A 72,089-nucleotide genomic window follows, 5' to 3' on the forward strand; every position below is an offset into this window, starting at 1 on the left:
GACATTGAATAAAAGATAAATTAAACCCTTTTATTCCAGCTACAGATATATGGAAGCTTCCTATACTCTGAATGATCTGAGGACAGAAACAGAGGCAACCAGTATTATTCTCCTTCTTTGTATGTTCAGCATATGTGAAGAAGAAAACAAGTGGAAAAAACATTCAAACATTCACATTTCAGTTTAGTCTTGCCCAGTGGATGCAGTGTTTTTAAAGCAAAATCCAGGTAGTCCAAAATGTCTTCCAGTTGACCCACAGTAGAGCAGTGCTAATACTGTTTGAAAGCATTTAGGCCTTGCTCTGTCCTCAAACAATTCACAGCATTCTTCACCATCGACCTTGCTATTTAGGGTTTGATTCACCAATAATGGGATGACCATGGGTCCCCACTAATGGTATAAATATTCCGTTGCAGCCTTCAGTTTAACCATGTTAACATTTGTGTTGCCTTGTTAACATTTTGTGTTGCCTTATCATGCTTGTATTACCTGCTCCCTCTTTCTCTAAACATTTTGGCCATTTGCTCAGTCTCTAAGAAGCAATAAAATGATGGAACAGGGAAAATATTCTATGTTTGATCATAGACCCAGTGTATAACAATTGTGGACACCAAATCCATCCTGACCATTTTCTCCATTATTTCTTGGGAGGAAAAAAAATCGAATCTTTTCTTCACTAGGATTGAAATTAGTTCATAATGTTTATTTTCTCTGCCACATTTTTGCTTTCTTTGCTTTTTAAAACCCCAAAGTCAGTGCATTGTGCTTTTTTAAATGAAGTTTTGTTTGTTTTATTGCCATTGGTTTTCTGAGGAATGTATCCCGTGGGATGTATTAGGTTGAAATGAACTATTGTTTTCAAGTGTTTGTTTCTTTAGGGCAATGAAGCCATAATGGTCTTGCAACAGAAAGTACCTTTGCAATTCTCTAAGAATTCTGGGTTCCTTAAAAGGCCAATCCAGCTGCCTCATCCAGACAGCATTATTATCTTCCAGGTGTATAACACTTCTAAACTTAAGCAAATCCCTTTTGTTCGTTTTTTTTTCTACAAATAAAAATCAATGTGAAAGGAAAAGATGGCATGGCTAACCAATATTTTTTAATTGGTAGCAGTCCCCAATCTTTTTTTAATGGTCTGTAATGTCTGTAATGTTATGGTAGACAAACCCCCCCCAAAAAACAAAACCATTTGCGAGAAGGCAGATCGCTAAACTTGCTTCTCAGCATCTCCAACAAAGTCCTGAGTGCTACATTCATTATCTTTCAGAGAATTCCTAGAGATACATAATTAAAGTGTACTATTTGTAGGGTTGCCGCTGGTGATAATTTTTCCAAATGCTGTCTTGAGACATTTGAAGAGGCCTTATGATTTTGGTTATGCTGTTGGAGAGCCATTCATTGATGCTCCAACACTGGAAGTTTTTAAGAAGAGACTAGACAATCATTTATCTGAAATAGTATAGAATTTCCTGCCTGAGCAGGGAGTTGGACTAGAAGACCTCCAAGGTTCCTTCCAACTCTGTTATTCTGTTATCTGTTATTCTGTTATCCGTTCTGTTACCTCTTATTCTGTTATTCCTCACTTTCACTGTGACCACATCATTGTTCAGACTGTCTCTCTCATGCAGGGGTGGGTTCTACTTACCTTTACTAATGGTTCGCAATGGGATTGCTCGCGTGCCGAACTTCTGTGCATGCGCAGATTGCTTATGATGACATCCAGGGTGGTGGGTGGAGCCTCCCGCCGGTTTTACTATCAGTTCATGCGAACCAGTCTGAACCGGGGGCAACCCATCACTACTCTCATGGTAATGCTCCAGCGGCAAAACCTTACCAAATACAGTTGTCCAGAGGCAGATGCATGCATGATCAAACTGACTTTTGAGAAGGCCCCAACATACTAGGTTAAAATCTCTCACCCTCCTCTGGCATGAGTGAACAATGTACTTCTAGCCCATCAAGAGATACAGTCTTAGGAATGAAACCTACAACCCTGTTCTCAAACTTTCTGCAATACTGGATCACTAAATAAATGTTCAGTGAGTGCAAGGGTGACCCAGTTAAATAACCCCTCCAATCATCTGTAAGAACATGGGAGTACAGGTCTTTCAACAAATAAGACAAGCAACATTGGATATGCTTTCTCATCACCTCCATTTTAAAGGCCTTTTAAAATTAATTTTTATTCCAAAATTCATTCTACGCTAAATATTTATTTACCAGTTGAATTATGTTATGTATCTCATGCCATAATAAAAGCACTTATTACCAATTTAGACCATCCACTTAGTACTATGGCATAGAGATGAGTGAATAGCAGTGCAATTGAATCCTATTTTTAAATATGATTGTTCTGACCCAGGTCGCCTAGGCAGAGCAGGCTTCCATAGAATTCTTTATTGCTCTGCTAGTTCCACAACAAATGGCCCTGCAACGGCCGGCAAAGCTCTACCCCAATCTTCCCCAAAGGCAGCCACTCACAATTCTACAAACAAAGCCAATAATCACCAGAGTCAAATCACAAAGGCAGAGAGGAAGTCTAAAAATATGGTGCAAGTCCCCAAAGCACCTCATTTTTGGGTGCATAAGTCATATACAAGATTTCAGGTCCACAGGGCAAGGGCAAGAGTCCACAAGCAAGGGTCAAATTCCACAGGCAGAAACGGAATCAAGAGTTTTTCCAAGGCGGAGGAAGTGTATGCCAAAGCAAAACAATTGTTCCCGACAAAAACAAGCTCCCCAGGCTTCTCCTTAAGTTAACCAAATCCTTGTGTTCCTTGTGAGGGATGGGGGAGACCTTCTCCCGAGCAGCCTCACAGACCTCCTTTGACCTCCTTTGAGCTTGCCTCCACTCTACTCTCTGTGCCCTTGGATCGAATGGGGGAGGCTGCTGTTCTTCATCAGATGTCAATAGCACCGCCTATGTGCAGGTGATCCCCATGTGTCTGTGAGGGCAGGCAACTCCCCGACTGGTTGACCCCCTCCCTCAATGCCTGAGGGGTCTAGGACATTTGATCTCTCCAAACATTCCAGGGGAGCTGTGCCATCCCTGTCGGATGGTCCTGGTTCTAAATCTTCCTCCTCCTCCAAATCAGGATCCAATGGGGCCATTACACTGATTTCTTATTTCCAATTTATACTTTTCTTCTGGGATTGCTTACACAAAGTCACATTCTCACTTGTGGACTCACAATCAGTAACTGCACTTGAAACCTATTCGCTAATATCAGTTCCTGAATTTTAATACTTTTTGCTGCTTGCATTGTTCTTTGCACCTGCACAACTCTATGAACTATTTTTCAGCCACTGATCCAATTACTGACATCATTTTAGTAGCCTTTATCCAAGATTTACCAACTAAGGAAAGTTTTTTGTGACAATTGAATATGTACATTTCAATTTAATTGTTGGTACCACCTCTCTGTTTCCCCCAGTGTCATTTTTCCTCATTTTTTTCTGCCTTATTTTATCTTTTTTCTGTACACTTTTTCCCTACCTTTGCCTCCCCATTCCTTCTCTTGCTGCCTACTAAGCTCCATGTACATGCTCTGTTTCTTCCATTTTCTTTTCTTTCCTTTTCTTCAATTTCCTTTCTCAGTTACCACTCCTTTTTCTCCACAAGCCCACCACTTAACCAGCATGACTACGCTCATCTCATCTCATCTCATCTCATCTCATCTCATCTCATCTCATCTCATCTCATCTCATCTCATCTCATCTCATCTCATCTCATCTCATCTCATCTCATCTCATCTCAGGAAGATAAATCTATCTCAGCATCTACTTCTGTCCTACTATTGCAGCACCATTGAGAGTGTCCTGACATACGGCATTCTTGCATGGTATGGGAGCAGCTCTGTAGTGGACAGAAAAGCTCTACAGAGAATCATTAAAACTGCCCAGAATATCATCGGACTCCAGCTATCAGCCCTGGACGACATCTTTGGATCTCGCTGTTTGAGGAAGTTGCATACCATTCTCAGAGACTCTTCCCATCCTGCTTATAATCTTTTTGGACTGTTGCCTTCTGGCAGAAGATATAGAACAATTAAAACTCAGACCACACATTTTCTGAATAGTTTTTATCCCACAGCTATAATTGCACTCAACAAGGAACATCAGTGAGCTGTTGGACAGCATTACTTGGTCTGTTGTGTGGATGTTTGGGTGGTTTAGGGGTGGGGAATTTGTGGGGGTGTGTTTGGGGATTGTTATGTGTGTTGGACCTGGTCTTGGGTGTTAAGTGAATTTTGTTGTATGGGTATACTGTGTATACACGTACAATGACAATAAAGTTGTTGTTGTTGTTGTTGTTGTTGTTGTTGTTGTTGTTGTTGCTATTATTATTATTATTATTATTATTATTATTATTATTATTATTATTATTATTATTATCTCCCATTCTATCCCATAGCTCTCTCAGAATCTTACGGCATCTCCACTTTTGAGAAGATATTGATGTTGTAACCAGGTTAAGGAAAAGACTGAAACCAATAAATTTTTGGAATTTCTCCAGAAATAATGCTGACCTTGGATCACATCCTTAAATTGTACAAACTGCATCTAAGAAACAAAAGCAGGATCAACTTTTCCTTCACAGGATTTCTTGTGATTCAGTGCTTTCGCTATCTCATATCAATATTACCAATGGACAGATTGCTGTACATTTATTCTTTTTTGAGAATACTTTCAAGCTATGAATCTATCCTCTTGCAATATATATGGAGAGACTGACAACAAAAGAATATCTTGATTCTTCCTTGGTGATACAACTGATGGCATAAAACAATATGCCTTTATCCCACTCCCTTCGTCAAATTATTCAACTAAGCATTTGTAGTTAGTCTGGTTCCTCAATCTGCATATGCTAAAGTTAAAAACACATCTTTGTCAAACTTAACTTGTGGTAACTACATGGATACAACCATGCAACAATATAGAAGTGATTTGTCATTGTCCTCTTGCAAAAGAAGGTCATCTTTCAAAGATTCCACAGAATTCTAAGGTAGAGTTCTGGTTTCCCCCAGGTGGCCTTCATCCAAGTCCTAACAGATATGGTTCTGCTTAACTTCTGGACCAAACAAGGTTAGTCAGGTGCTGCCACCTGCTGAAACCTTTGTGTCATAAACAGCCTAATATAAACAATGGGAAGCAGAATGTTGCAATTTAATATGGAAACATTGAATATCTTGTGAATTATTAGTTTGATCCAGCCCATGCACCTAAAACTAGAATCCCCATTCCTTTTTTTGGGGAGGGGGGGAGAGGTGGGGAGAAATGATTTATCTAGCAGGATGGTTTAGAGGACATCAAAGGATGGCTATTTGCAATTAGAACATAGAATAATAGGGTTGAAAGGGACTTGGAGATTTTCTAGTCAAACTCCCTGCCCATAACAAGAACACCTTGCCACAAAGAAGAGGGAGTCAAGCTATTCTCCAAAGCACTCGAGGGCAAGGCAAGAAACAATGGATGGAAACTAATTAAGGAGAGAAGCAACCTAGAACTAAAAAATTTTTTCCCTGACAGCTAGAACAATTAATCAGTGGAACAACTTGCCTCCAGAAGTTGTGAATGCTCCAACACTGGAAGTTTTTAAGAAGATGTTGGACAACCATTTGTCTGAAATATAGGGTTTCCTGCCTAAGTAGTGAGTTGGACTAGAAGACCTCCAAGGTCTTCCAACTCTGTTATTCTATTCTAACTCACTAGTGAGGACCTCTCAAACTACTGTGCCTGCACAATTCAGGTAGATTGATAAGCAATCCTTTAACACTTTGGTTCCAAGCTATCAAAATACTTTGAACTGAACACTGAAAGAGATCAAGAGTGAGTGTAGCTCTTTAAAGTTATTTGAAATACCAATTGTGCTTGGCTCCAATTAGCAGACCTGTAACTCAACTTTTTGTACTTCCTATATAATCCTCCCAAGAAGTCTGTGGATTGCATATTAGAAGAGTAAATGTGACAAAAAGGTCTTTATATAGCAGGAGAGCTATGCCATATAATGCCTATAAACTAGGTGATGATTGATGGATACTTTCAGGACTGCAAAAAGTAATTTCTGCAATTATTTAATGTGGTATCTGTAAGTGATACTAGACGAATGCATTACAATTGCCAAGGAAAAACTGCTGAAAAAGCTTTCTCGGGAGAACTGACTCATGACTTCAAACTGTTTTACAAGGAGGTTTAGACATCAGGGATATAGGATGTTATTGAATAGTAGAAACACATATCATTAGTTGGTCTATCCACTAGTGTCAATGTGCTGCTGCAGTTGTTTTAAAATAATGCAGGTAACTGTTTTAAATAAGTATCTATTGATGAGAATATCATATGATTTGATCCTAAAATCTCATTCACACAAGTATGTCAAGGGCATAATGGCCTCCTAAAATGAAGCTGTGTGAAGATAGCTCCATCATGTGGTCAATGAATCACTATATGGGCCCAGTGACTTTCACAGTCACATAAAGAGAAACAAAGCAGGGCTTGCATGTGCCTGTCTGTGAATACTTAAATATACACAGCAAGCTTTATTTGTACTGTATTTTTACACAAGTGGCCAGTATAGCAGAATTATCTCTTGCGTGTTGACCCTGAGGAGGGAATGAAGAGGTAGACATGTTACCTCCATCATCTTCACTCTCTATATGAAGAATATAACTGTCTACAAAGGAATGTTTTCTTCAGGCTCTCTTCCAATTCCAAATTCTGGGAATCCATGATTATAATTTGGAGATAAACTGTGATAGAAAAAGTGATCCCTTTCCATCTGCAGAAGAGGCCAAGAATGATGGCCAAGAGATGAACCTAGTATACTGGGCCCCTCCTGATCATGCTTAAAGATTAAGGTGCTTCCATCTGCCACTGATGTCTTTCTTCACTGGACAGTAATCTAGAACTGTCTTTACTTCTGCTGACCTGAACAAGGAGTTAAAAGGCCCCACTCTATGCCAGCTGTCCCCAACCTTTCAGGCCTGGTGGCCTCGGGGGGAAGAGAAGGGATAGTTCCCTATGAGTGGCAGGCAGGAGCTTCATGCGGGAGGGCAAGTGGCCATTGCTTGATGAGGGGAGCTTTGCGCTTGAGGGCAAGTGGCTGCCACTGTTGCAAAGGGAGCTTTATGCATGAATGCAAAGCGGCCACCAATTGCACAAGGGGAATATCACCCTCGAGCGCCAGTGGCTACCGCTCGTGCAAGGCGAGCTTTGCATGCACGCACATGCCCACCCGCTGCTCACGTGGCCCAGTTCCAAAGAGGCCACGGCTCAGTAGTGGGCCAAAGCCCCGGGGTTGGAGACAGCTGCTCTATGCTGTCCAGGCCCTACAGCAACTGCCTTCCTCTACCCCTGAACAGAAAACAGAAAGAAAGAAAAAAAAAATGAAAGAAAAATGCAATAGCCTGACAATTTGTACATCTCTGTGTCCTGCACTGAAGGAAAGGGAAAAACTCTTGATCAGTTTCATACACGCCTTTATTTGGGCTACTCAGAGGGCTGGTGGATGAAGTGAGGCAAGAGTTTTTTTCTAATGGGGAAAGGGAGTCACAACCAACCAACTACATAACCACCAATCAATCAAGTCAACCAAGTTAGACTTGAAAATGAATCAGATCAATTCTCCAACACTATTGATGTCCTGGAAGCACAGATGCCCTAGAGCTACTTTCAAATTGGCAGATTCCTTACCAGATGTTACATGTAACAGGAATGGCTGAATAGGGCTTATATCAGCCCTGCGTCCATTAATGTCACTTAAGAAAAATGTAATAATATGTGAAAGAAGCTTGTGAGGCCAGAAGAATAAATCTCATTCGATGCAATAAAAGAGACATATGTCTTCCGGAAGTGACAGTTCTGACCCACCATAAAAATAATCAGAACTACTCTTTTCTTGATTCTGATCTAATAAAAAAAAGCAAACCTAGTCCAAAATGTGATCTGATGAATAAGATGAATAGCTAAAAGCACTGCAAATGATTCTTTCTTAAAATTAGGATTCTTTGAATGGTAATTAATCACTTGCTGCTATTATTGCAATTAGAGTAGCCTATAATTCTTAAAAATGAAGACTTTTTATTTACTTTCCTTTAAAAAAAATATTATTGGGATACAGTGGCCAAAGATAAGTTCTAATAGACAAAAAGTATAAACAAATGGTTAGGAGATGATCACGTCATAGACTGAAGATTTCTTCAATGCAATGCAATTTCAATGTGGCTTTAAGCCCCTTAGATAGCATGGGCACTAAATGTATTTCTGAGAGCTGAAATTCACACAGCTGAATGATGCCCAATCATCTACTTCAGGAAGGAGATGTAACCTTAGAACAGATTAGAGCTGGAAGGGACCTTGGAGGTCTTCTAGTCCAGCCCCATTTCAAGCAGGAGAACCTATACTATTTCGGATAAGTGACTGTCTAGTCTCTGAGGTTTTTAAAAAGAGACTAGACAGTCACTTATCTGAAATAGTGTAGGTTAGGGTTAGGGTTAAATGCAATGCATTTGTGCTGACTTGACCTGGAATTCCCAAAGAGAGGGGCAGCTATAAAAAAAGGCACCCTGCAGTCCAAACCTAGGTAGCCCCCATTTCACATTTGCACAAAGTGGAATTTTGCATGAACATGAAGATTTGAAATTTCAGTTTTCACCAAGTATACATTTCTGTTGGCCTGCTCTGGGGTCTGCGACTCCTTGCAACATCCTATACATCTGGGTTTCATGGCAACTCTTCAAAAGCTAAACTCTTAACAAGTTTACCTATTCTCAAAGAGAATGGAAGCTTTCATTTGACTTTAGCTTGACTCCAATTTATCATAATATCTAATTTATCACATTATTGCCATTGTTAATCTGAAACATCTTCCAAATATTAAGATACAGTGTGATGTAGTGTTTAGGATGTGGACTAGGAGTCAGAAAATCTCAGTTTTCATTTATCTTGGTTCAGAACAGGGTTGAAATCTACTTACCTTCCCAACCGGTTTGGAAGTGCACATGCCACACGTGTGCATGCTTCACTCACTCATGCGTGTCACATATATGCTTGGACTCTCTGCACATGCGCAAACCCTTCTGCGCATGCGCAGAGGGTATAAACAGTTTACTTCCTGGTTAAAACCAGGAAGTAACAATGACTGGGTGGGTGGGCGGAGCCTTGTGCCGCCATTGCTACCGTTTCTCCGAATCACTGGCAGCTATTGCTACTGGTACCGCGAGCATTTCACCCCTGGTTCAGAAGCTCCCTGATTGACTTTGGGCTAATCACTCTCCCTCAGTCCAACTTACCTCACAGTGTTATTCATGTGTGTGTGGGGTGGGGGGGGGAGGGAGAAACTCCTGAATGAATAGAATACAGATTTCATAAAAAAAAAAAACAAATCTAAAGACTTTATCTCTCTCTCTCCATGTACTTCTGATACACTTAATCCTCTCTAGTTCATTGCACTATCATGCAGGCTTACTATCTTATTATCCTGATGACTGTTTGGGTATTTTTCCCAAACACACATCAGGAATCTGGAATGGCGTGGTGGCCTAGAAGTGGAGTTCTCACCTCACAATCAGGAGGCTGCGAGTTCAATGCTAGGTAGAGGCAGATATTTCTCTCTTTGGGCACATTGAGAATATATCTGCTGAACAAAATTCCGCATTGGCGACAGGAAGGGCACCTGGCCATTAAAACACTCTGATAGCTCCACTCAGTTGCCCAGACTCACCCTGCAAGGGATTATGGGGTTGTTAAAAGAAGAAGAAGAAGAAGATGATGCATCAGGAATCTGCCTTCACATAACTTAAATTATGTCAGGCATTTGAAGATGACAACCAAATTTTGATTTCTTGTGTATAATGCAAGGGTGCCCTTGAAAGGGTGAGTGAGTGTGTAAAAAAAGTGACTTAACTGCCAGATCTAATCCTCAGTCCTTGTTTACATTAAGATGGCATGTACAATGCATGTAGAAAAGGGAAAGGATTTTGGCCGAAAGGTCATCTTGCCTTTTTTGACCACTCTATAGTTACCCCTGATTTGATGCCATGCATGTTGAAGAGTTATAAAAGAACTTATGGAGGAATTCAAGAAGAGCAAAACAGAAGATACCTATAAACGTCTATGTCTTGCCCTAGAAGATTAGAACTATGAGAATTATATGAGAGATTCTTGTAATAAACATTTTCCCTTAAACTGACAACTCCATAATGGAGTTCTCACTTTCAGCTTGGGCCTGGAAAGGTGAAGATTGTTAAAGTTTGTTCAATAGCCCGCATAGTTATTTCCAGGAACTGATAACTCCTATCTTTTGATATGTCTAATAAATAGATTATTGTCAGCCTCTTCCTTTTGAGTATGTCTGCATTTTACAGATGCTTTGTGGGGCAACAAATATCATACAGACAATATTCCTGTGCTAAAGGTAATTAAATAGAGAACAAATCTGACAATAGGTGGCACTGGAAAGCCTTTTATTGCAGAGTTTTGCTAGTGATTCCCAAATCTGAAAGGTTCCTTTCAGAATACTAATCAAACTGAAAACCTCCATGGGAGCATTTGGAACAAAAAAGTTGTTGGAGATAAATGAGTTAAGACTTGGAACAGCTCCAAATCCTCCCTCCTTGGGCAATTATTTTTCTTTTTTTATAAAGGAGCATGCATTATATTTTAATATGTAAGGAAACGTGTTGCTGTTTCTTATTCTAAGTGAGTGGGTTTGTTATAAATCAAGATTATTGCAAGATGGGCAACATGGAAGGTTGGTTCCCCACGGCCTTTTGCCTGGTTGCAGTTCAGATCTTTGACAGACAACTATTCCTTGGCAGAGAAAGGCTTTGCTGAGTTGAGTCTCAGAAGGGAAAAAGTGAAAAAGTAAAATAACAGAGAGAAATGAGGGAGATTCAAAAAGAAGAAAAGCATATCAGGAAAAAAAAAGATTGTAGGGCGAGTTACCAACTTTTGTTTGCTTCATGCCTTCCATATTTAAGGAAATGTGACTTTTGACAAAGAAAAGATTTCCTTGGCTAGCTTGAGTGCAGTTTTGATTGCTATTCTTATTATAACTACTCCCTTGGTGAAGAGATTTTTCCTTTGAAATATATCAGGATTGAGACTTTGGGATAAACATGAAAGAATGCCAATATGATGTCTGTTATATAAAATAATCTAAAACTTAGATTTACATCTTTTAAATGTTTTTATTCAATTCAATTATAAACTGCCTGAAGTTGTGGGAAATGATGGCATATAAAAATGTTTTAAATAAAAACCAGCAGATCTATCTGAACTGAGACAAAATAGCAGAATCACATGCCAGATTTTGTTGGCAAATGATGTTTGGATGATGAACCCATACAGTAATAGAATCTCAGAGATGTAAGGGATCAGGCAGCCCAATAACTTAAAGGGAAGCCCATCACTTCTCAAGATGATTGATCCTAATGTCAAATTGCTCCTATTTCTAGGAATGAATCTGGGTACTGGAAAGCCATAAATACTATACACTGTATTTACCTTAAGAGTAAGGTATTCACATGGTGAATACCAATTAAATCTAGGCATTTGAATACATATGAAGAATGTTGAGTTGGTAAGAAATTTTAAGTACCACAAAAAGATGAAACCACCTAGGAATCAAATCCTGTGTTATAAGCCTGTGAATGGTAGATCCCTGAGTTAGTGTCATAAGAGCCATAGAACCCTTCTCTGAATTTGGAAGGGAATCTCCGATTTTAGAGATGAAACAGATATCAGACTCCCCTTCTGAATCTTTACTACACTTCAGGGAAGAACTTTCTGACGGTAGAAAAGCTCCAAAGATGGCGGACAGAATGAACCTGAGGAGTCATTCAGTATAAAGGCCTTCAGGTCCTTTATTTGGGGGTCAAATTGGTGGCCCACGGGCCAGATGTGTCATGCTCAGGCCCACCCCAGCTCCGCAAAGGCAAAAAATATTGCGACACATCACGTGACACAATCAAGTTTGACACCTGTGCTTTAGATCAACACTATAATAAGAACAAACACAAATTAAAACAATACACTAGGAAAGACAATGAACCCTGCATCATCTTATTACTGTCCCATTGCTGACAGGGGATTTGGAATCAGCAAAGCATTCTATTGTCAGACACTCTTAGTAAAAATACATTATTTAAAAAAAAACACTTCAAGCTTTGAAAATAGCATCTTTTTCTACATCCTTACTAACTCTTCTGTTCTCTTTTAAAGGCTTTCAGTCATAATTTGTTTTTAATCTCAAACTAACCAAAAGAGCCCACAGATTCTGAAATACACGTGAGCAAAATTTGAAAGGGCATAGTTTTTCTGTTCCCAATAAAAATTATCCCAACATGAATGATAAAGAATTACAATATGAAATAACACTTAAAGACATATTTTCACCAGTTGGGTTCTTTTTCAGTGTTTTTAAATACACAAAACACAATATTTCGTTAATGAAAACAACTGAGTCTATTAAATATTCAAAATTTTCTTTTTTTAGTTTAATGTATTTTATGTATTTGTATTTGACACCTGTGTTCTAGAGGGTCTAAATGAAAGAAATATTTCCAAGATATGCATTGTTCTTACTTCAGAAAAGTAAACAATAGGAAGAGCTTCTACTGTCATGAATATGTAAATGAAAGCAGTGGCTCTTCTACCTCTTTGCTTTACCCAAACCCATCCTTCTTTTCCCACCTTATTCCTTGAACTCCTGGTTTTCAAAATCTCTGTTATTTGAACTATATTTGACATGCAAGGCATTCATGACCTTTGTAGATTAGGTCAAAGAAAAAGATGAATAGTTGATGGCATCTTAAAAGTGAATTATCAGAAATATTATGATAATATGGTTGTCAGAGAATACAGGCCCAGGATTAATTTAATATTGTAGAGAGAAAATTCTGCAGTCTCCAGTGAAGCCAGTATTTCTTCCTTCTACCCATGCATTTCTTCTTGGTTAGAAATGAGTTTAACAAAACGGTAGGATGTAGATGAAAGATTTTTTTTTCCACAGAGTTTGGATATTGAGAAATTCCTCTTCATCTTCTTCCACATGTGTGACATGGCAGAGTCAACTGTTATTACAGGAAACGTCATTCAACAATGGAACACAAGAACTTCCAATCCATCTTTGCTTCGTCATTCACATACATTGTGAATACAATCCCATGAAAAACCTGCTGGTTTAAGAGAAGACACAATAGATAACAGTATGGGGTGCAGAGTGCTGCTCTATGTTCTGTCCACTTGCTGTTGGTTTCTCAAACACCGGGATCCACACGTTCCTCTTGGGTAGAACTTTGGCCAACCAAAGACTTCGACAGATGGGCAGGATAGTAGAATTTGAGGTATCACATGGCGGGTTCTGATTCCTAGAAGGGAGAAACAAAACCCAATTACAGATATATGACTGAAGGTAATTCTCAATAATTTTCACGTTTTTGTTTTAATGGTCCCATTTTCCAGAGTCTCTTCCTAGATCATATGTTTATTAATAAGAGGTGTGATACAGGCATTCTGAACTATAATTTAGCACCTCTTTACAGCTTTAGTTCTGTTTTATCTCCATTATATATGCTAATGAATCCCACATTAACATCCAGTTATTAATTTTTCCCATTTAAACATTCATACCCGAAAATATTCTTTTTATCCTGGCTTATACATGGAATATAAAATAATCTCCTGGGAATTTATTTGTGACCCCTAATGTCTTCCCAGTTTCTGTATTTATGAGACGATATTACAGTATTGTTGTCATGATCTTCACCATCATTTCCGCCAACCAATTATTTATTCTTTATACAGTAGATTTACTTTAATTTAATATAATTTTGTGATTGTCTAGGAATTGACATTCACCAATTAATTTAATTGACAAATGAACTGAAAGAAATGCAAACATATGTTTTTTTGCCCTATACCGGTCACTATCTAAGTTTTTGGTGACATGAGCCTCTGCTATATTGCTAAAAGCTGTGTAAATGTGATGGATGGATGGATGAATGAATGAATGAATGAATGAATAGCTCTCTGTCTGATGTAAGTTATTCCATGCTATGAGGCTGCCTGAATTGTTTTCAAATATCACTTTTGGATTGCTCTCTTAAATAAGGAGGTTAATCATAATTTAATGAAGCATTTCACTTACAAACTTTCTCAAGTGAAGCAGAATTTATGGAAATTTTTAATCAGAGTTAAGGAGAAGAGACCAACAGTTCCCTCTAGGATGACCAATTTCATATATCTCTATTTATGGGGTCAGGCATGTCAAGTAGCAAACAAACAAGCTTCAGAGTTTGTAATAAAAACCTTGTATAAGAAAGAGGCTTATATAAAAAAGCTTATGAAAAATGGAACTACTTCACAGATGCTATGCACCAGTTGTGATTTGTAGCAAATCTAAAAAAAACAAAACCAAATCATAGAGGAAATGAAACAACAAGAACAAAAAGTGGAAAAGTAAAAATTCATTTTTTTAACGTTCAAAGTTGAAACTACTCTTTGTTACGGATGGCCCATTAAAAATAAATAAATATATACAAATCCCATCTCTGCCTCAGGGAACTACTCAGAATACACAGAAGAATAAAGAAAACCCTGATGACCATCATTCATTTTTAATGATGGGTTATTTGCAAAAGTTTCACACCCCTCAAGTGTGTTTATTGCTAGGCCTGCTTAGAAACATGAAAGGAAACAACTATAAATCAATCTGATGAAATAGTTCAATTTGTAGCTAAACCACATATTAGCTGTTTTATTGTTTGCAAAAAAAAAAAAAAAAACTTTAATACTTTTCTTCCTTTGCACCCACTTTTTCTAAGAAGATCATTAAAGGCAAAAATGTTGTTTTGCTTAAAAGCAACATGACATACTTTCCAGCAGTTGATCTCTGGCACAGAGATTTTGTGATCAGTTTCAATTTCATGCCTTGGAAATTTTCAAAAACCACAGAGCAGAGGAGAACTTTTCATTGAAATGAATCATAAATATGTATCTTTAGTTGAGTTTTAAATAAGGTTCTCTTTCTGGGTAGTATGCAACAGATATATCGGAAAAATTTATATCTGTATTCTCCGAATGTTTCAAGAGCATTCAAGCATGCTCGTTTCTATATTTTTATTTAAGAGATACTTGCCCAGAAGAATCATGTGAATTTAACATCTTTATTTTTTTTTAAATTTATTTTGATTTATATGCTGCTTTTCTCTGGAGACTCAGGGCGGCTTACAAGGCGTTAAGCAATAGCCTTCATATTTTTGTATATTTTATACAAAGTCAGCTTATTGCCCCCACAAACCGGGTCCTCATTTTACCTACCTTAGAAAGGATGGAAGGCTGAGTCAACCTTGAGCCTGGTGAGAATTGAACTCGCAATAATTGCAGGCAGCTGGAAGCTAAATACTACCTTTAACAGTAGCATTAGTCTGCTGCGCCACTCAGGTTCCTCTGAGTGGTGCAGCAGACTAATAAGGTACCTGTGCATATGACTGCCATGATTTGCACAGACTACATGTTGGAAACGATACAGTTGTGCTGATTCACATTGATATATTTTACCATAAGTCTTGCTTCTTCATAATCCGGGAATCCCCCACGCCCCACGCCACCTCCAAATGTCTCCAACAGATACTCTGAGATTAGTTGGAGAACCCTGCTTATATTTCCACTAGTAAGTTTGGCTCACACTGTGGTAGTCAGCAGTAGGATCTTCTCATTAACGTATGGAAATTTCTCCCCAAGCCTGCTTGCCTGACTCCTCACTGTCTTTTCCCAGAAAAGAACTGAAGTCCTTTTCAATCCGTTGATGAGATGAAAATAACTACTCCAGGCCCAGGCAGACTTTAAGTTTTCCTGTTACTTATTTCATTTTCCTCTGCTTAAAATGAACTCAATTTTAACATTTCTATTTATTGTTTTTAAGCATGCTGGTTTAATTTCAGGCCCCTCCCTCCCCTTTCTGGGTAAACTACTGTGGCTCCTTTGGGAAATACATTAGTAAGCCTTAACAATCTACCCCTCCCTTTATTAAGCCATCAATATGACCCATTAAACATGACTGATGATGCTAATAACAAAACTCTTTCCATCTTCAGAATGAGAAGCCCTTCCCTACTAAAACCAATTTAAAATGTGCTTATTCACTATAGGACTTTATATCTGAGTCTCCTTCCCAGCTTTTGTGGTATGTCTTTTGACAGCAGATACAGTGTCTCTAATATTTGTTTTCCTTCTGTTCAATCATGTCTCATTCTCTGAGATTTCCTGGACAAATCTCTGCAGTTTTCTTGACATGGTTTTTCAGAAGTAGCTTGCCATTACTTCCTTCCTACGGCTGAGAGAGAATGACTGGACCAAGGTCACCCATCTGTCTTTATATCTATATCTCTATACCTATATCACAAACATATATCACACGAAATACTCAGCTAATGTTGAAACCGATACAGGAACAAAACAGTCAAATTATCCTTGTGCTATTGAAGGGGCTTCCCTGATGCGAAGCCGAATGTGTCATTGCTCTTTCTCTTCAGGCAAATGGCTTGAATCAAAGTCAAAACAGAGGGCTACCCAAAGCTGGATGTAAACTAGACTCTTGAGAAATTCCTTCTGAATCTTGGACTTTTTGAAATGTGAAGGATATTTCCCAAAAGAAAGCTAATGGTCTGGGGAACAGACCTAAGCTGGCCACAGGAATGAGAGTTACAGGCTGGTCAAGCAGCTGGTTATGTTCAAAAGTTCCACTTTTGCCCACGATGGTCTCATTTTTTATTCAAAAGCTGTCACTCAGCCATTACTGTTATCCTGTTGCTTTTGCATTTCTGTGATGAATGCGGTCAAAAGGTTGCTACCGACTGTGACATTGATACGGTGAGGTCAAGTACCACTTGCATAAAAATCTATCTTTCAAGGCTGAAATGGTGGCAAATGATTTACTACATCTGCTAGTTTTTTTTTTTAACATGGGCTTCCAGAAAGCATATCCCTCAAAAACAGCTGCTGATAGCAGTACAGTCTTAAGTCTCCCTTCCCCACAATGGCAGGGATTTTATTTGCATGAGATCTTGTGCAAAGCTACAACTGCCTCGTGTAGAACCAGCACAACAATTGTATCTGGCTTTTAACAGCAAGGTGACCTCTGTTTTTTAATCCCTGTGACACTGTCAATAAAACTGAAGCAGAACAGAAAGATCATGTTATCAGGGTTGTGGGACTATATGCAGAGGTGATTCTGACCTTATTTTGTTAAACCCTGCCCAGGTTTTCCAGGCTCCCAGCAAATAACATCTTGATTAAATTCTGAATAACTGAATTTTCAGGTGTTGACTCAGGTTCCACCATTATTATGAATAAGATCCAGAAGCAACTCTTAGCTTGCATCATTGGGATTTTTTGCAGAGATTGAATGCCAATTGTATTTTGGATTTGCTAAAAGGTTGAGGTTGCCCCCAAATGTGACAAATGATATTCTAAAACAAACAAACAAACAAACAAACGAACGAACAAACAAACAAACAAACAAACAAACAAACCCAGCTAGTGAAACACTCTGAGATGGCTCTTAAACAGCCTAGCAAGACCACATGAGTTGGTGAAAGGACTGAAGAAGAACATTAATAGTCCCAAGGGTGCTTTTCCAAAAGGCAACTGGATTTTCTTGGGATTTTCCTTGAAGATATTTCACTTCTAATCCAAGAAACTTCTTCAGTTCAAAACTGAAGAAGCTTCTTGGATGAGGAGCAAAATATCTTCAAATTAAAAACTAAGAAAACCCAGTTGCCTTTTGGAAAAGCACCCTTGGACAACCATGGCCTGGATGACTGAAGCTCTCGATAGACAAGAACACGGATACTTGTGCAACAACAACTATAAAAGAAGTAGGAAGCAGATGTTCAACAAGAAATGTCAAAGAGGAATTTCCTACCCATAGCAATGCAGCTGAACCAAACAGGCATACAGATCTATGCTTTCTGAAAGGAGACTTCAACGGATGGGGAGTATATTAAAAGGAGAAAGCAGGATTGCCATTCAGTTATAAAGTAAAGCAAGTAATAAAAATTATTCTTGATAATATCAAATAACATTGTGATATTCTTTCAGTACCTCTCATTCAACAGAAAAAGAATAGTAAATTTGGGGAGAAGTAGTTCCTTGTCAAGCAGCTAATTATTTATTATTTGTTTTCCCAAAGCCTGATTTCCAACATTTGTTAGTCTGGATTTTTGAGTTCCTTTTTAGGGATGAAATGTATGTACCATGTGGTAGAAAAAAAGAAGGGACATTTTAAAAGATTTTTAAAATACTTCTCCACAAATTTAATTCCTTTCCCACTTCACTGACAGCAAATCGGAACACATGATAGCAGTGTTCCAATATCTCAGGGATTGCCACAAAGAAGAGGGAGTCAAACTGTTAATCAAAGCACCTGAGGGTAGAATAAGAAGCAATGGGTGGAAACTAATCAAGGAGAGAAGCAATTTAAAACTAAGGAGAAATTTCCTGACAGAACAATTAATAAGTGGAACAACTTGCCTGCAGAAGTTGTGAATGCTCCAACACTAGAAATTTTTAAGAAGATATTGGACAACCATTTGTCTGAAGTGGTGTAGGGTTTCCTGCCTGGGCAGGGGGTTGGACTAGAATACCTCCAAGGTCCCTTCCAACTCTGTTATTCTATTCTAAATCCTATTCCATTTCACTATTTTAGAACATTATCTTGATATTCATAATCCACAATTATGCATTCCAAAGACCCTGTTCCCAAATATTATGAAGACTACTACTGAAGTGCAAAAAATCAGAAAGATCGATCCCCCTCACTTGCAAAACTGCCACATTCCTAATTAAGGAAAGTACCCTGTGAAATAGTAAGATTTGGTGCATTCCAAGTTATAAATAATTCATCCTCTTACAGATGTCCAGCTGCACTACCCCTTAACAATTTTTGGGGAAGAAACTTCTGTCTAGATTTGCTGTTTGTGTCATAAAGCATTTTCTCTTCTAATGTAGAATACCTAATCTTTTCATATGATCAGTGTTTTTCATGTGATTTAGGGTTAAAAGCCCAGAAGTGGCTCTTTCGTCATGTGTTAGAAAGGAACTGAAAATTCATTGGGTTTGTCTGGGTCATGTTTCTGAAAATTGTATTTTCTGGAAGTGAAAAATAAAGGAACTCAGCATTGTAAGGAGAGAAAATGCTGTTAAATACAGATGGGCAGAGTGAATTTGATGGTCATTGAATTTAAGAAAATTGATAATAAAAAATTATCAGTTTCTGTTGAAGACAAACTAATATTACACTAATGTCTAAAACATTTTATACTCATACACATTCTCAGGCCTTCTAGAAGCCTTTTGGGCTTCAGATACAACTGGTTCAGCATTCCTTCCTATTGGACACCTTCTATACACACTTTAAGACGTGCATTATTACAATCTATACAATATTCACTGCTTGTCAAAAATGTATATTTAGCCTGAGCATAAACATACTATAAACAACCAATAGTAGTTAATAGAACGAAAGTCATGTCGTACACTTAAAGTACGAGCTCAGTGTAAATGTATGCTTATGTCTTATAAGCAACCAATAGCTACAGGTGATCTGCACATAGATGGAACCAAGGAAATCTTTGGCACAGAAGAATAAATGGGTGCAGGCAGTTCCTGAGTTAAGAATGTCTGACTTTCAGACACCCCCCTATTTATGAAAAAGCTGCCTGTTACTAAAAATTGCAGATGGCAATTTTTTCCCCTTAAGCTGATGAACCATCGAAGCCCCATAATTTTTTTATGTACTGTTGAAGCCACACATGTTTAATATACAGCTTGTTTTCAGCAGTTCATTGTGCAAAAGTACAAGTTTCAACCTACAGTACCTACAAATTACTGAGTTAAGGGCAGAATTAGGAATAAAAGTCATTCTTAAACTGGGTCTGTCTCTACCTGAAGCAGTGAACTGTTGATGTATGTTGCTTGCCTTTGGTTGAACTAACCCCTTTTTGACTGAAGACTTTCAATCAATTTGTCACATTATCTTAAATTGTTTAATTTAGGGTGGTATACTTCTATAAACTTCTAAACCCCACCTCCAAAATCAGATCTTGTGTCAGTTGGTCTTGCAAATTTCAAGTTTCTGCTCTAGTATCCAATATGTCCTAGAGCCAATGTTTTCAAAGCTGCTAACTTATTTTGTTTATAATTTTTCTTTTGAGCCTAATAAAGAAAAACAATCATCATGCTATTGCCCACATGGAGACAGTAATTAACAAATATATTACAGAGAGACTAATGTGGCCTGTCAGATATAAGGACCTGCAAAAATAAAAATAAAAATTGAAGATTACTGCATTCTACAATGTGACTTCCCAGATACTCACCTGAGGGACCCTAGATTTTCCCCAGAAGAAAATCTAAACTGTATCCTTCTGTTCTCAGTGGATTTTGGAAGAGGACAGTCAGAGTTTTGTCACAGTGACCACTCTTACTGGCCTGTCTGTAGTTTAAGGAAAAGGCCCAGAGCTGAAAAGGTTAAAATAAGAATGGGGTGGAGGGGGGAGAATGAGGGAGAACATTTGTCAATGAAATAGAATAATAATAGTTATAGAATATATTTGCTCCTATAATCTTCGGCTATTATTACCATACTTCAGCTGCTAAACTTGGTTTCATGAGCTCTGGTCTATGTCATTCAGTTCCAGACTCAAGAAGAACGAGTGAGGAAAATCAGAATCATAGATCAGAGCAGAACCGGTAATATAGTTATATCTGCAGGAAAAGTGAGTTTATTACTCCTCATTTCTGACAGGCCAAAGCAGCCATCTAAACATTGCCTCCAGGGTCAATCTGAACATATGAACCACAGACCTTGTCCTGTATAAACTGGTTGGGGAGGGAGATTAAAGGTGTGCAGCCTGTGTAAGAGGAAAGGGTTTTTGCTCTCCAATTGCTATGCATCAGCTATCTTTTTCTGAGAACATTTTGCACCTTCACAAGAGTTACTATTCGGATTATTGAGAATCAAAAAGGATGGACAATAAAAAGATTCAGCTTTCTCCTTCTTATCTAAATAATAAGAAGGAAGCAACAAGTAACAAATGCTGCCTCTGCAAAGAAGCTGAAGAAACAGTGGACCTTTAACTGCTACAAGAGGAACACACAAACCGAATACAAACAACGGCATGACAAAGTAGCAACAATGGTACATTGGAATATCTGCTAGAAATACCATCCGCCTGCAAGCAAGAACTGTTGGGACCATAAAATAGACAAAGTAATAGAAAATGAGGAAGCTATCCTGCTTAGTATGGAATTAGAGGAAGAACAAGAAAAGGAAACAGTGATTGCTTGGGCAAAAAGTTGTGGATATTCAGCTGAGCTTTATAGTTGGCAACAGTTATGGGAAAGGAACTATAAACTAACAATATCCACTGCATATTTATTTATTTATTTATTTATTTATTTATTTATTTATTTATTTATTTATTTATTTATTTATTATATTTCTATACCGCCTTTCTCCCGTAGGACTCAAGGCGGTGTACAGTCAAGAAAAATATAGACACACAAACATCATAAACTTGCTAATTAAAATTATTACTTAGTAAATAAAGAGAATCAATATAAAATGTTTTATAGATGGCATATGCCTCTGGAAAAATTGGCAAAAATGTTTAAAGACAAATCAGCTAAATGTTGGAAATGCCATCAAATACCAGGATCTTATTATCATATGTGGTGGACATGCCCAGAAGCTAGAGACTATTGGAGCAGTATTAAGACACGGCTAGAAAAAATGATCCAACAATATATTGATTTAAAACCTGAGCTGTTCCTATTGGGTATACTACCAGAGAAAATTAGTAAAGAAAATATATACTTGATTATACATATAATAACGGCAGCGAGGATAGTATTTGCACAAAGATGGAAAGCAGAGAAAATCCCTTTGGAAGGGGAAGTAATTAAAAATATCTTAGATTGTGCAGAAATGAACAGATTAACTTTGATGATTAAAGAGAGAGAGGATATGGACTATTATAAGGTATGGGGGAAATTTTATGATTGGTTAAAAAGAGATATAGATAAAGATTGTGATAATTAAATAAGGAGAATATTATATTAAATGTATTGTAATTTTGGGGAAATATCTCAACAGAGAAATGGAAACTATCAAGGAGAAATGAAGATAGGAGGAGTAATAAAAAGAAGAAGAAGTCACCAAAGAAACACTGAGAAGACACATTGAAGGATTGATGTATTATGTGTTTGTTTGTTTTAAAAAATAATAAAAAAACTTTTATATATAAAAAAGAAAATGAGGAAGCTAAAGTGCCCTGGAACTTTAGAATTCAAACATACAAATACCTGCCATATAACATCTTATACTTAACAATTGTTGGTAAAAAAAAAACCAAAAAAGTTTGGATAGTGGATATTGTAATATATGGAAACTGCAGAATAGAAGATAAAGAACTGGAGAAAAAAATCACAAAATACAAAGACCTGCAGATAGAAGTAGAATGACCTTGTCAGAGGAAAACAAAGATTGCCATTTACTATTACCAATAATGATATTGTACCTTGGGTGCAACCCCAAAACATCTGGAACAACACTTGAATACCATTGGTATTGAAAAAAATCAAAATCAGTCAATTGCTAAAAGCAGCTTTACTTGGAAGAGCTTACATCCTACGATGACACTTTTAAGACCATCAGAGAATGACACCTGCCTATCCCATGTCCTTGGGAAGAGTTTGATAGTGTGGATAAAAATGCCAAATCCTGTCTAAATTCCTGGCTGACTGTGCAACCATAATAATAACAACAGTAATATATTACAAACACTTTTTTTTTATTTGATTCATATGCCGCCCTTCTCCGGAGACTCAGGGCGGCTTACAATGCATTAAGCAATAGCCTTCATACTTTTGTATATTTATACAAAGTCAGCTTATTGCCCCCACAAACTGGGTCCTCAATTTACCTACCTTAGAAAGGATGGAAGGCTGAGTCAACCTTGAGCCTGGCGGGATTCGATCTTACTTTAATTGCAGACAGCTGGTATTAAATTACAGAGCTCTGTCTGTTGAGCTATCCACTTATAACAAGACTTGGAACTGGATATCAAGTCCTAGGTGGAGTAGTTAGAGAAACTAGGTGTGCTTAGTTTGGAGAAGTAAAATTAACCATTTTTACTTCTCTAAAATAAAGAGCTTAGTTTGGGGAAGAGAGGGCATGTTCCAGATATAAAAAAGCCTTACAGAGTAGGGAATAAATGTACTCTCTGTTGTCTTGAAAGGTATGGCCAGAACCAATGGGCTGAACCTGTGGGGAAGTAGATTCAGGTAATATATCATAGCTGTCAACCAGTGGGAAAAAAAACTGCCTCTTGAAATGTATGTTCCTTCACTGGAGGTTTTCAAAAATATGTTGGACAGTTTATGAAATGCTTTAGCAGATCCTGCATTGTTCAAGGAATTGAACGAGATGACTCCCAACTTTATAATTCTATGAAAACAATAGATGTGAAATTGGAGGACATGAAGCTTTGACAATTAAATCAAGTTATAGACTCTGATTGCTGCTTAAAAATGCAGATTATCATACTCAACTTCATACTAGCTCATTTTGTTTCTGAAAATTAAATATGAATATGCCTTTGGAATAAAAAATATTTGCCATTTCCATTGCTTTTTCTTCAGACATCTCTGTGGATATTTCAATATTATTCTTGTAAATCCTAGAATAACCAACTATGGATTGCTAAAATCAAATCTCAAGAAGTATGAAGCCTTCACAAAGAGGGCAGAAGAAAAAAACTGATTTGCATAAAATGGATTCATGATAATTTATATGTATATATAAATATACATTTTGGAGTGATTGCTAACTATTAAATAGAAACATGGTACATCTCCTTGTTGTTCAGTAAAAAGATCAAAACACCTCCCCACCAGCAATCAACACCCAGATAAGAAACACTAAGCTTAACATCAGATCAACAATCAAGAAGTAAACAATATCCCAATCAAAGAACTGACAAACAAGCCAACGGTAAACAGGCCAACCCCCCAGCACCCAGCACCCAACACCAAGACTACTTCCGTCAAGATTGACAGGACACACCATTGCATACATTGGCGGCAAACCCTTCTCCCTACTGTCTATGGAGAATGTCAGTCATACAGGTCATGGTTGTCCCAAAGGAGCTTTTTTCAAGAGGAAACTGGATTTTCTTTATTTTGCTTCTCATCCAAGAGAACTGAAGAAGCTTCTGGGATAAGAAATGAATGTCTTCAAGGAAAAACAAAGAAAGTCCAATTGCTTCTTGAAAAAAATCACCTTTGGGACCTTCTCCCTACTAGCACTGATGATGTCACCTATTTTGCGTAATGAAACACCTGCAAGAAAACAACCAAGCTCAAAGAGGACCCCTCATTTTAACTCTGAACTACAAACATTCTCCTTTATTGGAGAGAGCTTTTCAGTAATTTCTAAAAAGTACTACCCCTTCCAAAGATGAGGTTTGCTCATGATGTTTCCCTCAGGGTTTAACGGAAATCGAGAAACAGGATAGCTGGAGAAATGACTGTACAGTGAAATGTAGGGGCATACACCTCCCAGCTACATAAAAATGTAGCAACATCTACTCTTCCAATGAAAAGGTATACAAAATTCTCTTCTTTGAAATAATTCCTAAAGCAAATCCATTTTCATATCCAATTGAACAGCATTTAGTTAAACAAAAATAAAAAAATAAAAAAAATCAAGTTTTTTTTCCCACTGTTGAATTTAAATAATTTGTGCTGATAAACAGTATGCTTTTAATGAAGTGTTTATTGAATAAAGATGCTGTGGAAAGTGAACTAGAATAATGCAGATCTAAGATCAATAACTTTAATAAAAGCAGGGACTGTTATTAAAGGCATTAAGAATCTATATTCCCATAAAGTTCTGGTAATGACAGGAATGATCAATCCAGTCTTGCATTAGACCAGATGTGTCAAACTGCATTTCTTCAAGGCTGGATCAGCATAGTAGTTCTCCTGCGTGGGCCGGGGTATGTGTGAAGGTGGAGAGTGGGGAGGAGACAGGATGGACGACTCCTGCAGAACTTTGCTGACCAAAACAGGCCATCGGGGGGGGGGGGGGCACATTTTCAGTCTCCATGGCCTCCAGCAGCATTCTGCCAGCCGAAAATGGGGTGTGCGGAGGACCCATGAGGCCACTGCATGGCCTGTTTTTAGCCTCCCCAGCCTGCAGCAGCACTCTGCTGGTGGGGACCGTTTTTGTCGACAAGAATCCAAAGGATAATAACTCAATTCTGAGGCACAGTATTTCAGATAACCGTAATCTTACTGTGGTTGGCAGAATGCCCAGAAGCAATTTGCAGAAAACTGACAAGAGAGAAACAAGAGCCGAATCAAACATTTCTGGAATCAAGACGTGAAGGAATATGAATGAAGTTGTTTCCTGCAAATTGCATCAGTCATCGTCCTTCCTTAAATAGGCTAAGGGAGTGGCCAATTAATACCAAACCTTACTCTCGAGGAGACCATCTCCTGAGGAGCCACTCCTGCCTTTTAACAGCTCTGTGCACTTGTGCATCGAGAAGAGGCTCCTCCTCTTCTTCCTCTTCACTTATGGAAGCTTCTGGAGGTTCTGAAGGCCCTGGCTGAATCCCCGCTTCTGACACCACATCTTCTCCAGCCTCCTCATTGTCTGACTCGAGCGCCAGCTGCACAGGCTGCTGGCGCAGCACACCAGCCTCCTTGTTGTCGGAATCAGCTACTAACTGCACAGGCCGCTGAAAGGCCACAACAATCTGGCTGTTTCCCTGGACATTACATAGGGGTAAAGTGTAAAGATTTGGGGGCTGACAGATGATGTGGAATTTGAATTCTTTTGTCTTTATTGAACAGCAAGGAAAGATTTCGAAAAGGAGAGACTACAGGGAAGCTATTTTTTAAAAAAACAATCCCCACTCTTAAAACCAAAATCACAGGATTTCTGCTCTAGACAGTTGGCTTTTTGGTGCAGATCCACATTTCAATAATAAAATACTATATAAGAGTAATCCTCGACCCCTGCAGCTAGCAGGGCCATAAGAAGAACCCAGTTAGCTGTGCTTACAACTGTGTATAATGACACATTTTATTTTATTCCATTAAATGAGCCACTCTGAACACAGCATACTGCCCATTTCTATCAGCTATAAGTATGCTTGAGTTCATTCTATATCTATATAATAAAAGCACAGCTGCTCTTTGTTTGGATATGTACCGCTTCAGTTCTTTTTTTTTTTTTTTGGTAAAATGGATCTGTGAAAGACAGATAACAGCATTGTGTCCAGATTGTCAGAGGCATTGTTTTCAAGAGAAAAATACAACAAAATGTTAGCTAGATAAAAGATTTGCCCTTGACATGTGAAGATTTTCATATGTCAAAAATAATTCCCGTTCTTCACTGCGGTGGTGAATGGTTGAACCATTCTGTGAAGACAAGCCAGCTCTATGGTAACCTGAACATGGTGCCTAGAGCAAAAGATCTGTACATCACGGACATAGATGTCCATAATATTTTTAGCTTTTCCCTTATCACAGCTTCTTTTAGATAAAAACAATTCAGCAAATAACTGGCTTTAATTTCTAAAGCAAAGCAAGCATCCCAACACGGCCAGGTTTTGCATGGCAAATGAAGAGTGATGATCACCATGGCATTAAGCAACATCTGGACCAGGGGTAAAATGCTCCCGGTTTGGACTGGATCGCCTGATCCGGTAGCGATGGAGGCGGGTGGTTCGGAGAACCGGTAGCAAAAATCCCTGCCACCCCCCCCATGCCCAGCTGAGCTGCACAATTATCAGAGGCTTTTTTTTTTTTTTTACTTTTAAAAGCATTTTTTCTACAACCTCTTCGGCCAAATAATGCTTTTAAAAGTAAAAAAAAAAAAAAGCCTCTGATGATCACGCGGCTCAGCTGGGATCATCAAAGGCTTTTAAAAGAAAAAAAACCCCTTTTTTTCTTTTAAATGCCTCTGATGATCCAAGCTGAGTTGCCTGATTGGCAGAGCTTGGATCGTCAGAGGCATTTAAAAGAAAAAAAGGGTTTTTTTTCCTTTTAAATGCCTCTGACGATCCAAGCTGAGTTGCCTGATCTGCAGGGGTTTTTTAAAAACTCAGCTTGGATCTCAACTCGTTGAGTTTTTAAAAACTCAACTCAGCTTGGATCGTCAGAGCTTTTGAAAGCATTTTTTTACAACTTCTTCGCTGAAGAGGTTGAAGAAAAAATGGTTTTAAAAGTAAAAAAAAAAAATTGGCTACGCCTACCCAGTCACATTACCCACCCCACCAAGCCACGCCCACAGAACCGGTAGTAACAAATTTTAGATTTCACCACTGATCTGGACCCATTCTGGTAGCTAGAACCGAAAGCATCTGCAGAACATAAGAAGTATTTTTGGCCTTTCTGTTTAAGATCAAGCAGCAGAATAAATTTCTTGACATTGCCTGAAACCTGATAGTAAAATAAGAGCTAGCTGCCAAATGGAAAGTTTCTATAGAGTGAAGCTGTAGTGTTCTGATCCAGTAATATCTCTTTGAAGAATCTGAAATTTCTAAATGCTTCTGGGAAGCAACATTCCCACTTCTTCTTTTTCTAGATCTTTAGAAATGCAATCTCTCTAGAATCAAAATAAGCTGAACTGCCTATATTGTTTTTAGATGCTTATTTAACTAGGAGACTAAGAATTGAAATGCTTCACTTGCTCTTTTTAATTAATCACTTTAGGATGTTTCCTCTTTTTTTAAATAACTTACAAAATAGTTTTGAATAGGTCAGAAAAATGGACTGAAAAATCCAAAATGAATTTTAAGAGAGATATGTCTATATTTTTCGCTTATGAAATAAAAGGCCTAGATTTTGAAACATAGCTAATAAGAAACTGAGTTAGCAGTTTCATGCAGCTGCAAAAAAGCAGAAGCAATTTTAAGTTGTATCAGAAAATATAAAACATAGAAAACAATTGTTCTATGTGGGTCAGTGGACCACAACTCCCATAATTCCCCAGCCAACACTGGCCTGGGAACCACACTGTAAGTAGGATAGAGAAAAAAATAGAACAGATTCAGGGTATCCACGAGGAATGTCAGAGGACTATGTAGGGAACTGAAGAAATTGGGAGTGGTAAGACTCAACGAGAGAATACTCACAGAGGATATAATAACTTTTTTTCATATACAAAAGGAGGCCAAGTTTTTTTATCTATTATTTCAATGTGTAGGATAAGGACTCCTGGTTTTCAATTACAGAAAGAGAAATTCTTACTGAATACTATAAAGTCCTCCTAGTGGAAAGAGTAGTTAAGTAAGGGAACTAGTAGTCACCCAACAGTGGTGGAATTCTCTTCAATGGATGTGTTTCTGGAAGGGCTGGTTAGCAATTGGTTGGAATGCTTTAATTTGAATTCTGTACTGGGTAGGTGAGGAGGAAATCAGATGGTCTAGAAAACAACTAGCAAACAGGAAAGCCCATGGTGGTGGAGCAATTAAAGGAACCATAAAGTTTGTGGCAGCTCTCTGACAACAATTGTGGAAAAAAACAGCATGACTCAGAACTGGAAAAGGTTGATCTATTTCCCACTTCCTAGAGAGGGAGATTTAAAGAAAACATATGATCATCTAGCTAATTTAGAGAAACAGCAAGAGAATATTAAAAATAGCTCTACTTTTTGTAGACAACTTCAAAAGTTTTGATAGTCTTTATCATTCAGGTCTTTGGAAGTCTCTCAAAGCAGTGGATATGTCACAACATCTGACTTTTTTTCTTTTTTTTAAAAAAATAAGAAATACTTACAATGACCAGGAAGGCACAGTGAGACAGAATTTCCCTACTCTGTCACTACCCTTTCATGGTGCTTGGAGGTTGTTGGGACCTGGATGGGGGACAACAGAATTCGAATGAACTATGGCAAGACTGAATGGCTTTGGGCACATGGAACTTCGGGATCTGGGTTTTTGTCATTCTTGGTTCTGGATGATATTGCATTAGGGGTTCAGACCCAGTTTGTAATTTAGGGGTTCTCCTGGACTCATGTCTCCTGATCAAAGAGCAGGTGGTAGGTATAATTGAGAGAGTTTTGTACCAGTTGCAACTTTTCCTGGCTCATGACTCAGTTACTCAAGTCCTAGTCACCTCTCGGCTGGACTATTGCAATGTGCTCTATATGGGGATATCCTTGAAATCCATTTGGAAGTTTCAACTGGTGCAAAGTGTGGCAGTGAGAGAGGAATTTGGGACCCCTAATACGGCCCATATTACACCTCTGCTCCGTGAACTTCACTGGCTACTGGTCTGCTTCTGAGTAGAGTTCAAGATTTTTGGTTACGACCTTTACATCCTTAATTACATAGGTCCAGACTACATGATGAACCATTTTGTTCGACTAGGACAAGCCTGTCCTACTTGTGCCAGCAGAAAGGCCCTTTTGGGATCTAGAAAAAAAGCCTTCTCTGCCATGGTGCCTGCCCTTTAGAACAGGGGTCTTCAACTTTGGCAATTTTAAGACCTGTGGACTTCAATTCCCAGAATTCCTCAGCCACCTGAGGAATGGCTGAGGAATTCTGGGAGTTGAAGTCCACAGGTCTTAAAGTGGCCAAGGTTGGAGACCCCTGCTTTAGAATATCCTCCTCTCTGGTAAGATCTGCCCCCAATTGTCCTATCCTTCCACAGGAGCCTGAAGACCTGACTTTGCCAGTTGGCCTGGGGACCAAATAGGGAAGTTCCACAGTGGAGGTGGCTGTTGGATTGATAGCAGACACCCTCCCCTCTCTCGCTCTCTGCTCTTCACCCAGCCATCTTTTTGTTATCATGTTGATGTATTCATGTTTTCATCTCCGTTGTTTATTTTATTATTCCATTATTTTACTTGTGTTTTGTTTCCACTCTTTCCATTTCTTCCTTTTTATTGTTGTAAGTCCCCTAGAGTATCCCCATGGTGAGATAGGCAGCAAATACATTTAACAACTAAACGAACAAAAATAAATAATTTGATAACCCAGAATGGTTTACCACTGGAAAAGGACTGATTCTATTGCTATACTTGTTCAATTTCTATACTGAATATATCATATGGGCTTTGGGTCCAGAAGAGGAATAATCAGTGGAAACAATGTCAAAATTGAGATAGATAGACATCATACATTGGTTGCAGAAACTGAGAATGACTTAAGACCAGTCATTTTAAAAGCAAAGAGAAACAAAACCAGGAGAGTGAAAAGGCAGGCTTTCCTTGAATGTTAAGAAAACAAGTTATGTCAGGTGGAAAAGATGAGCAATTTAAGATGAGCAAAGTGACAATAGTTGATAATTACGAGATTAAACAAGATGACCGATACTGGGGGAAGGTGAGGGGAAATCTTATAGGAGAAGGCAGTATTTGTGAGACAGAGCCCTCATGGACAACTTCCCAGATAGGGTGTTGCCATTTCTTTTGGACAGCTTGCTTGGGAGGTACTCTAGGTTTAGGCAATTTAAAACTACCCAAGGACAAATCTAGCTGACCAGATTGCAGTTTAAAGGTCACACTGCTTTCCCCAAAGGGTAACAATTCCTTCTGACATTAAACAGGACGCAAAAGTTTTCTTCTGTCTCTAATGCAACCTCAGTAATAATTCAGCCTTTCAGAGAACGTTACCTTTTTATGGTTTCTTTGATTAGAGGCATCGCCTTCCCATTCATTGTATGTGTCTCTAGATGTTTGTTTTCATATAGATTTGTCATCAGATTGCAGGTCTTGTCTCTCATCTCATGTGATAGAGAAGTTTCTCTGGCATCTGGTCTTATTCGCCGACATTTGAGCAACCTCTGATAAGCTGTCCGGAAGTCCCTATTCAGCGCAGCATACAAAATGGGGTTCAGAGCTGAGTTGGCATAACCCAGCCATAAGACAACAGTCAGCAGTGGGTCACATACTGCACCCATCACACCTCGGTATGTGAACACAGTAAAATAGGGAAACCAGCATATTATGAAGGCTCCCATCACAGCTGCAAGGGTCACAGTGGCCTTGTGTTCTTTCACTGTGGGCAATATAGTTCTGTCGGTCTTGCAACAAGTGCTGTTGTTGATCCTCTTAGCTTGTTCCCTGGCTATTTTAAATATCCGGTAGTAGGTGATGCACATGATAATTAAGGGGAGGTAGAAAGTTAGCAAGCCATCCACCAGAACATATGTTGCATTGACCTCCAATTTGCACTCTTGCTTCCCGTTCAATTGATTCTGGTTCTGGATAGTTGTGTCATTGGTATTCCATCCCAAACTGATGGGTAAAAAAGAAACCATAAGGGACACTACCCAGATAAGAATCAAAGCTACAATGACTCGTAAAGGAGTGACCACAGTGGTGTAGCGGAGGGGTGCTGTAATAGCATAATAGCGATCCAGGCTAATGACGAAGAGATTGAGAATGGAAGCAGTGCATAGCATGACATCCAAGCTAATGTAGACATTGCAGAAAGTAATGTTCATGAGCCACTCATGGGAGGAGATCTCATAGAGGGCTGAGAAGGGTAAGACCAGTAGGCCTAGTAGCAGGTCTGTAAAGGCCAACGAGACGATGAAACAATTAGTTAGGCTGCGAAGCCTTCGACTGAGATAGACAGCCAAGCATACCATCACATTACCACACACAGTCACAACAATGAGAACTGTGAGAGCAGTTCCAATCAGCACCTTTTCCAAAAGGCCGAGAGAACCATCTGTAATGTTTGTGGAATTCATGCTGGCTTCACAAAGTAATATCACTTTTCCTCCATGCAGACTCCCGTGACAGCTGCCACACAGAAACTTAGGAAGAATCCAGTCCAACTATTTTCTTTCACCCATCTCACAATCGGTTCCCATGTTAACAACCAATGGGATAGTATCAGCTGGTTCTGAATGATTGGCTAACAATCAGATGCCTTCTCCCATTATGTAGCTATGAGCACAGTGAAACAAATTGAATCCTGCTCATTTTTCCCCAGAGGAATCTTTGCTTGGTTCATAGTTACAAAAAAGACTGGAACATTCACTAATAATGTTCTTATAAATGCATGATGATTTTGAGAGAATAGTTGATCATTATTTATCAGTCCATGATGGCTAAATGAAATATCCACATTTAGCGGCAGTAAACATCTGAGAACAAGCTACACAGAAAGGCGGCTGCTTTTACACATTGATTTGTAGATTTCCTGGAAGTATTTGTTTTGCTTCTGTTTAATCTGGCTGCAATAACAGCTCCTTTCTTTCTTCAGATTCCTTTGGTTTGGTTCGCAGCCGCTTGTTTTTCATCACTCACAAAAGTTTCTTCTTTTCAGTGAGATTATTAATGCAGCATATGTTGCTTGATTTTTTTAGTAACCAAATATTGCTCCATAGATCACATCAAAGAAGGACTAGAAAAGTCTTGGATGTTTAATTCTTTTTAGCAATGTTTCTATTTAAAATTCCTCAAAGTAAGTGGAAGTAGTTGAAGATTAGAAGGACATATTTCATGCCTTTCCTTGATAGAATCTGGAAGGAAGAATTAAGAATTAAGTGATTTAAACAGAAGACATAAAAATGCCTTATAATAAGTAGCTACACGTGTACAGATGAGTAAATGTATATACTTATTCATTTACACATGTCTCCATATATATTTATGTACGTGCATATAATACTGTACCAAAACTATCTGCTGAGTCTGGCAAAATTCTTTCTCTTTCAGGCTATTAAGGAGAAACATATTTTCAGGTAGAGAAATTTAGGAACCTCAGATATTATTTTAATTAAGAATGCCAGAAATTGAACACATGCAAAGTGGGAGATCCTTCCTAAATGGCCTGAGGTATATCTTAGGAATTTATTTTAATGAACATCTGGGTAATTATTTACAGGGATTTCAATTATTTCCTTAAAAACCTCAAGCCACTTCAGAGCTACTATTATCATCATTACTACTACTACTACTACTACTACTACTACTACTACTACTACTACTACTACCACATAGACAAATTAATAATTTACCCAGTCACTGTATGGTTTGAGAGACACTACATCAGTGTAGTTACTAACAGTTAACTCATCATTGGAAAGAAACAGTAGAAGAGATGGGGGGAAAAAGAACTCATGGTTTTCATTATTAAGCATGTGAAAATATAAATGCTTTTTAAAAATCAGGATCAGAATCTGCAGGGCAGGTAGATACGAAGGAAAAAAGGATGGCAGATTTCACAGAATCAGTGCAAAGATTTTGTATGTCTGGTTTAATATTTTTGTTTTTCTCTAGTGTTGGAAGAAATATCCTTTTGGGTTCAGTTCCAAGTGGGGAGAAGGACACCGAAAACATGGTGGCCGATTGGAAAGATGGTTTTTATTGGCGGACAGGACCACATGGTTTGAGGTCCTGGGCAAAAAAGGCACATGGAGTGGAGAGAGGAATATATTTATACACTCTCTTGGGCCCTGCCTTAGAGTTTCCTGTTCCTGTACAAGAAATGTATCCCATTGGCTGTCAGAGTCCCAGGGGGCAGGGGTCTTAGCTAACTTTGTAGGCTGATGTGTCCCAGGCTTGGTTGAGTCTTGCTGGGTGATGTAATCTTCCGAGGTGCCATGTAGTGAGATGGGTAGAAGGCTAATCCTATCATGTCCTGAGGGCTATATCTTAATCCCATCACTCTGGAGCTGAAGTGGAGGGGAGGGGGAGGGAGCTGCAGGAAGCTGCTTTGTCTCTCCTTTTCTCATCCAGGGAAATATATTATTCTGCCTCTTTAATATTTCCTAGAATATTCCATTCTTCTATGAGGGGGGGCGGGTGCTAACTTCCTATACTAGTGTGGAATGAAATTTCCAGGAAGGGTAGATTATTGGAAACAGACGTAGGCTGCCAAATATATATAAAGCTATGATAGTTTCCCCCCCTAAATTCCATAGATACCCATGTTTTTGAGTTATAGGCCTTTAAATTGGATGAAGTTCATATGAAAACTACATTGTTATGAAAAGTGTATATGACATTTCACAGAATTCATTGTTGGAGTTTCAAGCAACATGTTTTTAAAATCATACATTTACACATATATGACTTTTTTTTTTTTTTTGCTTTTTCCCCCTGACTGAATATGCTGCAATGTGCAGTAAAAAATATCTTATTATGAAGAATATTCATAATTCAACATGAGGTTGTAAGGAATAATTCCTGATTATTGTGGAATTTGATGGCAAGGAGAAAAAATGATCTTGGTAAGTAGTTCCATTTTTTAAAAAAGTCATGAAACCAACCACTTATCTAGAAAACTCACAAATGCAATTACTATAACAAGAGACAGAAGACGAAAACTCCATTTAGGCGTTCTTATTCCCGGAATAATAAATGCTCAAATAATCTTGTTCTCTGTAGGCATTGTATGTTCACTGGGGCTTTTAGCAGGGAAAAAGCCTACAATGAGCTGTATATACTGTATGTAGGATTCCACATGAGCCAAGAAACCAATAATGCATAATACAGTCTAGAAGCCATAGATTTTTTTACCCCTGTGTAGATAATCAAGCTGAATGTGTGAAGACTGCAGGGAGCCAATATCACAAGAACGCGATGGATGGAATTATCTGAAGTGCTCTTATTTTGAGCACTCCAGGTAGAATAATATCTGAATTGGCCTAATGAGATGAAGTAAACGTTAGAACTAAGGTTATCTTTCCCAAGATCTCCTTCTTCTCTTCCAAGGGATATTTGGATTTGCCTGTAAACCCATGTTAGCCAATGAATACCTGATTCCCTTCTCATCGCCCCTCTAGAATGGTTTACGTAAATTGGGTCAGTTTTTCTCCCTTTTTGTGGTGCAGCTCTCATGGTGCAATAACCTGCAGCATGTTAGGGTTCTGATGTCTACCTTAAGACATAGGAATTCAGAGATAAATATGGGGAAAAAAGGAGAGGGGTGGGGGAAGGGAGAAACGACATATATATATATCCCTGGCTCAAGCTGATAAAGGGATGAGAATTTGTGGCTCAGAGATTAATTCAACTGCCTAACATGCAGGAAGCCCAAATTCAAATCCAAGTAAGGTTATGGCTAGCTGATGAGAGCTAAATAGCTTGAAATAGATCTATACTAGTCTCCCTTTATTTCTTTATCAGCAAAATATAAATTTGATGTGTGTATGTGTGTATATACACACACATACATATACATTTCTACAAAGCTCAGTATGCAGTCTGTGCTGCATTTTTACACTGATGTATATTTTCCATCCCTGTGGATTGGTTGCTTTATCAGCATATTTGTTGATAAGATGTTATAGATTAGAGAACCTGAGGACATGTTATCATTGTGTTGCTTGTTTTTGTCCCTTGGTTTGCTGACTGGCTGTAACCCTGGAGAGCATTTCTTACCCTTCAACAGTACTGTGCACGGCTTTGGTTCAAGGTTCAAGGTCTCCATTCCATCCCTATTTCCATATGTTCTTCCTTTTCCATTTCTACAAACCTCAGTATGCAATCTGTGTTGCCCTGTTACTACTACTATTGCTACTACATATGATCTATGTAAAAGTTCTTCCTTCCTTCCTTCCTTCCTTCCTTCCTTCCTTCCTTCCTTCCTTCCTTCCTTCTTTCCTTCCTTCCTTCCTTCCTTCCTTCCTTCTAGATAATATTCATGTAGCTACTATATTAGTCCAAAATTAATGGTTAACCCCACTCCATATTTTAGAAGCCTTCAGAACTCCTCTGCAAACAATTAAATTGTTTCAGTGTCTACCAAAGCTAGAAACTGTTTTGACATGCATCGGTGAGGTTGCTATTAGTGATTGTTATAGTTAATATAAGACCTCAAAGCTAGTTTTTTTGTTTGATGGAGTGAGATTCCCCCCCCCCCACACACAGAATAACAAGGATCAATTGGCAGCTTCACATAAAGCAGGGTTTAAGATTGCTAAACCTTAAACCTAGTTTAAACAAATGATAATGGTATAACCCAAGCAAATAAGTCCTATTATGGTTTATATAAAGGCTAAGAATGCCTGGCTGGCTACAGTGTGCTATAAATTATCAAACTATTTTTTAGCTTAAATTAACCTGGGTTTCTGCCATTGTAATGGCAGCTTCCCTGAGATGTTTAAACAAAACAACAATGTCTTTGTTTAGTTCTTGAACAGGTAAGGTGAGGGGAAATCATGCAGCAGAAAGCAGGGTTGGTGGACAGCTTCCCAAATGGGGTGCTGTCAGTTCTTTGGTTCGCTTGTCTGGTGATGGGAGCTGCACAATCCATGCTTCGTCTCTCCTGCTTCTGAATTGTAGTAAAGTTTGGCTCCTGTTCCTTTGCCCTTCTAAATGGGCTGCTTGCCATGTAGTTAAAGTCAAGAAATAATAATAATAATAATAATAATAATAATAATAATAATAATAATAATCATCATCATCATCCCCTCCGAGGAGCTCTACCTTGTCGTGGTGGAGGGGCTTGCGTGCTCTAGTGATCCTAAGGGCTATGCTGAACAGGTGCAACCATATCAGACAGACCTTAGGTGAAGGGCCAGACAAAATCTGCTCCACAACCCATTCAAACATGGTGAATACAGAAAAAATGAAATTTATGCCGGCTGAACCGTCGCCCAGATTAACAAGGGTTCTGCTGGATGCTATGGCTCCTGGGCTTTCTACGCAAAATGAGTTACATGGCTCAGCTCCCTCTGTTAGGCAACCAGGGCATGGAGCTGACAAGCTACTGGAAGAAAAACCCAAAAAGCGAAAAATCTGGACCAGGGAAGGAAACACCTCTATTATGAAAGCTTACTATCAGTCTGAGCCAGCAAAACATGGATTTCAAAAAAGAATGTATCAGATTTGGAAGATGAACCATATGGACTGTGACACCAGTGAACAAAGGTTAATGGACCAACGACTTGTAATCCTAAACCACAAATTTTTCACTATAGAAGAATTAATAGCAATAGAAGAGAAAGCAATTAATGGTCTGAGTACATCAACAAAGAAGAGTAACATCAAGAATGATTTCCAGACTCAAAAGCAAATGGAGGAAGAAAGGGAAGAAGAGGATACTGAAATGGATGAAGATGAAGAACAAGGAAGCACTAAAGAACAAACACCAACAGATAGTGCTCAATTAGCTGGAAAAATAAAGCACCAAATGGAAGATGCTGAAAGAACACATTTGCCAAAGCTGAAGCAAGTGAACCAGAAAGAATTGAGAAATGTACTAAAAAAGGTCAATGAGGCTATGCAAACTATTCGAACCACTACATTAGCCGAAACAAACCAACTGATGTATGCAGCAGCCGTCATAACCACCAAAGAACTGGGGTTGAAAATACAAAAGAACCAAAGAGGCAAGAAGGGGAAGCCTAAGTGGAAAATTTGGTTAGAATTGAAGATCAAAAAAGTACGTGGAGATTTGAGCAACTTGAAGAACCTAAGGCAAGGTCACCTAAAGAACAAGCAGATCAAAAGCAGCCTGGAAGCAAGATACGATCTGAGGAATAAGGAGATTGCGGTAGTAATTGAAGAGCTGAAGCAGAGGGTTGTTGTCATCGCTGAAAAGATTAAAAGGTATGAAAACCGAGTAAGTCAGTTCAAGGAAAACTCACAGTTCAGAGCAAATCAGCTCCAGTTTTATAAGAGTTTAGAAAATGGAAACGGAGTAACAACAAATGAAAAGCCTGATAAAGAGAAAGCTCTGAAATTCTGGAAGAATTTGTGGGAAAACAACAAGAAGCACAACAGAAATGCAAAATGGATCAAACAGGTTGAGGACTCTATTAAAGTGCATAAAATGGAAGACGTGAAAATAACAAAAGCAATAGTGCAAAGACAGTCAAGAAAAGTGAAGAACTGGAGTGCACCTGGACCGGATGAGCTGCATGGCTTCTGGTTAAAGGCACTTACAAGTCTGCACAAAAGATTGGCAACCCAGATGAACCAGATCCTAAAAACACCTGAAAATGATGAATGGATGACAACTGGAAGGACATTTTTGATCCAAAAAGATAAAGAAAAAGGAAAGGACCCTGGAAACTATAGGCCAATCACCTGTTTGCCAACAACATACAAGCTTCTTACTGGTATCATTGCAAACCAAATCTATGGATACCTGGAAAGAAATAACTTGCTTCCTGTAGAACAGAAAGGATGCTGCAAAAACTCAAGAGGAACAAAGGATCAATTGCTGATCGACAAGCTAATCCTAAAGAACTCAAAGAAAAGATGAACCAACCTGTTCATGGCTTGGATAGACTATAAGAAGGCATTTGATTCAGTTCCCCATAGCTGGATCAAGAAATGCCTGGAAATATTAGGCATCAGCAGCAACATACAAAAATTCATGGAATCTTCAATGAACTTCTGGAAAACGAAACTTATGGCTAATGAAGAAGAACTGGGTGAAGTTGAAATTAAACGAGGCATTTTCCAGGGCGATTACCTTTCACCCCTACTTTTTATACTCTCAATGCTACCACTGACAATCATTTTGAAGAAGATGAACTGTGGATACGAACTTGCAAAGAAAGGACTGAAAATCTTGCACTTGATATACATGGATGATTTGAAACTGTTTGGTAAAACAAAAGCTGAACTGAATTTATTAATTGAAAACACAAAAGAATTCAGCCAAGACATTGGTATGCAGTTTGGAATTGACAAATGTGCAACAATAGCAACCAAAGCAGGCAAGATCATAGAAGAGGATTTCTTTATTTCTTCTTCTTTATTTTATTTCTATACCGCCCTACTCCCGAAGGACTCAGGGCGGTGCACAGCCATGGAATAAAACACATAGATATACAAAATTTAAAATCGAATAAAATGAATTAAATAAATTTGGCTGAATTAATACCCATAATTTAAAATACCCATAATTTTAAAATACATTAAAAATTTAAAATTTACACTTAAAAGGGAGAAGATTTAGGCGAGGCCAGCTTGATGAAATAAAAGCGTCTTCAACTCGCGGCGGAAGGTGCGCAGATCCGGAATCCTCCGTATCTCTGGGGGGAGCTCATTCCAGATCGTCGGTGCCCCCACAGAGAAGGCTCTCCCCCTAGGGGCCGACAGCCGACATTGTTTGGCCGACGGCACCTGGAGGAGCCCCTCTCTGTGGGAGCGTACTGGTCGGTGGGAGGCTGTTGATGGTAGTATGCGGTCCTGTAAGTAACCAGGTCCTAAGCCATGGAGCGCTTTAAAGGTGGTAACCAGAACCTTGAAGCGCACCCGGAAGACTACCGGGAGCCAGTGCAGCTCGCGCAGGAGAGGTGTTACATAGGAGCTCCATGTTGCTCCCATAACCACCCGTGCGGCCGCACTCTGCGCCAGTTGGAGCCTCCGGGTGCACCTCAAGGGGAGCCCCATGTAGAGAGCATTACAATAGTCCAGATGAGAGGTGACGAGGGCATGAGTGACTGTGCGTAATGAGTCCCGATCTAGAAAGGGACGCAACTGGCGAATCAGACGAACCTGATGAAAAATCCTCCCGGTCACGGCCGTCAAGTGCTCTTTTAAAGACAGCCGTGAGTCCAGGAGGACGCCCAAGTTACGAGCCCTTTCCGTGGGGGCCAATGGAATGGAATAGAACTAGAAAATGAAGAAATGATAAAGGCAGTAAAATCAGAAGAAGGCTACAAGTACTTGGGGATTTTAGAAGCCTCTGACTTAATGCATAATAAAGTCAAGGAATTAATTTCAGCCAAGTACATTCGGCGAATTCGTAAGATATTAATGTCCAAATTGAGTGGAGGAAACATCATAAAAGCCATAAATACCTGGGCTATACCTGTGATTAGATACTCTGCAGGAATAATTGACTGGACCCAGATGGAGTTAGACAATTTGGACAGAAAAACAAGGAAGCTTATGACAATGAATCATGCCTTGCACCCTAAAAGTGATGTTGACCGATTATATTTACCAAGAGCAGAGGGTGGTCGAGGACTCGTACAAGTAAAGCAGACTGTGGAAGAAGAAAAATGCAGCTTGAATGATTACATCCAGAAAAGTGAAGAACCAATGATTAAGGAAGTAAATAAAGGAGACCTTTTAAAGACAACTAAAACAAAAGTAGAATATAAGAAAGAAGTAATTGAGCAGCGAGCTGAAAATTGGAAACACAAAGTCTGCATGGCCAATACTTGAAAAGTATTGAAGGCAAAGCTGACCAGAAACTAACTTGGAACTGGTTAAGATCAGGAGTACTGAAAAAAGAAACAGAAAGCTTTATTTTGGCAGCTCAAGAACAAGCCCTAGCCACAAACTGCATGAAGGGAAAAATTCAACATGTTACCACCAACAGCAAATGCCGCCTCGGCAATGAGAAAGATGAGACAGTCGACCACCTGATCAGTGGGTGCAGCAAAATTTCACAAACTGACTACCTACAACGCCATGACCATGTTGCTAAGATCATTCACTGGAAATTGTGCCAGAAGTTTGGATTTGAGTACAGCAAAAACCACTGGGAACATCAGGTTGAAAAAGTTTTAGAGAATGAGAAACTCAAGATCTTGTGGGACTTTAGGATTCAGACTGACAGGCACTTGGTCCACAACACACCTGACATAACAATAGTTGAAAAGAAAAATGTATGGTTCATTGATATTGCAATACCTGGTGATGCACGGATTGAAGATAAGCAGCAAGAAAAAATCACAAAGTACCGGGATTTGCAAATTGAAGTTGAACAACTGTGGAAAAAGAAATCGTGTGTTGTCCCGATTGTAATTGGAGCCCTTGGAGCAATACCCAAAGGGCTACCCAGCTATTTAGATGGATCCAATTAGATGGATCCGCCCCAGGTGCCTGATGGATCCTGAGAGGTTCCAGATGGAGCTTGGGCCATTTCCTGAGGTTCTAGCACATGACTCGGCCGAGGACCTGGTAGCCGCCTGGGATCGGGCGGCTGGTGGGGCCTTGGACCGAGTCGTGCCTTTGCGGCCTCTGACCCGGTGCCGATCCCGTGCGGCTCCTTGGTTCACCGAGGAGCTGAGGGAAATGAAGCACTAGAAAAGATGCCTGGAGAGCGGTTGGAGGGCCAGTCTCGCTGAATCTGATCGAACACTGGTAAGGTCGCATATTAAGACCTACCTAGTGGCGATAAAGACGGCAAAGTTTAATTACTTTTCCGCCTCTATTGCGTCATCAGGGAATCGTCTGCCGCCCTGTTTAGGGTGACCCGCTCCCTGCTCCATCCGGGAGTGCAGGAGGATCCCTTGGAAGGCAGGGCGGAGGATTTTGGACAATACCTGTATGACAAAATCGCTCAGATCTGGGGGGATTTGGACTCTGACTGGGTAGATCAGGGCAGAGTGACGAGGAATAGTCTTGAGAATGTTATCTGGGAGGAGTTTGACGCTGTGACTCCCGATGATGTGGACAGGATTTTGGGGAGACTTAGTGCGGCCACATGTTTACTGGACCCATGTCCCTCCTGGTTGGTACTGGCTTCCCGGGAGGTTACACGAGGCTGGCTCCAGGGTGTTATCAACGCTTCGCTGAGTGAGGGCCACTTCCCCGCTGCCTTGAAGGAGGCGGTAGTGAGGCCTCTCCTCAAGAAGCCGTCCCTGGATCCGGCAATATTGGCCAACTACCATCCTGTCTCCAACCTTCGCTTCATGGCGAAGGTTGTGGAGAGTGTGGTCGCGCGACAGTTCCCACAATTCCTGGATGAAACATCTTATCTAGATCCATTCCAGTCAGGTTTCAGGTCTGGGCACAGCACGGAAACGGCATTGGTCACGTTGGTTGATGATCTCTGGAGGGCTCAGGACAGGGGTTGCTCCTCTGTTCTGGTCCTGTTAGATCTCTCAGTGGCTTTTGATACCATCGACCATGGTATCATGCTGCACCGGTTGGAAGAGTTGGGGGTGGGAGGCACCGTGTTGCAGTGGTTCTCCTCCTTTCTCTCCGACCGGTCGCAGTTTGTGTTGGCAGGGGGGCAGAGGTTGACCTCGAGGCCTCTCATCTGTGGGGTGCCGCAGGGATCGGTCCTCTCACCCCTTCTGTTCAACATTTATGTAAAGCCGCTGGGCGAGATCATACGTGGCTTCGGGGTGAGATACCACCAGTACGCTGATGACACCCAGCTGTACATCTCCACCCCAGGCCACCCCAATGATGCCCTTGAAGTGATGTCCCAGTGCCTGGAGGCTGTGTGGATCTGGATGGGGAGGAACAGGCTCAAGCTCAACCCTTCCAAGACTGAGTGGCTGTAGCTCCCGGCATCCCGATATAGTTAGTTGACTCCATCACTGACTATTGGGGGCGAGTCTTTGGCCCCCACAGAAAGGGCTCGCAATCTGGGAGTCCTCCTGGATAAGCAGCTGTCCTTGGAGGAACATCTGACAGCTGTAACCAGGGGGACCTTTTGTCAGGTTCGCCTGATCCGCCAGTTGCGGCCCTTTCTTGATCGGGATTCCCTGTGCACAGTCACTCATGCCCTCGTCACCTCTCGCCTTGACTACTGCAAGGCTCTCTACATGGGGCTCCCCTTGAAGAGCACCTGGAGGCTCCAACTGGTCCAGAATGCAGCAGCGCGGGTAGTGATGGGAGCAGCATGGTGCTCCCATGTAACACCGCTCCTGCGCGAGCTGCACTGGCTCCCAGTGGTCTTCCGGGTGCGCTTCAAGGTGCTGGTTATCACCTTTAAAGCGCTCCATAGTATCGGGCCTAGCTATCTTCGAGACCGCCTGCTGCTACCGACGACCTCCCATCGTCCCGTGCGCTCCCACAGAGAGGGCCTCCTCAGGGTGCCATCAGCCAATCAATGTAGGCTGGTGACCCCCAGAGATAAGGAGAATCCAAGACCTTAGTGCCTTCCGCCGTGCCCTTAAAACCCACTTTTTCCAGCAAGCCGGGCTGGCTTAAGAAGAAATTTTAAATGTTTTAATTGGTTTGTATTTTTAATTTTGGGCCAAATTTATATATATTTTAATTGTTTTTTAATATTTGTATTTTATGTTTTTTAATTCTGGCTGTACACCGCCCTGAGTCCTCAGGGAGAAGGGCGGTATATAAATTTAAAATAAATAAATAAATAAATAAATAAATAAATAAATAAATAAATAAATAAATAAATAAATAAAATAAATTTAGAAATTCTAAATTTGCCAGACTTGAACATTTTGACTCTACAAAAAACCACCTTACTCGGAACAGCTTACATCCTCCGACGATACCTTAATAGTTCCTAGGTCCTTGGTTAGGACTCGAGCTGCTGAGCTATTAACCAGCCTCAAAGATTGTGAATCTCACTAAAGATTAAATAATAATAATAATAATAATAATAATAATAATAATAATAATAATAATAATAATAATAATAATAATAATAATAATTTTATTTCTGTACCGCCCTTCTCCCGAAGGACTCAGGGCGGTGTACAGCCTATTAAAACACAAAAATATATGGATATCAATTAAAAAATAATTAAAATTATTAAATAATTTCAGCCTGAATTAAAACCCAAAAATTTAAAACACCCAATTTAAAATCATTTACTTTGATAGCCCGGCCTGGCGGAACAGCAGGGTCTTGAGGGCACAGCGAAATACACGGAGGTTGGAGATCTTGTGCAATTCTGGGGGCAGTTCATTCCATAGGGCAAGAGCTCCCACAGAGAAGGCCCTCCCCCGGGTCACCAGCCGACATGCCTTGGCTGATGGCACCCTGAGGAGCCCCTCTCTGTGGGAGTGGACTGGCTGGTGGGAGGCTACTGATGGCAGAAGTCAGTCTCAAAGGTACCCGGGTCCTATGCCATGGAGTGCTTTAAAGGATTCAACACCTTGAATCGCACCAAGAAGACCACTGGGAGCCAGTGCAGCTCGCGCAGGAGAGGTGTCACGTGGGCACAATGAGTCGCGCCCATAACCCCGCACGGATGCATTCTGGACCAGTTGGAGCCTCTGAGTGCTCTTCAAGGGGAGCCCCATGTAGAGAGCATTACAATAGTCCAGCCAGGAGATGACCAGGGCGTGAGTGACCGTGCGCAAGGCGTCCTGGTCCAGAAAGAGTCGCAATTGGCGAATCAGGCGAACCTGATAAAAAGCCTCCCTGGCCCACGGCCATCATATGCTCTTCTAAAGACAGCCGTGCATCCAGGAGGACACCCAGATTATGAGCCCTCTCTGTGGGGGGCAAAGATTCACCCCCAATAGTCAGCGATGGCACCAGCTGACTATATCGGGATGCCGGGAGCCACAGCCACTCGGTCTTGGCAGGGTTGAGTCTGACCTATTTCTCCCCATCCAGACCCGCACGGCCTCCCGGCAGCGAGACATCACATCAAGGGCATCATTGTCACCCCTTTGAATTAATCAATGTCACCCCTTTGAATTAATTGGGATCTGTGTAAGGAATATCAAATCCCAAAAGGCCTGGAAGCATTGTAGCTTCCAATGTTCTCTTCCTCATCTCCTCCCAACTTTACTGATCTGGAAAAAGCCAGGTGAAAACTAACACACAGCCAAAACTAGGACATTGTATGTGACAAAGAAATACAAAAATATTTGCTTTATAAGAGTTGAAAGCCACTTTTTTTTCTTTTTGGTGCCTTCAAGTCAGTGTTGACTCCTGGCAACTGCCTAAAGAAGTCCTTGCCGTTTTTGTGGCAAGATATCAGAAGTGGTTTTCCATTGACTCCTTCCCAGGGCTGAGTGAGAGTAACTGGCCCAAGGTCACCCAGCTGGTTTTATACATAAGACGGACTAAAAGTCACGGTTTACTAGTTTTTATAGCCTGTTGCTTAATCATACAACAAACTGATACCAAACTGAAAGCCACTTTGCTGTTGCAGAAACATTCCTTTATTACAATGCAATAGTATCTGAGCCAATCAAATGCTCTAGAAATCTTCCAAGACTGAACAGTCTGCATGATTAAAAACAGGTGAAATTGGCATCAAATGGGAACATGACTTGAGAAAAATATGTCTTTCCTTTTCAGAATATAATTAAATTCCAGTCTTACTCAGAAACTGACCTTTCTGTGATGTTTGTCCAGGCCTCCAATAACAACATGAACATGGGATAAAAAAGGGCTGAAATATTTTCCTCTCTTTTTCTTTCTTTTACATAGCCACCTGTCTTATGTCGAACTCTGCATGGCTCCCAATCAAAAATTAAAACGTCTTCAATAAGTGCAAGTCTATTAAAAAACTATAAATGTTAAAAACCTGGCAACAAAATGCTTTTTTTTTTGGTATTTCAGAAGAAAAAGCACACTGCTAGTTTTGAATTGTAATTCATGTATTGTGTTAGGTAGCTGTCAAACATATTGTTAAAGACAGACTGCATTTGAAAATTAAGGCTCCATCCTCTTTTGGCAGAGGTAAAGAGAAACCTCCACCCCCCTCTCTTTTTTTTTAATTAATTTTTTTTTATTAGAGAAGCCTCTCTTGATTGACACTCAGGCATGAGATTTTTCAAGCAAAAAGATGGTAGTGAATTGTTTTCTTTCACTCTTAATTTTGATGAAATTACGCACATTGCTTGAGGTGAGGCCACAGAAGTAGTTCACAAGTTTTATCTTTGGCTGATTGTGTATGTGTGTGTCCTTCAAGTCAGTATTGATTTCTGGCAATTGCTTGGACTAGTCCTTGCAGTTTCCTTGGCAAGATTTTGGAAGTGGTTTGCTACTACCTGCTTCCCAGGGATGAGAGAGAGAGATACTGGCCGAAGATCACCCAACTGACTTTCATGCCTAGAAGTTACAGCCACTCAGTTTCTACCTTAATGCCTTAATCATTATACCAAACCAGCTCACCTAATGATTTTAGTTTATCTATTATCTAATGCGCATATCACCTAATTACTATGATGTAGAGTTGACTTTGAATTGGGAAGCAAGAGACTAAGTACCTTTCTCCAATGTTCAGCTGAAGTGTTATTCATCCATCCTTGAATGGACAGAAAACTCTGAATTTGCAATCCCTGTGACTGATCTCCTTCCTACATTTTTGGCCTCTCTTCCCACTCACTACAGGCACTTGACTTGAATAGGTGATAAAGCCTAAGAGATTTTATATCTCTTGAAGCTGTTTTTCAAAGGTGTTAGAGTAAAGGAGAGGGGAGAGATCATTTAGAGTTGTACAAATTCAAAAGATTAATTACATTTATATCACTTGTAGGTTGGGAGTGAGATGAAGGCATGAACTCCATGGAGACCCAGCTGAAAAAAAAAAAAAGGTTGCCAGGGCATGTTTGTGCCATGCCATGTCTAGAGACAAGTGGGGGCAAGTCTTAATTCTTGAGACCCTGGAATGATGTATAATTTCAACAGCCGTGCTCATCATACCCTGCATTTAGCATAATCACTGAGAGATCCTGTCCCTCTTAGATTGAAACTGAATATAGTGCATTATATTTGCATTCTAAAAATCACCATATCTTCTTCATCCTCTTCTCAGTCCCAGAAGGAGAAAGGAAAATAGTGAACTTTTTGGGAGATTGGCCATTTTAAAGTGAAACTTTCTTTTCCCCCCCATTATATTAAATGTCTAAAGAAGGGAATTTCCAGGAATGAGGGGAAGAAATATTCTTGCCATCCAGGAAACTCTGTCAAGTTTCCCGCTCAATTGAGTAAGATGTCTTTTTTCAGAAAAAGTTACAAACTTTACTATTTTTAGAGCTTTGTCTGTAATAATTTGAGGGATCAGATGATCCTTATAAGCATTCATGGCATGTACATCCTGAAAGAGCTCAAAAAAGTCAAGATGATGCCTGCACTTGTTGTGATCAAACCCACCCATTTTGATGCTTGGGCATAGCCACCAACTTGACTTTTTAAACATCCCTATGGCTGTTCTTGACCAACAGTTCCACATTACAAAGCTCTGCATATATGTACAACTTGGATGTACGTAATACATGAACATTGTAAAAATAGCACGCAGGACCTGTGTAGGCCAAAGCATGCTTTTCCATGTTGCACTGGGAAAAGGGAAAACGCTATTTCTGTACAAGTTTTTTTAAAGATTGTAGCCTAAAATATCTTGAAATTATTTTTCACATAGGGAGACTAGATTCTGTTTACAAAACTATTGTATCTGGTTTATAAATCAGTGATTAGTGGGACCTGCAAGGTAAATAGAAATATTCTGAAGATGTACCAGCAGAGATCCTTTTTTACAAACCATTTAGGAGTGTCTAAAGAAACAGAGCAGTTAATAATGTAATATCAATTAGATTAATTTGCTGATCAATTAGATCCTAAATAAAAAAAATGTATTTACAAAAATAAATGGAATGACCTGTGCAATAAACAGGTTATCTCTGGATGAGGCTTCTGCACTAGTGCAAAACAGGCTCCAGACCTAGCTGATTAGATGCTGTCTGCTTGTGTTGAGAGCCAATTACTTTCTCCCCCCCTGACTCTGCTTTTTTATTTGATACAGGTGCAAATCTGTTTTTTTTTTTTTTATGGAACTATCAAGTGTAGACAGTTCATTCTCCAGTTGGCAGGAAATGTCCTACCTTCCTGCCTCTTTGCTCAAGCAATTGACTCACAGTTATGGATCAGCACAAGCAAACCAGCTAATCAGTGGTGGTATTGATGGTAAAGGCTCAGGTATGGATGCAGGTGTTATTCCCTGCCCTGTCAGCACTTGTTTGGGATGCTTTTGCATGTAATTTTTTGCACATAGGGGAAGCATGCTAAATCTGTAACCAGGGAAACTCAAACTGCACTAAAAGATGGGGTGAAGCAGCAGAAAGTGGGCCAGTTTGGGCAGTATCCTTATGCCTGTCATCCAGAGGTGGTATTCCGCAGGATCTCACCAGTTCTGGGGAACTGGTAGCGGAAATTTTGAGTAGTTTGGAGAACCGGTAAATACCACCTCTGGATGACAGGCATAATCGGGAGGAAATGGGGATTTTGCAGTAACCTTCCCCTGGAGTGGGGAGTAAATGGAGATTTTACAGTTTCCTTCCCCAGCCATGCCCATCAAGCCACACCCATCAAGCCATGCCACATCCACCAAGCCACACTGACAGAACCAGTAGTAAAAATTTTTGAATCTCACCACTGCTGTCATCTGTTCGGGTTATCAGCTATTTGTGCTGATCCAGGCAGTTAAAAAACTTCCTTTTCCTCTCAACCTGCCACCTCTCCAATTTGGACAGCTGATCCCTGGACTAGGAGGTTTGGCCAAGGACACAAGGGGCAAGTTCTGACAGATGGTTAGGCCCAGAGGTCTAGGCATGTGTCATGATCATTACTAATGATAGCAGTTTGTGATGGCTGGTGCCATGGGGAAAGGGCAGCCTTCTTTACATTGGAAATGAGAAATGTCTTCACCAACTGCAAACCAGTCAGAGGCAATTGGAATTGATGATTCTTTTCTATTGATTTATAAGTGGTGAAGAGCATTTTAACTGAGCCATGGAAAAGAACCCAATTTTACCCTTGCAGGTTTCCTCTGGGCAATTGTACTTAATTGCAAGAATCTGCAAATAAACAACAAGGCAGCCTAGATTCATTCTGCAGCTTCATTTAAAAATGCAGCTTCTAGAGAGGTTCTGTATTACTTAGGAATTCCTTCTCCTTCCATTTGCTAGAGCAGCATGCAACCAATCTTATTGATATTGGGAAGTGTATCTGGTTGCAAAGCGGCCAATATCGTATTATTACACCTCCAGTTACTTTTAAGTGCAGTGAAGTGATGGCACTAAGTATTTTGAGTGTTTCCCTTTTTAAAATAAACTTTCCTCTCTTGCACAGTCTCCTTGTACAACAGCATGTTTGTGGGTGGGAAAGAACTGAGTTGAGTATTTATTATTTTTTCATGGGAGTTTGAGATTACGATTGCTTTTGTTTATCCAGAAACTGCAAGAGAAGAGAGGTTGGGATAATTGTGAAATGGCATAGTTTGCATTCTTGTAGAAACATCCCAGAAAAAAATGCTGACATTGCTTCTAAAAAAAAACTCTACATGGATGTGTCTATGAAGTTACCAGGAACCAAATTTAACTTAAAGCTATCTTTAGTGAATTGATCAGTTGGAGGTATGGGGCTCCAATTGGCAGATGGGGATCTCAGCATATTCCTCTTTTCTGAACATCTGTGATTTCAGAAAAGAGGAAGTAGAAGAAGTAATTTTCAAACTGCCTTTAGTGAAAGAAAGGGTAATGTAGAAGAACAGGTGAAAGTTCTTGTGACCCATTCATAATGTTTTGCATCATCTTGTGAGATGGCCATACATTATAAACTTTCATTAATCTCCCAAATATCTCACATTGGGCTATCAGGTTGAAAAGATTGCTGATAGCTGATTTTAGAGAGAGTTTTCTTAGGCTATATAATATTGTGATTTCTCCCTCTCGAAACGATGTAATCTTGTCACCAAAAGAATGTGTGGTGGGGTAAGGGTGGAGGTTGGAGAAGGATAAAAAGGGTATGGGATGAAGATCTAGTAGATCCTGGCCCAACCTTTTCCAACATTCCAACTCATAGTGGGATTTAAACCAGTCATTTAGCTGGTCTAATTATTTTCTTTCCTATTGCTTACAATCAAAGGGAAGCTTGATCAAGAACAGAACTATCTTGACAGAGAATGAAGAGATGAAAGGGCTTTCCATCATGATATCTCCTGCCAGTCATAGCCAAAGTGGTGATGATAGAATGTACCTTCATCATATGAGTAGAGTTTCTATTGGATTAGTGTGAAGGAGATAACTGAGAAATATCAGATATTAGCAAACCGAAGAAATCTCAACATTTTGGCAAACATCCTTAACTTCTTTTAAAAATATAAATTGAGTTCTATTTAAATTACTCCTACTCATTAACACAGAAAGGCATAAAATTACCATTTGAATAATATATCTTGATTGCCATAATAAAAGGAAATTCTGCAATAGTTTATTCCTTAGATTACTCATATAAGCATTTTTCTCCATCTGTTGCCCTTTACATCACAAGTCCCTTCAACTAAGAGACTAGGGGAAATGTATTTCCCAAAATGTCTAAAAGACATAGCACAAAAAGATTACTCTCATATATTCTCTACGTCTTGTTTGTAGCATACATTGGAGCAGGCAGAATGGTGTTAGTCCTCATTCTCATCTACCGTGGTTTGTTCCAAACACTGAGAAGTGCTACCAGAGTTGGAGCTTTAGGATTTGCTGAAATCATTAGGATAAAAGAAATTGGACTATCTAGCTTTCCGACTAGAAAAAAAGGCAGGGGTGGGTTTGGTTATATGATAGTCTAGGACAGATAGTAGGCCATAGGGACTCAGTGCCCAGTCATAATTCCACTTCAACTTCAGTCCCCATATTTTGTCAAATGTAAGCTCTCTTCCTAATGCTGAGAACAACCAACCAGTGGAACTGCTGGCCTTCAGAAGTTGTGGGTGCTCTATCACTGGAGGCTTTTAAGAAGAGTCTGGACAGCTACTTGTCTGGAATTATATATGGCAGTGATGGCTAACCTTTTTGCCATCATGTGCCAGGAATGGGTTGTGTGTGTCATATGCATGCATGCCCACACCCATAATTCTACGTGCCCTGCCCCCATGCATACACACACGACCCCACCCGTTCCCCACGCTCCTGGCATGCAATGGCACAGTACGCCCATGTTTTGCTCTCCCCAGCCTCCAGAGCTTTTCTAGAAGTCTGGGGAGGGTGAAAACGGTCCCACCGGAAGTTGGCAAATGGGTTGTTTCTGGCCTCCGGAGGGCCTCCGGGGGTGGGGGGTGGGGAAGGTCGTTTTTGCCCTCCCCAGACTCCTAGAAAGGCTCTGGAGGCTGGATGAGAGAGAAAAATGGGCCTTCCCCACCCCCCCACCCCCGAGGCCCTCCGGAGGCAAGAAACAGTCTGCATGCACAAGAGCTGAGCTCGTGTGCCCACCGATATGGCAATGCATGCCACCTGTGGCACACATGCCATAGGTTCGCCATCATGGATATAGGGTCTCTGACTTGAGCAGGGGGTTGGATGAGAAGGTCCCTTCTGACTCTGCTATTCTTTTTTCTAACTTTCCTGCAGTCTCCTGGCTCCATGCTACTGTGATCTATTTTATGCATGGTGAAAAAACAATGGTTCTAAGGTACTCCCCCCCCCCCCCGGTGAATCAAAGGAAGAAACTGATTTTTCTTTTTCTCAGTTAGAGCTGACTTCCCACTTTTTCAACTTCCTGCTCAAGTCTCTGCAGCCTGTTATCCTTGGGGAATCATTGTGGCTTCCCATGCTCTCAATCTCAGCTTTGCTTTTGGCTCTTTGTCAAAAGATTTTTTTTTTCTCTTTGGAGCCCTTGTCTGAGGGCCATGTGTGTTTTCTTTAGGTATTCTGCCTGAGAACTGTGCTATGCTATTTGGCCTTGTACATATGTATGGCTCTTAAACAGTGGCTGGATACACCATATTCATGAATCTTCTTCAGTGGCGACTATTATGTCTGTATTGATTTGGCCACTGGGAAAAGAAATGAGTTGGGGCATACATATAGTTGCATACATCGAGGCATATTTCTTTCCCAAATGACAAATCCATATTTAGATTTAAGAGGCTTATTTTAATCATTCTTAATTATTTTTTAAAAAATCTTTTTACTTTTTATCGAAAGATAGAAATCAGTACTTTCAATAATTGCACAGCTCAGGGCAGAAGGTGTTATTATCTATATGGTATTTGGATTTCTCAATCATTTTTGTAAGAATGACAAAATAAATTATTTTTCCTGAGGTTTGTTTACTTTCTAGACCAGCAGCAATGATTTGTGTTTTTAACCACTGAACTGAGTAATTGGAAAAATTCAGTGAAATAATTCTCTGAAATAATTTTCTTCTAAGAACCTTCGGCTCGAATTTTTAATTCCTTTTGTTTTCTGCTGGACTCAGCAATCCCTACATTTTCTGAAAATGATCAGAAGCTTAGAGAAACCTGGGGTAAGATTAGCATAGTGAAGTTGGTGGAGTTGTATTTAATCATGTAGAGAGGAACATGAATTGAGTGCTAATAGAAGCAAGATTTTTCTATTAAATTCAGGTATGGGAATGTATAAAATCTCTGAGTCTCCCGAAGTAGTGGTGCAGGTATTTGCTGATTCAGATAGACCAAAATCAATGTTTCACTGGTTGATGTTGGGCAAAATAGGATATTCCTAAGGCAGTGGTCTGCAACCTTAAACACTCAAAGAACCATTTGGACCAGTTTCCCACAGAAAAGAAAATATCGGGAGCCACAAAGACCAGTCTGGCACTCAGCGGAATGATGCACTTGTTTTAGGCAGGATGTATTGTGGGGCATCATACCAGCCCTTTAACCACCTTCTTATCATAACTCAAGTTCAACAGAGGATACTGTTTTGTCATCAGCATTGTAAGATTCAGTGTGCATTTGGTCAGATTATATACATGAAATAAAAAAGAGGATCTTCTATATTTGTTTCTTAGATTTATATCTTGCCTCTCCTACAAATGCTCTGAGCAGCACAATGTAAGAAAACAAACTAATAATTTTGGACATTATTTATATTTGGATTAAGGAGAATGTGGGTGGAAAACTCACAAAGGCTTTTACATATGCAAAAATACTTGTAAAATCCTGAATTTAAATGGGAGATTGTATTAAACATAACTTCTGTCCCCCCTCATCAAAAATAGAGCTGGAAAAAAGGCAAAAGAAGGCAACCAAAATGATGAGGGGTTCCAAACAGCTATTTTAGAATGAAAGGCTCCAATGTTCCTGATCTTTAATTGGGGGGTGGGGAGCAAATGAAGGGAGACATGACTTTAAATCCAACATGGAATGGAGGTATGTGTAGGGACATACTTTTTTCATTGAATCAAAATATCAGGAACATGGGCCAGCCAACAAAGCTGATTAGAGATGAAAGAAAATATTCTTCACATAGAACATTATTTTGCTACCGATGTGATGGTCACTACCTTGGATCATCCAAGTTGGATGGCTTTAAAAGGTGTTTGATAAATACATGAAAGGCAGGACTATCAAGGGCAATGGGTTTTGAAGATTCAATGTTATTTTCAGGTTGGGGGGAGCATGCCTGAAATTGCACATTCAGTGGCAACAAACAATGGTAGAGAGCGCCATGTTGGGTGAGAGAGTGAGAGAGAAATGTGAGAGAGAAAATGCTGGACTGAGATGACTCTTAAGTTGGTTCAGCAAAGTTGTTCTTATAGCTGCCCCCCCTTTTTTTTGCCAACCTTGTAAATGGTCTGAATGAGTATTTTAATCTTAACTCAAGAGGTTCATAATACAGCTAACTATGCACAGACTTTCACCTTAAGCATTTACCAACCTAATACTGTATTAATTCATCCTTGAAACATGGGCTATATCTCTCCAAAATATTAGCCTACATTTCTGAAACATTATTATAATTGCACTAGTCCTGAATTGATACCAAATAATTTGTCAGAAGATATAATTTTGCCATATTGTACCCACACTCTTGGCTGCCAATTTGGTACATAGCTCCTACAGTATTTGTCTTTTAGGTTGAATAATAGTGACTTTTCTCTTAAAATATAAGTGTAAATGTCACACAATGAGACCATGTATATCCTTACACTGACATCATTATGATTCTAATTATGTGAAATTATATTGTTTGAAGAGGTGGGGTGTAAGGAGGAGGAGAAAGAAAAATACTATATCTGTTCAGAATGAAGTGATTTACTTTAGTCTGTCAATTATCAAAATAAGTTGATTTTACAACTTGCCAAAAGAATATGCCTCCTGTCCAGCATTTCTCTCTCGAGAATATTAACATAGTATTTTCTTCTAAGCGACTGAAACATGTGTAAAGTGTTATAAATCTTCTGTTTGAGGCCATCCAGAGGTGTTAACATTATAGTGGGGAAGCAGCTTAGATGTGACAGACAGGAAACAGGAACTCTTGTGTGCAAACATACTGTAGGTTACAGTTTCTTGCAATAGTTTAGTATTAGCCAAGGAGATTTAAAATGCACTATTCAAGGCAGCCCTTTCTATAATCTTGTATTTATGCCTTCTCCTAATTCATTTTTATGGAATTTTCCGAAGAAAGTCAAAATTTTCAACCTTCTAGATTCTCTCAAGGACTTATAGCAGCCTCATTCAGGCATTCTAACTTTACATTTACCTATATTCCTACACAGCATTTGGGATGAGCTCTGTAACCGCACTCAGCTCTTCCCAATCCTCTGCACAATTATAAATCCTGATGATCTGGGATTCTCAGTTGTGTATGGCATTGGAGCTGTATTCACTCAGATGTATCTAGATTGTAATCTTTTTCCAGAACTGCCAATTCAAGCTGGAAAGGGAAGGCTTGAGTGGATGGTTGCCATCATAGGTCATCTCAGACTTCAATTATTAAACTTCCCAAAAGAGTAGTACTGAAATGCCAAGTATTGTAACTTTTAGCATAGTCTGGGAAGAATATTCTCAAATTTTCCAGGAATCACTCAAGATTTGTAAATAGCATTTCCTGCAATAGTGCGCCTTGAGTCTTGATAATTGCAACATTCCCATGAGTAAGAGGATATGTTGCACTTCTTTGCTGCTACCCTTCAGTTACCACAGTCAACAAGAAGTGTTATAATGAATCAGCCTGTTGCTTGCAAAGTGTTCACCGCAATTAATGCATCCATATTAACTCATTTCTCATTAAACTATGTGTTTAAACCCCCTGAAAAGTCACATTTTCATACATACTCAAAAATAATTTCATAGATTTTACAAACACATTCCAAAATATATTTTCTTGAAATTCAGGCTGCTTTAAACAAAAAGGGATTTAATGGCCAAGAGCTGTGTGCACAATGGGCAAAACTTGTGTGTTGTAAAGTTCTGATCTTTTTGTTACCCAGAAGAAAAATGTCAGATCTCTTCAAACAGATCAAACCCTTCTCAAGCATTCCTAGAACATTGTTGGTAAAATATTTTTGGTTTCTGAAAGCAGCAATTGTATGGAATAGAAGGTCTACTAAGCTACCTTCTTCACTCTGAAGGTAGTATCTGATACTACCTTCACTCTGAATTAGTATCTGATAGAGAGAGAGGTGGTGTATAAATTTCATAAATAAATCCTAAGGTATCTGCTAAAGGGATTGGTCTGGAGATCTTTGGAGGTGGCAAAGCACAGAGACCACTGTTCTATAAACTGTCTGCGCAATCTAACTTACAGTGTAATTTACTGAATTCATCTGTTTCTCTGTGTTAGTCTGGCAAAGAGCACTGCCTCATGGCTTGATAAGCAAGCTAATGAACAATGTTTGAAAATTACCAGCCTGATATTTTCAGTTACTGAGAGCAACACCAGATAGGAAAAGGGAGTCTGTTAGGTCATTGTATGCCCATGAATAACATGTTGGAGTTGGGCAGCATGTTGGCAGTGAAGGAACTTTTCAGAGGTCACACATACCCATTCATGCATGTCTGTTCTTTCTGTAGGTCTCTGCCTGTTTCACTCAAGCAGACATTCCTTGTCTGTCTTTGGAACCTCACTTTGCCCTCCCTGTTATTCTGCTGAAGACTTGTTTTTCCCTGCTGCTAACAGTAATTTGTTCCTTTGGCCCAGCTGATCCTTGGTCATTGACAAAACAGGAGGCTTTGAGGTTCCATAGGCCATGGGCAAAGTGGACATTTCCAGATTGTGGGCCAATGACTGTGTCAGCAACGCTAGTAATCATTACTATAAAAACAATCATAGCCCTGAGGCACTTTAAAAAGTTAAAGGCCTGTAATCTACTTCACTGAGAAGCACCTGCCACAAAAATCTTTTTGCCTCAATAAAAAGAACACACCACCACAAATCTACAGCATTTTTTTTTAAATTCGATTTATATGCCGCCCTTCTCCGGAGACTCAGGGCGGCTTACAATGCATTAAGCAGTAGCCTTCATACTTTTGTATATTTATACAAAGTCAGCTTATTGCCCCCACAAACTGGGTCCTCAATTTACCCACCTTAGAAAGGATGGAAGGCTGAGTCGACCTTGAGCCTGGTGAGAATTGAACTCGCAGTAATTGCAGGCAGCTGGATGTTAAATGCTGCCTTAGGAGGCATTAGCCTCCTACGCCACTCAGGCTCCTGAGCATTTGTTTTTCGGGTATCACAACTCTTCGTTGTTTTTGTTTCAATGGACTAACACAGTTTTCTTCTGGCAGCTGGTATTCTGGATTGTCACTATTTTATTTGTGTGTATTTAAACTGTAATGGTATTCTGATCAGTTCTTTTCATTTCATTGGACTCATATTCTATTTTTTTTTTCTTCTCTACACCCCTCCATATAATGTTATCTATGACTGAACATTCTACCTCATGCCTCTGACAATGCAGACTTTCGTCCAGGAAAGTCCCAAAGGTGTTTTTTCAGGAGGCAACTGGACTTTCAACTGAAACTGGACTTGAAAAAGCACCTTTGGGATAACCATGACCTGGATGATTGAGACTCTCTACAGACATCCAGGAAAGTGTTCCAAACTAGATATATTAGGCTTATAAAGGTGCCATAAAAATCTTTGATTCTAATCAGGCTGTATGATGTCCTTTGGCATGATCCCCAATGATCCTATCATTGTTGAAAAATGGCATTAAAGCACTGATGTAGAGATGGAATAGTTCCTTTGCCTCATTTCCTTCCCCCAAATTATTATTTTTTTCAGAAGGCCATCAGAAAGGTTTACGTTTTGCCATCTAATATGCAGGTCTTTGCCCCCCCCCCTCCAATGTGGAATTTAAGTGAGTAAACTAAATATGCTTTGGGGAATGCTGCAAGTAACAGAAAGGCCCTATAAGCAGAGGTGGAAAAGCCTGTGCCCCAGCTGTTGCTGAACTCTACTCATGCCAATGAGCCAGGGGAAGCAAGTGCAAGTTCGATGTAGCAAAAACCTAGAGGTTTCAGCTCCTAAATTAGAAAAAAAGTGAGACATAAGAACCATTATGTATTAACAATTCTTCGGAAAAGGCAGGATGTTGCTTTGCTCGCTAGTGGATTGGCATACTTTGCATGCAGAAGGCTGGCCCCGGTCCAATCACTTTGATCTTCCAGTTTGCCTAGAATAAGACTTGCAAATTCACCCGAGGAGCACTGTGACTCTCAACTGTTCTAAGCTACACTGCTGCATGGCCAGCCTCACTAGGGAGGAAAATTCCTGACATGCTTTTGTGCTATTTCTGTCTATGTGTCTGTCAAAGAGAGAGAAAGAGATACAATAGTACACGGGTGTCAAACTGGCAGCCCATGGGCTGGATATGTCACGTGCAGGCCATGCCCACCCCAGCTCCGTGTATGGGAAAAACATCATGAAATATCATGATGCCACAAGTTTGACATCCGTGCTGTAGTATAATGAGGTCAAGAGGGATTGCGATCCTGCTGTTTGCAACATTAACACATAAATAAGTGCACCAAGTGTTTATTTTTTTTTAATTTCAGCATTTCTGCTTCATTTTGACCATGCTATGTGTCTGTTTGATAAAAATCAAGGTCTGTTTAAGCACAACAGATGTATACAACAGTATATCAAAAACCTTCCTCCAATAACAAGTTAGAGTGTTCCTCATTTGTAGTAGAGTGTACACAACGTTATCCTAAAAATCCTTGTTGGCCTTCCCTAGCTTGCTTCTGCTTCCAGGAACTACAGTCACCTGACTTTCCTCAGAACAATGAATGACAAAGAATAACAGATCACAAAGCTGCCCTTGGATGAGGATGAAATAAGGGGGAAATAGTACTCTAACCACAATGTACTTAAAGGTACCTTAGGCCTGCCTTAATAATTGCCTAAAGACACAGCAAAAAAAAAAAAAAAGATGCTGCTAGTGCCCATTTGGACTGTGATTAGGAGTAAGTGTGTCTATGCTTCATACATCTCCCCCCCCCCCCACACACACACACTGCAAATCAGATGGATGGATGAGTTTCTTTACTAATCCAGGATGCAGACATCTCCTCTTCTCCAGTCTGCATTTGACACACAAAGCATCTCCAGGATACAATCATTCTACACATCTCTTCTCTCACTGGAATTGAGTGACTTGTTTATTTTTGTCTTCACTCTCAACATTATTTTCGTATGCACTGATTCTGAAATTATGTTTAACTGCCCTCATTGGCTAATGTACATAAACATGTGCATATATCTTTCACCCACACATTATCTATACAGTCTTCTTTTAAAGTCATCCAGCTATCGTCAATCTACTAACTGGTCAAATGATTATCCAGTCTATTTTTAAAAATATTCACTGAAAGTTTCCACCCATTATTACCATCTGGTGCTTTGGAGAATAAGTCAATCCCCATTTCTTTGTGATAGCCTCTCAAGTAATAAAGGAGCATCATCACTAACATGCTCTTGATGTTATCCTACTGTTGATGCAGCCCAGGACTGCATTGGCTTTTTTGGCAGGTGAGGCACATTGCTGGATCATACTTAAGTGATGGACACCTACATCTCTCTCACAGTCACTACTGTTGAGCAAGGTACCATCTATTCCATGCATTTGGTTTTTCCTATTAGATAGGAAAAACCATGCATCTGGTATTTCCTATCTAATAGTGTAGGACCTTACTTTTCTTATCACTGAACAGCATCTTATTGGATAGGGCCCAATGCCCAAGTCTGTCAAGATCCTTCTGAATCTTGAGTCTATCTTTCAAAGTGTTAGCAATTCCCCTCAGTTTAGTGTCACCTGCAAATTTAATGAGTTCCCCCTTTATCTCCTCATCTAGATCATCTATGAAGATGTTGAAGAGCACAGGGTCCAAGACAGAACCATGAAGTGCCCAACTATATGCTTCCCTCCATGTATATGTAGTTCCATTAAGGACTACATGCTGGGTGTGGTTGGCCAGCCAGTTGTGAATCCATCTGGTGGTGATGTTGTCTATCCCACATTTTTCTATCTTATTAAGAAGTAGGTTGTAGTCTACTTTGTCAAATGCCTTACTGAAGCCCAAGTATACTATGTCCATAGCATTTTGCTGTTTTAGTAATTTAGTCACTTTATTAAAGAAGGATATAAGATTTGTCTGCCATAATCTGTTTTTAATAAACCCTTGCTGGCTTGTTCATTCTAGGTGGTCACAAATCCACTGCTTGATTATCTTTTCCAGAATTTTCCCAGGTATTAATGTCAAGCTGATTGACATTGGCGTCAGTTATCCTTTTTACATTACTGTACAAATTGATCTCTTCTCCTCATTCCTCCCATTTCCCGTCACATAACCTAATATAACTCAAGACTAGCTTATTAATAATCAGGCAGGTAGTCTGCTGCTTCATTCATATAATTTATATAGATGGGCAAACTCTTTCTCTGCATGAGCTTGCTCCTTTGAATCTTTCCCACATCCTCCCAACTACAGTAAAAGCTGGAAAGTCTATTTTGAGATGTGTGACACGGAATACAAAAGGACTTTGTTCTTGACAAAATGGCACCACTGTATCAGTCTGAACTTTCCCCACATCTCCACATCAACCAAATGGATTGCCACTAGTTAAGAAATGAAGAGATCTTTCATCAGGATATGTTCAACAAACCTATTAATGATTTCAATAACAGATACAATTGGAAAATGCTATCCCTGTTATCTCCCATGGCTCTTAAGTTGGGTGCATTGGGGTATAAAAGCAATCTATCCTGGATTTCAATGTTGTGCACTTCCTTGGAGAGATCGGTAAAAACATAGCACAGATAGGAAGGAATGGCATTGGCTCAAACTCTTGTGTCAAGATGCACATATTTGAAAATGACATGTTTAAAATGCATATAGGCTGCATGTTAGAGTAAATGACTTTCTGTACATTAGGGAGGTTTTCTACAAAAAAGTTGCACCCAGTATTTCATGTATAACAAACCATAACAAATGTGGATATTTTTCTCTGTTTCTAATGTATAAATGATTTCCTCCTTAGAAGATATTCTTTCTTTCTTGGTCTCACATGTGATTTCCTTCCTACTGTCAATCAACTTTGAGCAGGATTGCATGATTTTTCAATGCAGTGATTAGTGTGTGTAGTTCCTTTGTAAATCAGCATGCTTCCAGACTGAGATAACTAATGGGAACGATAAACTGCAGTTGGCAACCAGTGCTTAGTAGTTCCAGCTGAAATAACTTCTCATTTAGATAATCCTACTTTTCATCATCCCCCTTCTACAGCCAGCCCAAATATTTATGTTTCAACAACTGCCAACTTCTCACAAATATAATTAAACTCTACATCTTTGACATCCACTTAGAATTAAAAATTAAGACAACATAGCAAAATGATGGTAAAAACATATATCACAATTACATAATAGAATTGTAAACGATTTAGAAATGTTGTCAAAATTATTTCTTTTCACTGCAACAAGCAGTGATTTATGAGTTTATGGCACAAGAGAAATTAGCAAACATTTCTAAAAAAAAAAAAAGCACGCTCGACAGTAAGAAGTGTATTTTTAGATGCTTTTGAAAATGATGGAATGAATGTATTTGAATTCATTTCAGAAGCTGTCCCTTCCATCATATGATGTTAGGAAACTCATCTATTTTCACTTTTAAATTCTCCTCACTTTAGAGGGAACTCTGAGACTGGAAATTTACTTTGAATAGCCCAACTGATTGGAGCTCGAAGCAGTCAACGGGACAATCCATTTATCCCAAAGCTTTCTTTTCGCAGAGTAATTTACAGCAAGAAGAGAATAATTTTGTTGTGCATATTGTTCCATAATTGAGAATCAGAAATTCTTGCAAGTCTGTTGAAAATCACCTAGAGATCTACTGATGATAGACCCAGATCTGCTTTCTGCCTACCCTTGCTCAAAATTAAAACAAAGGGATTCAGAATAAGTTAGCTGGTGCTAACCACTTCTACCACTAACATTTTAATTCTCAAGATTGCAGAAGAGAGCTTATATTTCTGTGTGCTCTAAAGTAGCACAAGTGTTCTGCTCAAAAATTTGCCCATTTGTTGATATCATTACATCAAAGCTGTCAAATGTCTGAGATGCACTGTCTCCTCTTACCTTCCTCCTACTGTAGTTTTCAAAGGGCCTTCTCATTATTCCCTTCTACTTTCTTCTATGAAAGGAAGATGGCAGTAGAAAATATGGATGTGCAACCTACTAAACAGATCCATTATTCTCTGTCTTGGAATCGGCATTATGGCCAAGTTCAAGGACACCCTGCCAGGAAATTCTCTTAACATGCATCTTCATTGCTGCTAATTTATAACAACTGCTATAACAGATGATGTGCTTCCCAGTAATCCACAGCAAGGTAGTCTGTAAGCTTTTCTTAGGAATCCAAAATATTTCCCATAATTTGTAACATGTACCTGCAGATGTACTTTTCCAAAGAACACTAGTGGCTTGTTCCCTCTCTCCCTTCTTTCCATTTGGGTGGGGAAAAATACTTTTCTCCTGCCTAAACTATGACTTCTGACTTTGGGAACTTTGCTTGGTCAAAAGTTTGCTCACCAGGGTACATGGATTATAATCCCATGCAGTTTGAGGAAATTATGTTTCCTGAAAGGATCTGCTGTACTATTTACCCACAAAATGACAAGCTAAATGCAGGAGCCAGTTCAGAAATTAACTATCTGCCTTACTTCCTATTTAAAAAAAAAAAAAGGCATGCATCAATTGGAGATAGGGAAAAGGTATTACGTTACCTGTGCAGAGAAGAGGAGGAATAAAAAAAACCAGCTGCAAGTGATAGTCAGGAGGATTACTCTCTCTTTCTTTCTCTCTCTTTGGCGGTGCCCTTTCTAAATTCTGTCTCTTTCAGCTGCTGAATTTCTACCGGCAGAGAAGGAAATTCTCCAGGCTGATAGCAAGAGTGATAGCTGCCTCCAATTCTATTCCTACTTCCCTCCCACTTCTCCCCCACCCCCACATATTATCAAAGCAGCCAATGAGTTGGCTGGCTGATTTTTGCATATGTGAGTCAAGGAAGGAGTGGGCAGAATGAGAATTTTCAAGGGCTGCATTTTCTGTTGCCTTTCCAAGAAAGTGATGTCTGTAGGATCCACCATCATACGAGGCCAGAAAAATCTGCGTAAAATCCCAGAACAACATACTCACAAGAGCAGCTTCTTGTCAAGTATTACACGATGTGCATAGTTGAGAATCAGCAAAAAGACACCCAGTTTGCCCAAAGGCAGGGCCATCTCTTGTCAGACAGTAATGCACATAATGGAGTCGACCAGGATTTTCTTTGCTTGACAAGTATAGCAGGTTGTGGTAAGAATAATATAAAGGAAAAAGCTCCTGTTCCTGGGCCCTTATGAATAATTCATCAAAAGGGATGTTCAAAGAAAACAGATTTGTTTTCCGAAACAACTTAGAGCACAGGTATTGAGCAATGGAAACAATGATGTATACGACATGTGGGCAAGCTTTTTCTGTTTGCATGCAGAAATATTACTCAAAGGGAAAAAAGAAAGTGAACTTTTCTCAGTAATTCTAAACTGAATTATTTTTGTTAGAAAGGAAATTAAAGCTGCAAAACATGGTCCAGAAGTCTCATCTGATGTGTAGAATATTCCTGCTTGTATCCAGAGATTTACTAATATAACGCAATGGGTTAAAAGAAAGTGAACTTTTCACATTAGTTCTAAGTTGAATTATTTCTGTTAGAAAGTAAATTAGGATTTCTTTTCTTTTCTTTTATTCATTACATTTTTACACCGACCATCTCACCCAGTGGTGGGTTTCAAATAATTTCATCACTGGTTTGCAGAAAATGTGAGTGTGCACGTGTGTATGTAGCTTCCACGCATATGCGCACGGTCAGTTTCCCCCACATGGCAAGGCTCGACAGAGCAGCCTTTTGGGGCCTGCTCCCCTTCATATCTGCTCTGAGGGGCAGCGGCTGCTTCTCTCCGCACTGCTGGGAGAGCGTCTTGTGCAATTTAGCAGCTGTGAGCTGCCGCTTTCCTCTAAGTCCCATCCAGAAAGGGCTGCTGCTTCTCTGTGCTACAGCATTTTCGGGATGGGACTTAGAGGAAAGCGGTGGGTCACAGCTGCTAAATTGCACAAGACACTCTCCCAGCAAGAACAGCAGCAGGGAGAAGTAGTTGCTGACCCAGAGAGCACATGGAGCATCTCTGCGAGCGACCGAGACTCGGCAAGAACCGTCCGGTCCATTCCCAAACTGCTTCAGCCCTCCTGCGCCCACGCTGCCCCCCCCCATGGCCCTTCGGCTGAGTGCCTTCACAGGCAGCCACAGTGAGCAGAACAGGCGAGGCGTGGATATCATCTAGGCCACATGGCCGGTGTGGTAGGCCGCGACGAAGGCAGGCAAGCTGGCATGTGGGATGGTGGAAGGCAGCCAGCTAGGCCGCGACTCACAGGCTTACCCAGGCCGATCAGGGCTGCTCAGTTGGGCCATGGATACTGCGTTGGAAGGCAGGCAAGCTTGCTGACCTGCAGAGACTGTGTGGTCAACAGCATGTGAGGAGCCAAACAGAAGCAACAGCTATGCTGGGGAGGCAAGATGAGAAGTGACTGGGTGGGGTGGCTGGGCAGAGTGAGTGGTGAGTGGGTGGGGTGGGTGGGTGGGCAGGGCAAGCGGCAAGTGAGCAGGTGAGGCAAGTGGGTTAGCGGGCGGGCAGGGGTGAGTGGCGAGCAGGCAGGCAAGGCAGGGCCAGCCAGTGGTGGGATTTGCCGGTTCTCTGAACTGCTCAAATTTTTCACTACCGGTTCGTATGAACTGGTGCAAACCGGCTGAATACCACCTCTGATCTCACTAAGTGACTCTTATATGGTCCAGAAATCTCATCTGTCTCTCTGAAAACAAGCCATTGACAAGCAAGAAATGCACCCACACTATTTCTCCCTTGATCTACCCCATGACATGGTGGATTAATCAGAATTCTCAGATTTTATCCACGTGTGGTCTGTCAAAAAGTAGAATGTGGCATGGAAAATACGTTGCAGGAGAATCAGTTCTCAGGTATCTTTTCATTGGGATAATGCATATTTTAACAATTCATATAAAAAGCAGATTTTTAAAAACAGTGGCGAAATGACACAACTATTACATTCAATATTCCCTTTTATGTCTGCAATTACATGATATGAACAGGGAGTATTTGAATTTGGGCAGCACCCTCATGTGGGGTGGAACAGAACTTCACTCTCTTGTCTCTGAAACAATTGCAGGCTCTGGGTTGACTCTGTTCATCCAGGAACACCAATAAGTCCTCTTGGACAGGAAGAGGCCCAAGAGAGTTTTCTGTGCCAGCAAATCCTGACTTAAGTAAGAGGTTCCTCCTGGGCTTTCATGCGTTCTTGTCTGCTTTTGGTCTTGGCTGGTCTCATACTGTTGTTGGTGCTCAACCTCTTGGCTTTCCTCGTGCTACTGAATTAACTCGGCCTTGGTGGTGCAGCGGACTATGTGCTGTTATGTAGCACTTAGCTGCCAGCTGCCTGCAATAAGTGCGAGTTCAAATCTCACCAGGCTCAAGGTTGACTCAGACTTCCATCCTTCCGAGGTAGGTAAATTGAGGACCCGGACTGCGGGGGCAATAATCTGACTTTGTAGAAACACCGCTTATGGGGGGCCAAAAAAGTCCTAATAAACAGGTATATACAAAAGAATGAAGGCTATTGCTGTAAATGCATTGTAAACCGCCCTGAGTCTTCGGAGGAGGGCAGCATATAAATTGAACTAAGAAATAAATAAATAATAAACTCTGACACTTAAGGGAATCCCAAACTGTGACAGAAATGGCTTATAATTTAAAAAACTGATTTTTTTTCTACAAAATAAACCAGCCTTTCCCAGTCTGGTGTTCTTCAGGTGTTTGTGATTGTAATTTGGAGAACTCCCAAATTCTGTAATTTGGAGAACTCCCAAATTTTGGATGTTGTAGTCCTCTACACCACAGAAAGCCAGTTTGGGAAGACTGAAATTTGTTCTTATTTCATGCAGTGCCAGGTACTATTTGCAGATAAGGCTGATTATCAATGTCTAGGCTGTTTTTTATAGCATAGATATTAACCGGTGATAACTCTTTCTTCATTGCCAGGCAATGGAATGTATTAGTAAGTTGGTAAAGCCAAGGTCCAAAGGTTTATTCCCAGTGGCTGTTACTTGATCTTCATGTTTGAGTGAGCTACTGAGTTCTTTTTCTGGTTTTAGCCCTTTTGCTTTAATTCCCACGACTTGTTTAGCATTTTAATGTTAATTCCTGATGTTGGAGTCAAGTTCAGGCATAAGTTTAGAGCAGTAGTGAGTTTCAATTTAATTTGCTACCGGTTTGCTCTTGTGCGCGCGCATGCTCGTATGCATGGACGCCGCTTCTGCGCATGTTGGAGTCAAGTTCAGGCATAAGTTTAGAGCAGTAGTGAGTTTCAATTTAATTTGCTACCGGTTTGCTCTTGTGCGCGCGCATGCTCGTATGCATGGACGCCGCTTCTGCGCATGCGCAGAAGCTTCTGCACATGCACAGAAGCTTCTGCACATGCACAGAAGCGTCCGGGTGGGTGGGCGGAGCCTCCCATCGCCACTGCCACTGGTTCGCCTGATCCGGGGAGAACCGGTAGCAATTCACCACTGGTTTAGAGCCTCATAATCTGAAGGGTTAGGGCAGTGTTTCTCAACCTTGGTAGCTTGAAGATGGATGGACTTCAACTCCCAGAATCCCCCAGCCAGCTGGGGGATTCTGGGAGTTGAAGTCCACCCATCTTCAAGCTACCAAGGTTGACAAATACCGGGTTAGGGGTTTTTTCCCCCCACTTGTTAAGATTTTATTATACAGGCAGTCCTTGACCTACAACCACAATTAAGTCCAAAATTTCTGTGGTTAAGCAAGACAGTTGTTAAATGAGTTTTGCCCCATTTTATGACTTTTTGGGCACAGTTATTAAGTGAATTGCTACAGGTGTTAAGTCAGTCACATGGTTGTTAAATGAATGTGGCTTCTGAATGACTTTTGTTTGTCAGAAGGTCACAAAAGGTGATCACATGACCCTGGGACACTGCAACTGTCATAAATATGAACCAGTTGCCAAGTGGCTGAATTTTAATCATGTGACCATGGGGATGCTGCAATGGTCATAAGTGTGAAAAACGGTTATAGGTATCTTTTCTCAGTGTTGTTGTAACTTTGAACGGTCACTAAACGAATGGTTGTAAGTGGAAGACTACCTGCAATTTCCTATTATTATTTTTTTTAAAAATGTATTGATAACACTTTCCATGACCCTCATTAACTGATTCTGGTCTGCTTTGCTTTTGCATGCATTCACACCTTCTGTTCAAAGATGCCTTTCCCTTATTGTGCATCTTAGCACCAATGTAATAGTGTTGCTAATTTCAAAAACATTTTAAAAAATTAAGATGCTGTCTTAAGATTTAAACATTTTTAAATTGCTAGTGTTTTCTGCTGGTTATTGGAATGTGGTTGTTTTATCATTCTATATATGTGGTGTTTGTTTATATGTTTTAGTTTATTTTGATTTGTATACCGCCCTACTCCCAAAGGACTCAGGGCGGTGAACAGCCAAACAATAAAATACATAGATACAAAAAATTTAAAAACCAGATAAAATCGAATTAAACAATTTTGGCCCAGACAAATTAAAACACCCCAATAATTTAAAAGCAGATTAAAATTTACATATTAAAAAGAGGGAAAAGATTGGGCCAAGCCCAATGCTTAGTTTATCACAAGTTAATTTCCCAGAAAAAAGCAGAGATAAAAAGATGGTCACTTCTTTCATAATATGGCACTGAGCCTAGAATTAATTCCAAGGCAGTCACACTATGGCGGAGTATTAATTTTAATGTAATGAAGAAGGAAATCCCTCTCTTCGCTACAATTACTGCCTAAGTTTATAATTTTTATTGATTGTCTGGTTTTATGTTTTTTCTTGTGGAGAATTCTAATTGTAGACAGACTTGGCGTTATTTATATTATAAATTGTTCCAGACTCAGGAGTAAACAAATTTAATAAACAAACAATTCAGAAGAGGATTTTATCTGATTATGGGAGGGAGAATGTCTATTCAGAATTTTTTGTCCAAGGGTAGAACTAATTTACTCAAAGACGTAAAGCAGGTACTCAAAGATGATGTGCAATCCTTGTAATGCCTTTCTTTGGCTTTAATCAGAGCTATGTCCTTCTCTGAGATTCTTTGCTCTAATTTGATCTGATCTGCTGGTTTGGAAATATATTCAATATAAGAAAATATATTTTGAGCAGCAAGTAGACAGAGCACAAGTCCATGAGTACACTATTCATATGGCACATGCTGGTGTTGCATTTGCTGCTCCAGATAACAGGAATTTGTCTCCCCAAACTTGGAGATGGGGAGGCTAAAACAGGCTGCCCATTTTTCAGAATGCTCAGCTTTGGGCAGGAGAGCTGAGAAATTTTGAAATCTGCAGGGATGAAGGAGTAAGTCAGTTTTCCCTCAAAAGATAATTGGAAGCTGCTATGATATACAAATATGGGAAAGTATTTCAAAACTGACAAACCATTTCTGTCCCTGAGGCTTTCTGCAGCTCTAGTTGGATTTTTAAGTAATGTAGTGTTTATGAAAGGATTTTCTCAAATAATCCTCTCACAATCACTATTCAACATTATTCACATCATTCATTATATTTTCTGGTAGTCCAAACTAATTGTGCGGTTAAAGGAAATTGAGTCATAAGGGCTTCCAACATACAAATATATCAGGGATCCAGATGAAGGCCCTATTTCTAGCCCAGCTGCAGCAAACTGGATCTCAGCATTGCAGAAAGTTTGATAGAAATGAATTTTAGCATTAGAAATGCCTGTTTGACTTCTTCTCTTTTAAAACCATAAGCCTCAGCTTGACCTTTTGAATGTAAATTTTAATTTCTTTCAGTAAAATAATCCTTGCTTAAGTGACTCTGCCTTTAAGCTCCAAATCGCCTTAAGCCTCAGAGTGCCAGGTTTTGGTTGCCCAGTGAGCCACATATCTGGAGCTGCTATAGTGGCATTTTTGTGCAATAAACACCTGCATGCCTAAATTCCCGCTACTGTATAGTCAGATTGCTTAGTTTATCCAAATATAGCCAAGGTCGTTATAACAGGAAACCTCACCCTCTTCCTCTCTTTCATGACCACATCTGTGCTTCAAAAATGTGATGTGGAATCACGATGGAGTCTTTCGACTCCATCCTTGAGAAACACTTTGAGATTATTTGAGAAACCGGCTAGGCAATGGGATTCTTGCTTTCAAGAATAAATGCTGTAGGGCCATTTCCCATTTATTGACTGATAGACTCGTCTAGTGTCACCTGGTCATAGCTAAAGCCTGTTTCTGTTACTCATGCTATATTGACTGATCCTATCTTGGTGGAATGATAATTGAGCAATCCTGACTAGCAATGGAATCATCTAAATCTGGTATGACAAATGAACTTATTTTCACTAGTGAGAATCATATAGAGGTAGCCCTTGACTTATGACCACAATTGAGCCCAAAATTTTCATTGCTAAGCAAGACAGTTAAGTGAATGTTGCCTCATTTAATGACCTCTTTTGACATAGTTGCTAAGTGAACTCCTGTGGGGGTTACCCTGTTTTCCCAAAAATAAGACCCAACTGGAAAATAAGTCCCAGCGTGATTTTTCAGGATGCTCATAATATAAGCCCTACCCCCAAAATAAGCCCCAATTAAGATTGTCAGCCAGATGGATAAATTTAGTACAGTGGTGGGTTGCTCCCGGTTTGGTCTGGTTCTATAGAACCGGTAGCAAAACTGGTGGGAGGCTCTGCCCATGGGTGATCTGCGCCTGTGCGCACGCTTCCACTGCGAACCAGAAGTAAAGGTAAGTAGAACCCACCCCTGATTTAGTACCATATTTCCCCCCAAATAAGACCTAACCAGAAAATAAATTCTAATGCGTCTTTTGGAGCAAAAATTAATATAAGACCCGGTCTTATTTTGGGGGAAACATGGTAATAACATGGTTAATAACCGAGTTAATAACATGGTTGCTAATTGAATCTGGCTTCCACATTTAATTGCTCATCAGAAGATCGCAAAAGGTGATCACATGACCCCGACATTGCAACTGTCATAAATATGTGCAAGTTGCCAAGCACCCAAATTTTGGTCACATGACCATGGGGATGCAGCAATGATCATGTGAAAAACAGCCATAAATCACTTTTCTCAGGGCCATTGTAACTTCGAATGGCTTAAGTTGAGGACTACCTATAGTAGAGAATCAGTACTATTGGCTTATAAGTATTCAAGCTTCATAAACAAATAATTACCAGCAAGTGCAATAACTGCAGGTTTGTGTCATAGTTTGGTACGATCCATTGGTCGGTCATTTATCCATCTCTCCATCTTTGGGTATAAATCAGGCAGTATGAACAATGGATGGCCATAATTCAAGACTAGACCTGATTTACTGGATAGCAGTTATCTTGGCTGGCATTTTGGGGTGCCTGCCTAACTAACACTCTCCTTTCCTCTCTTTTTTCTCATAAAGATCTAAAATAAACCCACAGTGGACAAATGTGGTCAAAGCCCCTACTGAGGAAGTGAAGGGTGATTTACCTCTACTCTTTTGATATTCCTCTCCCACACATCCCTATCCTATTCCTGTCCTGGTAAAAATAACACAGAGAAACATGTAATGAGCATTTCTTTGCAGTCATATAGCAATAGCAATAGCACCTAGACTTATATACCGCTCAGGGGTGGGTTCTACTTACCTTTACTACTGGTTTGCAACGGGACCGCACGCTCACGCTTGCTTCGCTCGCACGCACGCCTTGCTTCTGCACATGTGCAGATTGCTTCTGATGACATCAGGGTCAGTGGGCAGAGTCTCCCGCCAGTTTTACTACTGGTTCTATAGAACCAGTCCGAACCAGGGGCAACCCACCACTGATACCGCTTCATAGTACTCTCTAAGCAGTTTACAGAGTCAGCATATTGCCCCCAACAATCTAGGTCCTCATTTTACCAACCTTGGAAGGCTGGAAGGCTGGGTCAACCTTAAACCTGGCGAGATTCGATCTGCCAAACTGTTCAGCAGAAGTAGCCTGCAATACTGCACTCTAACCACTGCACCACTGCGACTCACCGTGAAATATTTAACATTTCATCCTTTTGACACATTCTAGTTATATTTAGTGATAAGCTTGGTGTCTTCTGGGGACTCTGAAAGGATTCTTTATATGGATTCCTCTTGCCTATTTAGATTCTTGAGTTCCTAGGATTCTAGATTGTATAGGCGCTTCCACCTGTATGCCCTTATTGAGCAAGGTCTACTTCACAACATTTGTTTGGGAAAGTTGTAGAGGAAAGCAAATGTACATTTTCTAGAATTAGAAACAAGCAGCCACGTAAAACATATGTTCTTTTGTCAAAATGAACCAAGAACGGAATATATGTGCTATGGCTTTTTAGAGACATTCATCCCAAACCTATACGGTATGTTTATGCTGAAGCCAGCTCAAATCAAGATCAGTGAGATTTATTGCCAAGTAATATGTACAGTCATTAAAATGCCAATAGGATAGATGGAATAAGTTTATTACTGGTTCTGTGTTTTTCTACTCTTTGCTGTAAAATGCATTCAGTCGTTGAATTTTGCTCTGATTCACTGTTGCTGACCAGAGTACAGCAGCCAGTAATATTTTGCATTGCTGCTTTGAAGTCAATTTCAGAATTGGAGTAATCTATGCGAAAGACAATACAGTAAGATTATAGCAGCTTGACTCTTACATAAAGCCTATCATTCATAATTTCCCCCAGACTGTAGCTATAATTGCTCAGTGAAATCACTGTGGTTGACTTGTGTTTTAATTGTTTGTCTGGAACTGATAGGCTGATAATCAGGGCTGCTCTGTTGTTCCTGCACAATGTCATCTGGCTTGCAGATCTGCCCTGGAACATTAAGTTAGGATTGGGTAAAGTTACATAGAAAAAATGATTCCAACTTCAGGTAACAACACAGAACAAAATGTCCATCCAATTTGGCAATCGGAGATTCCCCAGGATGGCTAACTACAGAGTAGCAGACATTCAGGCTATGAATATAACAGGCTTTCACCTCTAAACGCATTGTAAGCCGCCCTGAGTCTTCGGAGAAGGGCGGCATATAAATCAAAATTAAAATAAAATTAAAAAAAAAACCTATAGAAAGTGATAGTCTGCCCCAAAAGGCAGAGGTTCTGTTTGGTTTCTGAATTGAAGAGTTGCACTGCAACTGGTGGTACCTTCCGTGAAGTGGACAAATCTGACTTAAAATTTCTACATCAGTGTTGCTAGTTATCTCAGCTTGTTCTGTCAACACATTCCAGAAGTAAATGTTACATGAAAACATATTTTATTTGACTCCTGAATCAGCTATCAGGCTGTAGGTGGCTTATTAAGCTTAATTAAAAAGCTCCATCTGTTGCTTCATACAAGAAGTGTGTTGTAAGATGGGACCCTGGGCAGATTGATAAAAATAAGAAAGAGACAAAAAAGGGGATAGTAGAGAAAGTGAGATACCAGCAGGAAATAAGGTTAATGGGAAAGTAGGGTGGCATCTGGACCATGTATGGGACTGAGGGGCTTTTATCCCAAACTCTTAACTCTTGCCTATTACTACCTAAGCTTGGGAAATCCAAAGTCCAATTCTATTTTGTTAACATATTTAAATTTAGTAGCTGGAACAATGGGGTTTTACAATGAGCCAGAATACATAGTTATAGTTGATTGGTTGGAGAGTGCTGGCTACTGTGTGAGGCAATCTACACTGTGATTGGTTGCTGTGGGTATGGAGACAGAGTTTCCCTTTTTTTCCCTGTCTTTTTTCTTCTGTGTGCCCTTTATGTCTGTATTTTACTTATGATGCACCTCTTTACCCAACTATTTTGTTTGCTGTAAAATAGATGTAAAATATATTTATTTATATAAACCACATTTTCAGTGTGCGGCAAACTGGAGGTAAAATTATGTGAAACCTACCTCTGGTGCCAACCTCATGTTCTTTAGCTGGAGGAGATGTATGTTGAAATGTCTGAGCTTGCAGCTTCCCAGCTGGCATGAGGTGCTGTCAGGCAGGCTGCTCAATCTCTACAATTATTATTTTCTTTGCTGCCGATGTCTTGTAGATTCAA

The 72,089-nt window shown here is 39.9% G+C and overlaps 1 protein-coding gene across 1 annotated transcript; it reads right to left on the reverse strand.

The window, feature by feature from the left end:
• Positions 1–12,765: 12,765 nt before the first annotated feature.
• On the reverse strand, positions 12,766–31,782 carry HRH2 (histamine receptor H2). Its single transcript, XM_070933808.1, has 2 exons — positions 30,698–31,782; positions 12,766–13,370 (listed from the first exon to the last, which is right to left on the reverse strand). Exons 1-2 carry the CDS (start codon positions 31,780–31,782, stop codon positions 13,184–13,186), a joined length of 1,272 nt encoding a protein of 423 aa, XP_070789909.1. The 3' UTR covers positions 12,766–13,183.
• Between the last annotated feature and the right edge of the window lie 40,307 nt (positions 31,783–72,089).

The sequence above is a fragment of the Pituophis catenifer genome, unplaced genomic scaffold (assembly GCF_029215685.1).
Source record: "Pituophis catenifer annectens isolate HBS135680 unplaced genomic scaffold, rPitCat1.0.hap2 SCAF_2, whole genome shotgun sequence".
NCBI lineage: Eukaryota > Metazoa > Chordata > Lepidosauria > Squamata > Colubridae > Pituophis > Pituophis catenifer.

What these genes read in the sequence shown, in the direction of transcription:
- HRH2 (XM_070933808.1), bottom strand. Translation starts at nt 31,782, where the DNA reads ATGAATTCCACAAACATTACAGATGGTTCTCTCGGCCTTTTGGAAAAG. An exon ending in ATCAAAGAAACCATAAAAAG is followed by an intron (nt 13,371 to 30,697) that starts GTAACGTTCTCT and finishes TCTCCCTTCTAG; the next exon opens with GAATCAGAACCCGCCATGTG.